This window comes from Lepidochelys kempii, chromosome 17 (genome assembly GCF_965140285.1).
Source record: "Lepidochelys kempii isolate rLepKem1 chromosome 17, rLepKem1.hap1, whole genome shotgun sequence".
NCBI classification, from domain to species: domain Eukaryota; kingdom Metazoa; phylum Chordata; order Testudines; family Cheloniidae; genus Lepidochelys; species Lepidochelys kempii.
The window spans coordinates 21850810-21911757 of NC_136396.1; the positions used below are offsets into that span (position 1 = coordinate 21850810).

Consider the following 60948-nt stretch of genomic DNA (forward strand, 5'->3'; position numbering starts at 1 on the left):
GGGCTGGGCATGGAGGTCACGTGCTGTCACCTTGCAGGGCTGGCATGCAGCCTCTAGGTGGCCTCTATGCCAGCCTAAGAGCTAAACAGCAATACACCTTCCCCTTCGCTTCTCTTTATGGGAGGGAGAAGGACTGGGGCAGCTGAATCCCTTGAGCTGGGCATTCTGTGGGGCTTCCCCGATGCACCCACAGACACCACCCCACGTGCAAGGTAGCCTGTTCGAGTCAGCCTGGCTCTCCCCTCCCACTTATGGTCTCCGCCTGCCTGCGTCCACCTGGCTGCCTCAATGAGGAGTCCCTGTGCAATCAGGAGGTCAGGCTAGATTACTGGTCCTTTCTGGCTGTACAAATCTATGCATCTATGGGACTGGGCACAAGTAGCTGACAGGATGCCACGCAGGCCACTCGGGGACGCACCTGGAACACCTCCGAGCTCAGAGAGAGACAGCCAGGCATTTCACAGAGAGAAAAACATCTTTATTTCTTGAAATCAGCAAGTGACAGTGTGTCAAACATAAAGGCATGGTCTGCTGGTCCACAGCAACCCCCTGATAAATGAGAGACCAATAATATTACAGCATTAGCTTATTTGCTGCTCACTGTCTGTCATCCCGAAGGATCCCAAGGTGCTTCTCAAACTTGGCAGATAGCTTCACACAGGTGCAAGCCAGGAGTTACTTCACCTGTTACTGGAATGCAGCCACCTCTGGGTAACGCACATCAACAGTTCCACAGCTGCACAGCACTTAGGGCAGGAAGGGAAGGGGAAGTCCCATAAACAGTTGAAACCACAGGAGGAAGTTAGGGATATGAAATTGAATTAACTGAACTGGAATTTAGCCAGGAGATGAAGAATGACACCTAACTTCTATATAACACTTCCCATCAGTAGATCTCAAAGCTCTTTACCAAAGAGATTGGAATCATTATCCCTATTTTACAGGTGGGGAAACTGAGGTACCAAGCAGGGAAGTGACTTGCCCATAGATCCCAGGTCTCCTGAGTCCCAGTCCAGTGCTCTAGCTACTAGGCCACACTGCCTCATAGGCTGCTACCTTTAAGGGCCATAGGATTTTTAATGACCACAGGTGTTCAGGGCCTGGTTTGTACTATAAAGGTGGATAATCTAGAACAGAAGTGATTCTTTTACAATACAAATAAAATAGCTTAAAATGTCTTTAAAGTGCCAGCAAGCCCTTAAAGTGCAGCGACGGCCTTTGCTAGGGGCTGAGGGGTGGTGGTCCGTGGACAGGGAAGCGCGCAGGGTCTCCATCAGCTCCCAGCCATCTCATTTCATTTCTAGGTAATTCACGTATTCCTTGACCCATTTGGTGTCCGGACTGGCGCAGACTTGTTGGTTCTTTCTGGTGACAAATCTGTGTAGCACGAGAGAGACCCGGGGCTTAGAACACTGATGCGGGGATGGATGTAATAAAGTGGGCCTGGTGGGTCTGGGGCCACGGGACGACCCCTGGGGGCCCTTTGTTCACTGCTCCCTGTTTAGGACCTTTCAAAGGGGAGAATAGCCTCAGCCCAGACTCCCAAGCCTACGAATCCCAGGCCTCATGCTACCTGACTGCACTGTGGCCTATTAAACCACGCGAGGGCCTGGAGAACCTCAGAGGTCTATTCAGAGAGACACCTGCATGACCAGCTGCTCACTGATCCAATTAGTGTGGGAATGAGACTGGAAATGGTGGCTTGTATTAGTTCAGCCTAGTTTTCTGCCTACTGCACCTCTCAGTGACAGGAGCCCCCACCCTGACCCAGCAACAGCCTCCGTTTGGTGCATTTGGCTGCAGGATGCTGCAGAGGGGAGTCACACACCATGCTCTCCCCCATGGGCTCTGTCTAGACTAGGGAAATGCAGTGTGTTGAGTAACCGATTCCCATGTTTCTGTGCAAAATTTAGCACCTTGCGCAGCTGTGTTTAGAGTGTTAGCTGCTCTGGGTTAACCCTAGCGAAGGGATAGCTTGTGGGGGAGGGATAGCTCAGTGGTTTGAGCATTGGCCTGCTAAACCCAGGGTTGTGAGTTCAATCCTTGAGGGGGCCATTTAGGGATCTGGGGCAAAAATTGGGGATTGGTCCTGCTTCAAGCAGGGGGTTGGACTAGATGACCTCCTGAGGTCCCTTCCAACCCTATGATTCTATGAAGGGCTTGCTTATACAGCAAGTTAGTTATCCCCTGTCTTGTTCCCAGTGTAACCGGGGCATGGGCACTAATTTGAGTTTAGCTTAAGTGCATGTCTACACAGACAGCACTGCACTTGGACCAAGACAGCTGCACCGCTGCAGAGCGTCTGGTGAAGACGTTCTCTGCCAACGGAAGGGAGCTCTCCCGTTGGCACAATAACGTCCCCCGTGCGAGCAAAAGAAGCTAGGTTGGCCGGAGAAGCTCTCCCGCCGACAGCGCTGTCCCCACAAGTGCTTATGTCAGTGTAACTTATGTCATTAGAGGGGTGGAATATTCACACCCCTGCGCGACATACGTTTTGCCGACATAGGCTGCAGTGTAGATATAGCCTTAATGCACTCCAAAGCAATGTACGTGACCCCAGAAACCACTGACGTTAAACACAGTTGCCTTTGTCTACACTAGGTGTGAAATGGTGTTTAAAACATAACACATTAGCAAAGTTTTCCTGGCGTTTGTCTAAATGGGAAGGCTTTACCAGTTAGACCCATATAGTGACCCTAGTATAACCACCGTTCCCAGTGTAGATACTCCTATTCCAGCATCAGAGTGGCCCTTTTCCAGTTTATCCTAAACCCCTTCCCAAGCAACATAATCTACACTGAAAAAGCCTCTTACACCAGAATAAGCGCGTCCACACAGGGAGTTAAACCAGGAGAGTGAATTTGTGTGGGGGGGTGGAGGGTGAGAAAACCTGGATTTGTGCTGGAAATCACTTTAGATAAGCTATTACCAGCAGGACAGTGGGGTGGGAATAGGTATTGTTTCATATTCTCTGTGTATATATAAAGCCTGCTGCAGTTTCCACGATATGCATCTGAGGAAGTGAGCTGTAGCTCACGAAAGCTCATGCTCTAATAAATTGGTTAGTCTCTAAGGTGCCACAAGTCCTCCTTTTCTTTTTGAGGATAATTACTGTGGCTTAAATTCACAGAGTTGCTTATGCTAGTAGAACTGTCCCATGTAGACACGCCCTAAGCTAACGCAGCCTGAGGCGATGGGGGAGAGATTGAAGGCTGACCGAGACCTCTGCCCAGACCTTCTGCTAGTACTCACACGACAGCTGGCTGAGAGCACTTCCCGCTGGTGTAGAAATAGTCCTTCAGGTGGCGCTGGGGCAGCTTCCGGGAGGCGTAGCTGAAGCAGCAGACGGTCGTGTCTGAACCAACTGAAAGAGATTGAAAAGCTGGAGGTGAGCGTCCATGATTCCTCGCGGAGGCATGGCCTGGCCAGTGACAGTCGCCCCCTGCACTAGCGATCTGCGGCTTTTCCTCCTTAACAAGTCTGGAGACCTCGTCGGATTTGTTTCCATTCAGCGCAGCGACAGGCTCGGATTATCTCTGTGATGAAGTGACAGCATCACACTGAATAGGGAGCAAGTGAAAGCAGGAGGGGTCCTGGCCAGAGCCTTTACAGGTCTGGGTTTCTTTTCATTAATTTCCCTTTAACTCCGACACCTAATGAACCCTAGTGACAAAGGACATCTTTGGTAAAGATTCAACACCCATTTGCCCCACTCCTTCATGTAAGGTGAGAGCTCACAAGCACCATCTCCAGGCGCCCTCTCAAAGTCCTCCAGCGAAACCTGGGAAGATCCAAATTGATAATCCCAATATTTCTAAGACAATATTTAACAGCAGATCTTCCAGATGGCTTCCCTCTATCCCAAAGAAGCAGAAGAGGCCATAAAGCCCTGTTATATTAAATCCTTACAGGTCACCTTTAAAGGCTGAGCTGCAAAGTTGTCGCCTTTCAGCAGAAGAACCCTGCAAGGACAGAGAGAAGCTGGACTCACGTGGGGCAGAGGAGGCCAGGGAGCAGAAGGCAGCAATGAGGAGAATGGCGAGAGCAGCCATAGAGACCTTCATGTTGCTGTCAGGTGAGGGATGAACCGTAGGAGCAGAAGCAGAGCAGGGACTCTTTCTAACCTCTGATACTGACCCCCCGGGACAAGCCCCTGTTTTTATAGGGGACCAGTGAGGTTTCCTGCCTGTTCCGTGACATCAGCTGCATGGCCACCAGTCACTGGTGAAGGAGTGACAGTAGCTATGCCTCACCTCAGGATGTACAAGAATAGTCCTTGCAACGAGCTGAGGTCAGTTTCAACACAGCAGCAGGAGGGACGTTGAGGGGAAAGGATATGAAGCAATCACTGTATGTATCACCACAGGTCCTGCATCGAGCATACCTTAAAACAGAAGAGCCACTCCTTAAGAACATAAGAACATCCACACTGGGTCAGACCAAAGGTCCATTGAGCCCAGTGTCCTGTCTTCCGACAGTGGCCAATGCCAGGTGCCCCAGAGGGAGTGAACAGATCAGGTAATCAAGTGATCCATTCCCAGTTTCTGGCAAACATAGGTGAGGGACACCATCCCTGCCCATCCTGCCTAATAGCCATTGATGGACCGATCCTCCAGGAACTTAGCTAGTTCTTTTTTGAACTCTGTTATCGTCTCAGCCTTCACAACATCCTCTGGCAAAAGCTCTCAGAGTTGGTCAGTGTGTAAGCGGGGGAATGGTCCCACGATTGTGGGGAACTTTCCTGGCTTATACATTACCCCGGTGAAATGGGCTAGCGAAAGGATCTGAGTCCTCGCTTCCACTCCCTTTACCCAGAGGCCTGCCTGACCTCAAGGTCTCCCCTTCCACTCTCCTGTCTGGCAGAGTCCTCATAACCCCAACAAGGCTGGGCCCTGGATTTCTGGAAGGCTCAACCCCCAACCTTGTCGTGGTCACTTAGGCACGGGCTAGGGTGTCCCCACTCCGGGGTGCTCTCTCTGCACTGGGCACTTCCCTGACCCACTGATCATTACATACAAAGCAAATACAACTTCTTAAACAGCAATCAATTAAAAAAAATAAGGAAAAACTGGGAAAGGTTAAAGGAAAACCCGTCACCCTGCTCTGTGGCCTGGGGACGTCCCAACCAGTGTTTCTGGGATGTCAGAGCAGTTCAGTCTGTCCCTCACATGTCCCAGGCCTTCTGCCCAGGCCCTGACTGTGCTGCAGGGATGTTGCCGGTCGGATACTTGCTCTGGCGGTGGCCACACGCTCTCAGGCTCTAGGTGGCAGGATCCTTCTTTCCCCCCCCCCCCACCGGTCAGGGTTACGAGCCCCCTCCGAGTATGGCCTGCAGAGCCTCTCTGCCAGGGGCATCTCCCTGCCCTGGGTCCACTGCCCAGAGTCCCCCTCACTCTCCCCAGCTGCTCACCGCACCCGGCTCCAGACTGCCCCAGCCCCAGCTCCACGGCCTCAGCACGGCTGCTGCTCTGCCTCCAGCTCCCAGGGCTGCTTCTCTGGCCCCTCTGGCTGGCACGGCCCGGTTCCCCCGCTCAGCTCGGGCCCCGGCTCGCTCCTGACCTCGGCCCCACTCTGTCTGCCCCAGGCAAATCCAGCTCACACGGAGGACGGGACCCCCCTGGCCTCCTGACTCTCTGATTATCCTGGCCCCATGTCAATCCGGCGTTGGCCTCTCCCCATTGTTCCTGGGGACTATCAGTCTCAGGGTCCTGATTTCCCATCGACCCTTCCCCTTTCTTTCGGTACTGGGAGCTAGCAACCAAAACAGCCCCCCCGCCACTGAGTTTTAGTGAGGGGCCAACTCTCCCCTTACAAGGGCAGCACAAATTGGCCAAGGGTGGCCTCAAGCACAACGTCCCCTTGTAGGCAAACAGACAGAGTCCTACCGCCCGGGGCCTTAGAGTGCCGGGAGGGGAGGGGGAGAAACCAAGGCCAACGGGCTGTTTTTCACACGATGTTTTCTGAGTAAGTATCCTGGGCTCCAGGTCCCGGAGACTCCCACAGAGGCAGGACACCCTTGGGCCAGATCTCTGCTGGTGTCAGCTGGCAGTGCCCCCGTGCAGTCAGTAGAGCTGTGCCGGGTCACAGCGGCAGAGACTTTGGCCTCTTGCATCTCTCCACTGGGGGAGAGAAGGGCCAAGGAAAGTCATTCGGAGGTGGAGCGAGTAGGGTGACCAGATGACAAGGATAAAATATCGGCACACGTGGGGGAGGGCGGACACAGGCTCACAGCCCCCACCCCACTGCAGCCATGGGGGAAGGGGGATACGCAGCCTGAAGAAGTCGCGGGTTGGGGGTGCATGGCCCCTGCTCCGCAGCAGCCCCACCGCTTACCGGAGGGACGGTTCCCACCCACTGGCAAGCCCCTGGCAGGTTCCTCTGGCTCCTAGGGTCAGCAGTGGCCAGCGGGGTCTCCACGCCACGTGCTGCGCCAGCCACAGGCACGGGCTCCAGCTGCCACTGGCTGGAAGCTGTGGGGACGGGACTTACTTGGGGACGCAGCGGGGGGGGGGGGGGCTGCGCCCTGGCCGCGATGGAGCCAGCACTTGTGGTAGGTGCAGCACGCAGACACACACAACCCTGGCCGCCCCTGTGCCTAGGGGCCGCAGGGTCCTGCTGCCAGCCGTTTCCTGGGAGCCGCCCCAAATAAGCACCACCGGGACCCCAGGTGAGCACTTGCCAGTGTACTCCTCCAGCCCCGAGCAAAAATATCAGGACAAATGGCATCCCCACCGTACATCGGTTGGGACGCGGGACAAACAACTCAATATCGGGACAGTCCCGATTTTATCGGGACGTCTGGTCACCCTAGGAGCGAGTGAGCATGAGCAGCGCTTGCCTTTCCTGGGACCATACAACTAACAACCCTAAGTAACCACCAGAGATGGCTGGAGAGGGCAAGCTGGAAATGCATTTGCCAGACTAACTGCAGGAATGTCCCCTAGACCAAGTTGGCTCATGCTCCATTGCCTTCTTCGGTCGCTGCCGTCCGATTTAATGTCATCCTCACCACTCCCCACAAAGGCCCACGATTAAATGCTCTTCTCCAGAGCCTCATTCGGAGACCCATGTCTGCAGGAGCCTTTCATTTTTACTTCGCAATCTTAGCATCCGCTGGATATCTTTGCACATTGGTTCTCATTCCTTCTAGATATTTTTGGAATAGCCAATGATATTTTTGACAGGAAACTAGGACTTGTTTACCTGGAGACTAATACCTTTAGCTCAACCAGTGCCAAACTGATCTGATTAAGTTGCTGCATATTTGTGTAGACATTCTTATTTCAGTTTCATAGAATCATAGGGTTAGAAGCGACCATAAGGGCCATCTAGTCTTAACAAATCCTGTAGTTTGGCAGGGGGTGTGTCTGAACCATGCCATGGCTCTCCAGCCTCTTCTGGAGTTTACAAGTAGCTTATTTTGATTTAGCTTAAGTTGATCAGAAACACTGGCCTTGTTTTAGCTGTGTTAAAACACATGTGGTTCAAATGAACCAACCTTAACATCTGATTCACATCACTCTGTGGAATTAACCAGTCCTTATTCTTTATCACTCCACCAATTTTTGTCTCATCTGCAAACTTTACAAGCAAAGATTGCATACGTTCTGTCAGATCATTGATAAAGATACTACAGATCGGAAAATGTTTAGCTTAAACAGTTGCTCCTTAACATCCTCTTTAGCTACTGTCACAATGGAGAGTGTTTCATCATGTATGTTGTGACTATGTCATTCAGCTTGTGCCTGAGCACAGGAAAGAAACATTAATTGAACTCTGCCTTTTCTGCATCACTACTGACGACTTTATGATCTATATTTAGTAGACTGATACCACTTCTAGGTTCTCTTTTGTTCCTGATGTATTTAAAAATTCCTTCTTATTGTCCTTAGCTCTATTGGCCATAGATTTTTCACATATACCTTTAGCTTCTCTTCATGTCATGACAGCTAATTTATAACCATTGCTAACGAACTTCCATTTGTGCATATCTATAATTGCTATTTTCACCTTCTTTCTTAACCAGGATGGTTTAACGGGCAGTCTTTTGAAATTGCAGATTTGTGAGTTGTTTGATAGTACGTTACTAGATGCTTATTCACCTTGTTTTGTTTAAATATTTCCTCCCACTCAAGTTTGCTCCTGATCATTTTCAACTTTAGGAATTTGGCCCATTTAAAGCCCCAGTATATATATTACCAGTCAGGACTGTATTCTGATTGTACATAGCCTGTGTAATTAGGTCATGATCACTTGTACCTAGGACAGGCAATCACTAATATTTAGTTCAGTCATTACTTTATCTTTGTCACAACAAGGTTTCAGAGAATTGCCCCAGCTATGGTGTAATATTTCTTGTGGTCAAAAATTATTGATGGTAATTTTCTAATTCTCCAAGACATTTTTCTAGTGGCAGCATGAAACCTCCAGCATTGTAATGGTTTTTCTTCCTGCACATTTCTGATAGACATTAAGAGCATGGGCGAGGGTGAACTGCTGGGTGGGTGAGGCTAACCCCCAGCCAGCCGCGCCTCCCCACCTGAGAACCTGCCCCTCTTCCCCCGCCAGAGCCATCCCTCCCTGCAGCTGCCAGCCCCCACCCCAGCCCTTGAACGCAGGGCGGGCAGGTGGGTGGTACACAGCCCCCTTCCTCCCCCCAAGCACAGAGCAGGCAGCTCCAGCACCTCCACCCCCCCCCCGAACGCCGGGCTGCACAGCCCCAGCACCTGGGCCCCCCAGTGCTGGGCAGCCCCAACCACCCCAAGTCCTGGTCGCCCTAGCCCCAGCCCCAGCCCGCTTCCCTGAAGAGGAGCAGCCTGCCTGGGCTGGGGCCAAAGGCAAGCAGGGGTTCGGGGAGGAGTGTGGCTGTTTGGGGAGGCACAGCCTTCCCCAGCCTATGCGACGCAATGCCCGTGATTAAGAGCTGTTTGCCCTGTTCGCTAGTCTGATTGGACAGTCTGTAACAGACACTTCCACCATTTCTCTTGGCAACAGCTGTGGTCCATCTGCATTCCACAGCCTGCATTTCTAAACATAAAAGCAGACGATGGTAGTAATGTAGACTAAATAGAGTCCATCGAGTGAGTGTAGCGTTCCACTCATGTGAATCCTCCCACCAGGTTTCTGTAATGCCAGTTTCTAATTCCTCTTTTTTATCTGGGCAATTAAAGTATTCCCTCCTTCTATTTCCTTGGACACCTTGAGCATTTACATTCCTGGTAACCTTGAATCAGAGATACATCTTTCTGTATCTGCACTGTGTTTACTCCCTGAGCACCCTCCCCTTTGGGTAGCTGCCCCCAAGTAGTCTAACTAGTCTGTCATGCAGCAGACAGGCTCCCCATCCACAATGGGCATCATCCCAACTGTAATTTGGAAACTGGGCCAAGTTTGTGCATAGCCAAAGACCTTGATTTTGGAGTGGAAGGTATTTCTGCCTCTTCCTGTCTATATTCTAAATGGGGTCATGGCACATATGTGAGGTAGATAGCCATAGTCTAGTCATTGTCCCCAAGGTTTTCCAGACTGATCAGTGCCTTCGTTTGTTTTGGTTTTGGGGGGGGAGGGAGCCCAGTTTGAGTCACTTCAAAAGGGAGCCGGATTTTCAAAAGGCGGGAGCTCACCGCTTGCTGAAAAAAAGCCCCATCTAAGTGTCTGAGGTTGGGGACCCACTTGTCATTTGGAAAAAGCTAAGCAACACAGCTCATGTAGCAAACATTCACAGAAAATTATGTGGGGCCAACCCACAGGGTAAAAAAAAAGGCTCCAAAAATTCGCTGAATAAATATGAGTATTAAATACGTGCTAGGAAGTCACCAGCTCCACAGAGAGACAGGATGGTTAAATGGATAGCACACTGGGCTGGGCATCAGGAGACCTGGGTTCTGGGGACCTTTTGCATGTCTATGCCTCAGTTTCCTCATTATTGGTCTTATCTATTCAGACTGTTGGCCCCTCACAGCAGGGAATGTCTCTCTCAGTGGGGCCATTTCCGTAAAACACAATAATCATCTGCCTGTGGAAAGAATTATTCACTTCTCTGCAGCTGGTCATCACACAAGAGGCTCAGGGTGCAGGAGGGGGAAGTGTGAAGCCTTCTGTCTGTGGTTTCCCAGTTCTATGAAGATGCTGAAAATAAATGAGCAGGAGTGGAACAGAGGACCGGGGAGGGGAGGATGCAAACCCAGCAGGCTGTTCATAGCCATCACCTCTGAGCTGTCAGGCCCTGCTCCAACAGGGTGAGAAACCCACTCCTACCACATAGCTCGGTAATGCAGAGAAGATGAAAGATTGAGAAAGAGACGGAAAATTAGAGCAATTGCAGAGGTTTGGCCTGACTTCAAAAACTTCCTTATAAGGAAGGCGAATGGCTTGCCCCGGGGTGAGGGTCTGATTTGCCCAGACATGGCCAGGCAGTTAGCATCTGTGCATAGAGACCAAAGCTGAGCGCAGAGGGGAGCTGGAAGAGAGAGAAAGGACAGCACCAGAGGTCACTCACTGCTAGGTGCCCAGTCCTGGCTTGCTGCTTTCTCCCTGGGCTAGCCCCTGCTGATCACTCTAGTAACTTGACCCCCGAGCTGGGTCACTGTCTTTTCTCCGCCCCTTTCAGAGACCCCATTGGCTGCACTAGCAGTCCACAAACCAGAAACAAAAATCCTGTCCCCGGCTCTGGGGCTCTTCCTCAGCCACCTTTCAACTCTGCCTGGTGCCCCCTTCCTGGGCTCAGTGACCTGGGCAAGGGGCTTGGACACCCTGCCTGTGGGCCAGTAGGGATGCTTTGGGTTCCAGCCCAGGACCCTGCACCTAACAAGCCAGGTCTGCTCCTTTACCTGTTCTGTGGTTTTCCCTGGGCCACTTCCTCCCTCTCTTCTCAAGTTCCCCCTGGGGAGTCTCCTAGTCCCTCCCACACCTTCCTGTCTGGAGAGTGTTTCTTCCTCCCCCTCTTCCCCACGGCTTCCTGCCCTGCTCTGACCTTTTGTCCTTGCTAACTCAGGGCCCTGCAGGAGTCTTTGTGCTCCCTGGAGTCTCTGCAGCCACAGCTGCAGTCTCCTTTCATACAGGAATCTTCTGATTTCTCCCAGGTGGGGCAGCTTGGCTTAGCCTGGGGCTCTCCAGACTAGGGTGGGGTAAGTCACCCTGTTACAGACAGTTTCTGGGCTGCTCTTTGGCTCCCAGTTTGCATGAGAGCCCAAACCCAATTGCACGGTGGTGTGGGCTGGCTGCAGAGGCAGACAGCTGGTTGAGCAAGGGGAATTCTTATCGTTCAGGGAGCAGAGAGGGAAACTCCCCAGAGCAGATGCTGGATAGTCCCCTCCACTGGAAGCAGACATGACACAATATCCTGGCCTGGGAACAAGCATGAGGAACGCTCCCAGAAATCGAAAGTGAACTGCTGATTCCCTGCTGACTAGACTAGAGAGTGAGCTGGCTGTGCTCCAAAACACTGCGAAAAGGAAACTGCTATTGGCCATGATCTAACAAGGAGCAAAGAGAAACAAGGATCCTCAGCCAGCAGAAAGTGTCACCAGGGCACTGCAGTCAGGGCAGCTCTGACAATTTGCACCAGCCCAGGCTCTGCCCTCAAATGTGGAACAGAATCTGGGCTAGATCCAGCACTTGTTGATCAGGCCTGATCCTGATCTCAGTTACACTTGGGGTGAGCCGGCAATAACTCCACTGAAGTCCGTAGACACAAAGAGTTTTATCCCCTCCGCAACACCACTGACTTCACTGAAGTTACTCCTGGTTTACACCAGAGTTAGCAGGAAAAGACTCAAGCCCCGAAAGTCTGTCGCAATCAAGTTAAAAGGGAACTGCTACCAAATGCAGTCCCTCTAAGCCAGTGGCTCTCACCCTGTCCAGACTATTGTACCACTTTCGGGAGTCCCATTGGTCTTAGGTACCCCCAAGTTTCACCTCATTTAAAGACGACTTGCTTACAAAACCAGACATAAAAATACAAAAGTGTCACTGCCGCACCAGTACCGGGAAATTGTTACTTTCTCCTTTTTACCATAGAGTTATAAAATAAATCAGGTGGAATATAAATATTGTACTTACGTTTCAGTGTTTAGTATATAAAGCTGTATGAACAAGTCATTGTATGAAATTTTAGTTTTTACTGACTTGGCTAGTGCTTTTTATGTCACCTGTTGTAAAACCAGACAAATATCTAGATGAATTGATATACCCCCCTGGAAGACCTCTGTGTACCCCCAGGGGCACATGTACCCCTGGTTGAGATCCACTGCTCTAATACCCAGCTGGAATTAGCTGAAAGTCCTGGGCCATAGCATTGTACAAAAATACAAAATGGGGAAGAACTGGGTAGACATCAGTACTGCGAAATAGATCTGGAGAGTATAGTGGATTCCTCTATAGGAGATTAACTGTGAGAAAAGCAACCCAGACATTCATAGAATCTCAGGGTTGGAAGGGACCTCAGGACATCATCTAGTCCAACCCCCTGCTCAAAGCAGGACCAATCCCCAATTTTGGCCCCAGATCCCTAAATGGCCCCCTCAAGGATTGAACTCACAACGCTGGGTTTAGCAGGCCAATGCTCAAACCACTGAGCTATCCCTCTCCCATTTGCAATGCATTTAGCAATGCTGTTATGAAACACGCAAATGTCATTCTGGGGTGTATTAACGGGAGTGTGTGTAAGACATGGGAGGCAATTGTTCCTCTCTACTCGGCGCTGGGCAGGCCTCTGCTCGGGTCCTCGGTCCAGTTCTGGGTACCACACTTTAGGAAAGATGTGAACAAATTGGGGAGAATCCCTGAGAGCAATAAAAATGATCAAAGGTTCAGAGAACCTGACCAGTGAGGAAAGGTTAAATAAACTGGGCATGTTTAGTCTGGAGAGGAAAAGGGTGAGGGGGGACTGATAATAAAGATGTTATCAGTGGCTAGGCAGCAGTTCTGCGGAAAAGGACCTAGGGGTGACAGTGGACGAGAAGCTGGATATGAGTCAGCAGTGTGCCCTTGTTGCCAAGAAGGCCAATGGCATTTTGGGATGTATAAGTAGGGGCATAGCCAGCAGATCGAGGGACGTGATCGTTCCCCTCTATTCGACATTGGTGAGGCCTCATCTGGAGTACTGTGTCCAGTTTTGGGCCCCACACTACAAGAAGGATGTGGATAAATTGGAGAGAGTCCAGCGAAGGGCAACAAAAATGATTAGGGGACTGGAACACATGAGTTATGAGGAGAGGCTGAGGGAGCTGGGATTGTTTAGCCTGCAGAAGAGAAGAATGAGGGGGGATTTGATAGCTGCTTTCAACTACCTGAAAGGGGGTTCCAAAGAGGATGGCTCTAGACTGTTCTCAATGGTAGCAGATGACAGAACGAGGAGTAATGGTCTCAAGTTGCAGTGGGGGAGGTTTAGATTGGATATTAGGAAAAACTTTTTCACTAAGAGGGTGGTGAAACACTGGAATGCGTTACCTAGGGAGGTGGTAGAATCTCCTTCCTTAGAGGTTTTTAAGGTCAGGCTTGACAAAGCCCTGGCTGGGATGATTTAACTGGGAATTGGTCCTGCTTCGAGCAGGGGGTTGGACTAGATGACCTTCTGGGGTCCCTTCCAACCCTGATATTCTATGATTCTATGATTCTATGTTAAGGACTGTTCTAAAGAGGCTGGTGATCTGTTCGCCAATTGGCTTTTTTACTGTCAGACCAGCAGTGAGGTTACGCTATAGAACGGAGCATGTCCATTGGGAAATCAGGGATTTCTCCTCTGGGTGCCAGTGGAAGCAAGCCAGCCCCGGGTGCATACAAAGCACCACTGACGGTTGGCCCCATCTCCTTGTTGCATCATCTCATCCCGTGGCTCAGCAGCAGGACAGGGACACCAGGGAAATGCAGCAGAGAAAGGGAAAGCCCTGTCGGATGGAGCTGAGTGTGGGCTGGAGACAGTGAGCATAGGAGGAAGAATGACAGCTAGCCTGGCTATTTATAGTGGTGTCAGTACAGAGTGGATGGAAACACCCAAGAAGGGAAACCACAGAGCTCCCCCAAGAGTGTGAAACGGAGCCCAAGTCGAGAGCCGTCACTGCTTTTTCAGCAATGCCTTTTAACTCACTGAGACCTGGCTCTAGGCATCTCCACGGGCCTGGCCATGACTGCACCTGCCTCTTCCCGCTCTGTCTTCCCCACTCCCTTTAGGGCAGTTGTGTCTAAGGCAGGGGTTCTCAAACTGAGGTCGTGACCTCTCAGGGGGTCACGAGGTCATTACCTGGGGGTCACGCGCTGTCGGGGGGGCTTGCTGTGTGAGAGCGGTAGCCAACAGAAAAAGTTTGCAAACCACTTTTCGAAGGGCTTCAGCAGCCCAGACACTTTCATCATCACACTTTGCCCTCGCTTCCATCCAAAGAGCTGCAGACATTCGTCAATTCCCACACATGCTTCTGCCCCGGGAGACGGGTCAGCAGGGCATCAGCCCCGACAGCGCGGGGAGGGACCCCTCACGGAGCTGAAGTGGCACGATGGCTGGGCAAGCCTAGAGCCCTGACTGACTGGATAACAAAGGAAGAGAAGGCAAGGGAGGACCATTGCAAAGTCTGACAGCTTGGGAATAGGGTAGGAGTAATCACTGATAGTTACATTGTTTAGATTTTAAATCATTTAGAACCTAGCTCTGTGTCTGAGCTGGACTCAGCACAACAGGGCCTTGCTCTCAACTGGGGCCTCTAGGAGCTGTCATAATTCAAATAATAAATATCCTCACTTTTCAGATTGGAAACTGAGGCACAGAGAGGTTAAGTGACCTGCTCAGGAATGTGCTGTAGAGCAGCAGCGGAAGCATGAATGCAATTCATAGCCTCCCAGGGCAGGCTTTACCAACAGAAAAAATGTCAATTTACAGCAGTCCCCAGTCTCTAGGTTTAGCTGCAATCCCAAACCATGAACAAATGTGCACGCTTTAGAAGAAGTTATCGGTCCTGTGTCTCTAACCAAATAATGTATGACTCTGTTTCTGTGGCCTGCATCTTTAATTCTCTAAGGACAATGTGATGTCCCTTTAGTTCACTGCAGACGGTTGCACAAGAGATACACACACTGTACTCTCTCTCTTTTAAATACTTCACTTTTTTATTTTCTTGTTTGTGTTACTTTAAATCCAATTAATTCAGACTGAAAGTGTCTATTTGCTTTTCATGTGTGAGGAGATACCTGACAATCTGCACATACCACCCCGGAAGTGCTTATTTTACAGTAAGTGTCATCTGTCAGAACAGCTGACAGGAACGCTGGTTGGAAAATAGGGTGTGTGTGGAAAAAACATGTCAGTTCTTGGTCTTTAAATGAAAAGTTGAAAATTTCTGTGGACAGCAGACACTTTCTGCAAAACAATGAGTTTAATCAAAAACCCATTTTCCATCCAAAAAACAGTTTGGATGGAAAACGTCTGCCCCGTCCTAGACAACAGGGTGCAATAAATGGTTTTGCCGGCAGATTTCCAAGAATAAACTTGTCATAACTCCCTTCTGTACTTGACATTGGTTGGAAGTTTAGCTTCACTGTCCTTGGTTTTCTCACGGAGACCTCTGGTGGAAGAAGAATAGGCAAAACACCTGCCTTGGAGTTTGTTGCTCTGTGTTAGGTTATGGGAGGGGAGTGTCAAATAAGGATTATAACAAGAATCTTGATTCTGTGGTAAGACAGTCAGGTTCTCTTTTTTACCGGGGTGACGAACACCATAGAAATTGCAATTGGAGCCGGTCAAAAGTTTTCTGTCGAAATTGTTTTTGGATGAATAGTTGGGTTTTCAACAAAATGAATTTTTTTGTGGAAAATTCCAACTTTTCATCAAAAAAACGAAAACCTGAAACTGAAAAGTTTTTGGTCGAAACCCCCAAAAATGTCAAGTTTGGGCAAAAACTTTTTGAGTTTTGGCTTTTCAACAAGAAGTTGAAATTTTCCACAGGAAAAAAACCAACACCACATTTTCCAGCCAGCTGTAATGGAAATAAACCATGAAAAGGAAAGTCCCTGCTTCTGCAGAGATCCCCCAGCCCCTTCAGCGCAGGGTCTTCACAGCTGCACATCTCTGGGCTGCCGGCGCGCTCCTGCAGAGCGAGCACTGTCTCCCACAGGGAGCTTTGCTCGATGCAGCTGTTGTGCTCACAGGACTCAACAGGCAAAGGTCTCGCCCAAATGGCCCAGCTCCTCTGGCTTGGCCAGGGTGTGTCCTCTGGCCAGGAGGTGGAATTTCAAGAGCACACTAGTTTCTTCATGATTTTAGCAGCATCTGAACCAGAACCAAAAATAGACCTTTCCATGTGCTGACCCAGTCTGGCACCAATATCCCCGGGGTCAGTTTATTACCAGAGTCTCTACACTGACCTTTTAATGCCGAAATTCAAAGGGGTCCCAGTTCAGAGCCCACCTTTAAGACCAGGTCTGTGCATCCTCCCAATCCTGGGCTGCTCTGGAGACTGGAATGGCCCCTAGTGTAACACAGACAACCCCAGGGTACCTGTCTATGTGTCAGCCTCCTCCCTGGGGTGCTGTAGGGGTTTCAGCACTGCCAGGTTCTCCAGAGTGCTGTATACTGTGGCCTCGCCCACACCCTGCCTCCCCAATCCCAGCTTTGCCCCTGACACACCCTGGGTACCAGGCTTAGGAGTAAGGATCTCACCCAAATTGCTTTGGGGCAGGGGCTGTATGTAGGTACAGCACCTAGTGCAATGGGGCCCAAGCTAGCTGTGGGGTGTAGGCATCATGGCAATATACATGCTAAACAATAATGTTGTGGGTTGAGTTAAACCTCATTTACTCATTGAAGATAGCTGTGAGAGATAGTTAAAAAGCCCCCCACATAAAACACAGACATATGGAAGTTCACCCAGGAATTAGAACTACGTGGGCAAAGAGCTTTGCTGAGTATTGTTTAGAGGGGTGGGGGGCGAAAGACAAGCAAACAATATGTTACAGTAACCGAAGTGCTGGTAATCTGGCCCTGGGAGAAAGCTAAAGAGGAAGCTTAGAGACTAACCAATTTATTTGAGCATGAGCTTTCGTGAGCTACAGCTCACTTCATCGGATGCCTGTAGCTCACGAAAGCTCATGCTCAAATAAATTGGTTAGTCTCTAAGGTGCCACAGGTCCTCCTTTTCTTTTTGCGAATACAGACTAACACGGCTGCTGCTCTGAAACCTAAAGAGGAAGCGTTTGGGGCACACAGTGCTGTCTGGAAAGGCAGGCTTGGAACAGCAAGCAAAGGGGACTGTCCCCCGTGGTTTGATTCCTGCTGTGTTCAGGGAGACAGTAAAGTATGTATAACTTTTATAAATAAACAGGATTGCATAAAAAAAAATACCTGACTGTATCATCAGTTTCTCCACCAGAATGGAACAACCCACAGCGCCCTGGGTTTAGCTAATCCCTTGGGTCAAAAGGGGTACTCAGTGGGCTCTCTATGACTTTGTGCACTCTGAGTGGGTCATTCAGCCCAGCGCAGGGGGCCTGCACTAGCCCAAGTGAAGTCGGCAGGGTTTCAGAGGTGTGACGGACTGGAGAATGTGAATGTGGGGTGAATTTCCCCCTCAAGGAGGACAGCAGGACTCCTTCAGAACATGCTGGGGCTGGAACTGGCCAATTGTCCCACTACAAACTTCAGAAATGAAACCAAAACCAGAAATACTTGCGCTAGCAAAAATTTTGAAACAAACGATCTGAGTTTTCTGGAAGTCTAATTGTCCTGGGCTCCTGGCCAAGGAGACTCCCACGCAGAAGCAACAGAGAAACTGCAGCCTCTCACAGTCTGTCTGTGTGGTGACCCAACTAGGTGAGGCTATGCCAACTGGGAGGAGAGGCAGAGACAAACCAAGACACAAGGGATCATTTTCAGCTTTTAGAACTTTCTAAAGGAAAAACCCCAAAATTGTACCAGGAGCATAAATAATACAGCACATCCCCGAAGACATACTGCTTACTATAATAAACTATAGATTACCAACTCAGTAACTTTTGCGAGTTTGCACACGCTACTGTTCCTCACTCTGCACCATTAGGACCAACTGCATTGTTATTAAGAAGAACAAAAGAGATTGCTTAACGATAGACTGTGTCACCTCAGAGAAGAATCAACTTTCCCTCTCCTTGGCTGTAAGTCCTGCGCCGCTCTTGCTGTCCTGTTGTTTGCTTCTCTTCGGGTTGAAGTGCTCCTTGGATTCGATGTTCCTGTGGTTGTACCTCTTTCCACTGAGTTTATCCACGAGCCGGGTTTTTACACCTACTGGGCCCTCACTTGTCCATTGGGTGCCTTGGAACTGTATTCAGTCAGTAGGTGTTCCAACAGCCATTCTTTCTGTTCATAACTCTCTGTAGGTCCTTTGTGTGGGGGGGCTTCTTGTTTACTACTTCCAGGACCTGTCTGTAGCTAACACAGGGTTTTGATCAATTCCATTTTGCACCCGTTATATTTCCTTTCCCTTGGTACTCTCTGTCTCTGGTACATCTGTAGGTTTTATTTCCCTCTACGTCCCTTCTCTAATAGCATCTACTCACGTACCCAGGTCTATTCAGCTTCTCCTGACCTGAAACCTGTCCTATTTTCCTTCTTTTCTCCTTCTCACTTCCCAGTCCCTGCATTTATTCTCCTGTTCTTTTATTCTATCTCCTCGCCTCCTACCCAGGCTCTGCTTCATCCACTAGCTCCGCATCTCGACTCTTCTCCTTCTCGAACAGTTTTTTATTCCAACTGCCCCTTCAGGTGGATCCCAAGTCCCCTCTCCAGCTCAGGCTGCCATCCCATTGGCTGTGTCTCCCCAGGACAGCATTGTCCTCTCCTCCAATTTGACCCTATGTCCTCTCCAATCCACCTCGCACCTTCTGCCCTCCACTTGTGACCTCCTCCTGTCCAAAGCTCAGAACCAGCCCTCCATGAGCATAATTGGTTGGGGAAGAGTCAACATAGTTATTGTCAAAGGAAATCACGCCTCACCAATCTACTAGAATTCTTTGAGAGGGTCAACAAGCATGTGGACAAGGTGGATCCAATGGATACAATGTACTGAGATTTTCAGAAAGCCTTTGACAGGGTCCCACACCAAAGGCACTTAAGCAAAGTAAGCTGTTATGGGATAAGAGGGACGGTCCTCTCATGGATTGGTAACTGGTTAAAGGATAGGAAACAAAGGGTAGGAATAAATGGTCAGTTTTCAGAATGGAGAGAGGTTAAATAGTGGTGTCCCCCAGGGGTCTGTACTGGGACCAGTCCTAGTCAACATATTCATAAATGACCTGGAAAAAGGGTTAAACAGTGAGGTGGCAAAATTTGCAGATGATACAAAACTACTCAAGTACCAGGCAGACTGCGAAGAGCTACAAAGGGATCTGTAGTGGGTGACAGGGCAATAGAATGGCAGATGAAATTCAATGTTAATAAATGCAAAATAATGCACATTGGAAAACATCATCCCAACTATACATATAAAATGATGGGGTCTAAATTAGCTGTTACCACTCAAGAAAGAGATCTTGGAGTCATTGTGGATAGTTCTCTGAAAACAGGCACTCAATGTGCAGTGGCCATCAAAAAAGCCAACAGAATGTTGGGAAGCATTAAAGAAAGGGATAGATAATAAGACAGAAAATATCATGTTGCCTCTATATAAATCCGTGGTATGTGCACACCATGAATACTGCGTGCAGATGTGGTCGCCCAATCCCAAGAAAGATATAATGGAATTGGAAAAGGTTCAGAAAAGGGCAACAAAAATTATTAGGGATATGGAACGGCTTCCGTATGAGGAGAGATTAATAAGACTGGGACTTTTCAGCTTGGAAAAGAGACGACTAAGGGGGGATATGATAGAGGTCTATAAAATCATGATTGATGTGATCAGCTCCCAGACTACTGCACTGGGCAGCACAGCATGGGGAGGAGATGACCAGCCCTCTGTGGGGAAAGAAGTGGTTTGGGACTATTTAGAAAAACTGGATGAGCACACATCCATGGGGCCAGATGCACTGCATCCGAAAGTGCTAAAGGAGTTGGCGGATGTGATTGCGGAGCCATTGGCCATTATCTTTGAAAACTGATGGCGATCGGGGAAGGTCCCGGATGACTGGAAAAAGGCTATTATAGTGCCCACCTTTAAAAACGGGAAGAAGGAGGATCCTGGGAACAACAGGCCAGTCAGCCTCACCTCAGTCCCTGGAAAAATCATGGAGCAGGTCCTCAAGGAATCCATTTTGAAGCACTTAGAGGAGAGGAAAGTGATCAGGAACAGTCAGCATGGATTCACCAAGGGCAAGTTATGCCTGACTAATCTAATTGGCTTCTATGATGAGATAACTGGCTCTGTGGATGAGGGGAAAGCAGTGGATGTGTTATTCCTTGACTTTAGCAAAGCTTTTGATATGGTCTCCCACAGTATTCTTGCCAGCAAGTTAAAGAAGTTTGGGCTGGATGAATGGACTATAAGGTGGATAGAAAGCTGGCTAGATCATCGGGCTCAATGGGTAGTGATCAATGGCTCCATGTCTAGTTGGCAGCCGGTATCAAGCGGAGTGCCCCAAGGGTCAGTCCTGGGGCCGGTTTTGTTCAATATCTTCATAAATGATCTGGAGGATGGTGTGGATTGCACCCTCAGTAAATTTGCAGATGACATTAAACTGAGAGGAGAAGTAGATATGCTGGAGGGTAGGGATAGGATACAGACAGACCTAAACAAATTGGAGGATTGGGCCAAAAGAAATCTGATGAGGTTCAACAAGGACAAGTGCAGAGTCCTGCACTTAGGACGGAAGAATCCCATGCACCACTACAGACTAGGGACCGAGTAGCTAGGCAGCAGTTCTGCAAAAAAGGACCTAGGGGTTACAGTGGACGAGAAGCTGGATATGAGTCAACATATGAGTCTTGTTGCCAAGAAGGCCAATGGCATTTTGGGCTGTATAAGTAGGAGCATTGCCAGCAGATCAAGGGACATGATCATTCCCCTCTATTCAGCATTGTTGAGGCCTCATCTGGAGTACTGTGTCCAGTTTTGGGCCCCACACTACAAGAAGGATGTGGAAAAATTGGAAAGAGTCGAGCGGAGGGCAACAAAAATGATCAGGCTGCTGGAGCACATGACTTACGAGGAGAGGCTGAGGGAACTGGGATTATTTAGTCTGCAGAAGAGAAGAATGAGGGGGGATTTGATAGCTGCTTTCAACTACGTGAAAGGGGGTTCCAAAGAGGATAGATCTAGACTGTTCTCAGTGGCAGCAGATGACAGAACAAGGAGTAATGGTCTCAAGTTGCAGTGGGGGAGGTTTAGGTAGGATATTAGGAGAAACGTTTTCACTAGGAGGGTGGTGAAGCACTGGAATGGATTCCCTAGGGAGGTGGTAGAATCTTCTTCCTTAGATGTTTTTAAGATCAGGCTTGACAAAGCCCTGGCTGGGATGATTTAGTTGGGGACTGGTCCTGCTTTGAGCAGGAGGTTGGACTAGATGACCTCCTGACGTCCCTTCCAATATTCTATGATATTCTATGATTCTATTAAAGTAAATAATGAAATGTTATTTATTCCTTCTCATAACACAAGAACTAGGGGCCACCAAATGAAATTAATAGACAGCAGGTTTAAAACAAATAAAAGAAAGTATTTTTTCGCACACTGCACAGTCAACCTGTGGAATTCCTTGCCACAGGATGTTGTGAAGGCCAAGACTATAATAGGGTTCAAAAAAGAACTAGATAAATTCATGGAGGATAGATCCATCAATGGCTATTAGCTAGCATGGGCAGCAATGGTGTCCCTAGCCTATGTTTGCCAGAAGTTGGGAATGGGTGACAGAGGATGGATCACTTGGTGGTGACCACTGTCGGAAGACAGGATACTGCATGAGATGGACCTTTGGTCTGACCCAGTATGGCCGTTCTTATGTTTATCCTCCTTCATCTGTCAGCTACCTTTGACATCATCAGCCACATTCCTCTTCTTGAAATCTTCTCCCTCCTGGGCTGCCATGACTCTGTCTTCTCCTGGTTCTCCTCCTACCTCTCTAATTGTTCCTTTGGTGTGTCCTCTGGAGGGTTCTCCTTGTCCCCCTCCAGCTTTCTATGGGGGTTCTACAGGGATCCATCCTAGGTCCCCTTCTCTTCTCCCTCTAACACTTATCTCTGGGCGATCTCCTTCACAAACACAAGTTCAGCTGTTATCTCTGACAATGACTCACAGACCAATCTCTCTACTCCAGACCTGCCTCCTTCTGTCCGCACTACAGTCTTGGCCGGTCTCTCTGACATTTCCTCATGGATGTCTAGCCGTTGGCTCAAGCTAAACATGGCTAAAGCAGAGTTCTTAATATCCCCTCACAAGCCCTTCTCACTACCTCCCTTCTCTGTCACTGTGGACAACGCCACCATCCTGCCTGTCACTCAGGCCTGTCACCTGGGCACCATCTTCAACTCAGACTTCTCTCTAGACCCTCCCATCCAGGCTGTGTCTAAGTCTTGCTGATTCTTGCTACAGAACATCCCTAAAATATGACCTTTCCTATCCAGCCACACAGCTAAAACACTCAGCAACTCACATCTTGTTTACTACAACCTCCTCTTCTCCAGCCTTGGCAAATGCACTCTTGCACTGCTCATATGTATTCAGAATGCTGCTGTAAAGATCATTCTCGTAGCTCATCACTTTGGCCCCAGCACCCCGCTCTTTGCATCCCTCTGCTGGCTCCCCCTTTTCTATGGTGTCAAACATGAGCTACTTGTCTTTACTTTCACGGCCGTTCCCCACCCTGCCTGTATCTCTCCTTCAATACGGAAAGGTCGACTCCCACCTTCCATCGGCCCATGACGTGGCCTCCATCGCCACTTGTTAACTTTTCAAACAAGCGCCTTTGTGCTTTCTCCCATCCTGCCCCTCATGCATTAACACCCTTCTTTGCCATCAGGCATACAAAAAACTTGACAGTGGTTAGGCAGTTGGTGAGGTGAGACCGCTGCCCATCACGCTGACCGTACTGTCTCACTGGTTCTTCGTGCTCCCTATATGTCTGTCCATATCCATCTGTTGTCTCTTATCTGATTCTGAGATCATAAGCTCTACGGGGCAGAGACCAGCTTTTTGTTCTGTGTTCATACGGCACCTAGCACCATGGGCCCTGATCCAGGCCTCGGGCTCTGGAGTGCTACCGCAGGACACTTAATAAGTCCTAATCATAATGTACACTGATGAAACTCCATTGCCTTCACTGGGGTTCCACCTGATTTACACAGGGTGTAAGGGAGATCTGTGTTTCTCCAGGGGCTCAGACCAGTGACTCACCCCTAACAAAAGGTTAGGAAGGGAAGGAGAAAGGCCTTCTTGAAAACACCGTGTGGGCATGTGTTGTCTATGTGCTTGTGTACAAGTATGGTGAAATATACTTACGGTGCTACACTGTTAGATCATTTTACAGCTCAGGGTCTGTCTACACCTGGAACTGAGGGGGTAATTCCCAGCTAGAGGACACATACCCGCTCTAGCTCATATCGAGCTAATGGGCTAAAGATAGAGCATAGCTGCAGCAGTATGAGCTGCAGGATAGGCTAACCTCGCCAGGCACGTACCCATCCGAGACCCTGGGCACATCCTCGGGGCAGCTAACCCTTCCCACCCCTATATTCTATTTTTAGCGCAAGTACGTTCAAAGCCCCAGCTCGAAGTGCGCACATACCATGTCAGACACTGGAAATCTTATTCTTCGAAGAACCAGTTGTGCAATCTAGCCATGACAATGCTGGGTGTCCGAGCACGCCCCTTTTACGAAACAGGTTGGTAACAATGGACCAGAAAGTTCCTCTTCAAGAAAACCCTGCCCACGGCAGAGACAGAAAAGCACATATTGTCCAGGTGAGGAGAGAAACGGAGTGGCGAAAGGCAGGGTCTGGGTCTCAGGAGCTTTGCTAAGATGCTACACGTAGGGCTGTGCAAATAACAGATTCTTCCATTCTCTGGCAACTTTGCAAAATTAAAGCAAAAACCATTTGGGATCCCCCCAAAACTGACATTTTTTTTGAAATTTTCAGCAAATCAAAAAAGTTGGAAAAAAATTGTTTTGGGCAAAATGTTTCACTTCCATTTTGAGCATTTTTAAGGTTTTCAATTTGTTTAATAAAATTGAAGGGAATTTCCGACAACAATTTGTTTTCAAACCAAAACACTTGTTTTCAAACCAAAACATCATTTTGATAATGTCGAAACAAAATATTTCAATTTTTTGAGATGTTTCCAGTTGGTTGGCCAGTTGGGTTTGGTTTCAACCAAACCAATTTGGTGACTTCACTCTGGATTCGTGAGACATTTCAGTATCCCCGAGTCTGTATTTTTCTGTATTTTTCTGGAAAAAAGCTTTGGTTGAAAAATTACCCAGGGGCATGAGGAGGACTGGAGCGAATGACTTGAGGATAGCAAGATACAAGCCCTTTACCTTGTGTGTGGTGACCTCCTTCAAGCCGTTTGGTCAGAACCGCCAGGAAAAGAATTCACATTCTCCTGTGCAGCTTTACAGGGCAATTTTCAGAGCAGTCTTCTGGAACGTGCAGCAGGGAACTGGCGTTAAGCACAGAGTGGTCACGCAAACAAATCCGATATCAAGTGATACCAGAACATCCTGATATCAAGGACGGTACAAAAACATTCCCCAAGGATAACAGGAACACACTGACCCTTCTAAAAGATAAGGTCAAGTGCTGAGCATGTGCTGTGAGATGTCGAGCCCCTTAATCTCCCAGGGAAGGGAATGGGAATTGGGGGAGCTCAAACCTTCCAAGATTGGGCCGCTATCACGGTGGGGCAGCTAGATTGTACACCACACATGCTAGAAATAACACAAGTGATGGATCTATCGAGTAGGTGGGTATTTTATAAGAATTGATTTTAAATAATGGATTGAACCCAGTCCAGTCTGAAAATAAACATTTCACTTCTCTGTCCCGCCCCCCAACTAGAGTTTACATCTAATTTTAAGCCGATTTCTTTTCATTTAAAAAAAAATAGAATTAAAAACATTTTTCCCACAGCTCCACTGCGAGCCCAGTCCCTCCCGCTGACCAGTGCTGCGCAAGGTTTGAAACCACACACTGGAGAGATCGCTGCAGTTCGCGCTTGCAGAAACACAAATGACACATTTTCTTCAGTTTTTCCCTGTGATGTTGAAATCAAATTGATGAGGAAGAACTTGAGGCCTTGGCCCTTCGGCCCTTCACACAAACTATTCAGGGATTTCCTCCATTGCGGGGACTGCTTCGCTTTTCCACAAATAGCACAATTGCACCATGTCGTCACCTCCTGAATGCGCTGGAATTTCCACAGTTCCTGGGGGTTCGCCGTCCTTTCGGTTTCCAGCCTCCTATAAGAAGGGTGAAAGCCCAGAGGTTCAGCATCAGACGGCAAAGGGTTTGAAGGAGTCCAAGTCCTGCAGCTCTTCCCCACCCGACAGCAACATGAAGGTCTCGGTGGCTGCCCTCACCGTTCTCCTCATCGCTGCCTTCTGCTCCCTGGCCTCCTCCGCACCAAGTAAGTTCTGTGTCTGTCTTCTCAGAGCCACTTTGGCCGTGTAGCGAAGGAGGACGATCCCAATTAGCTCTGCGCTAGCCAGCCATGGCATGTTGGTGCTGTCACGCTGCTGTGCTTTCCTGGGGCGCTTCGGAGTGATGCAGGCGAGTTGTCTCTCTCCGGTAAAAGGCACATCTCTGCAGTGAGATGCACGCCGCAGACAATGTGGGAGAGGGGCTGGTTGGCTTAGGGGCTTCCATCCCTAGGTTACCGGATGAAATGCAGCCTCTACAGGACGTGACCAAAAGCCCTGCCCATCTGTTGGCTGTCTGGTGAGCCAGGTGAAATGCATCTGTGGTCTCACTCCTTAGAGATCAAGGGTCCACATCACCAAAACTACCCTTGCGATGGGCATCATTTGGTACCCTGGCTGATGAGCCTAGCAGAGACGCCAAGGGCCGAGTGGGGCATGGGTATTCCGCTCACCCGCCAAGGGATTGTCCAAGTCACGGTGGGCTGACGGAAGCTGGCTGCATCTGGCCTGTGAATAAATTGGCACTAAGGACCCAGTCCTGCCAGATACTGAGCATCCTCAGAGCAGATTAACTCAGCGGGCTCAGAGAGCCCCTGGGCAAGGCTGCAAGAGGTGGTGTGGCTAGTGATTAGCTCATGGGATTGTGAGCCCTTTCCTAACTTCAGGTCCCGACTCTGCCAGGGCCCTGTGCTGTGGCTGTAGACAGGTCTCCTCCACTCTGTCCCTCAATGATCCCATCTGTGAAATGAGGATTGTAAATAATTCGCTGTCTGCAGATCACTGCGTACACACTAACCCTCAACCATCGTCATATCTTGGCACCACTGAAATCCCAGACTGATTTAAAAACCCCGCTAATGCAAACCTCTCCCATGGGACTTCTCTGGAGAACCAGGCAAGGTTTTCCCTGACACCGGTTTGAACTCATTTCTGTCTCTTGCAGTTGGCTCTGACCCCCCGACTGCCTGCTGCTTCTCCTACACAGCCTGGCAGATCCCCCGCAACTTCGTGAAGGATTATTACAGCACCAGCAGCATGTGCTCCCAGCCGGGCACAGTGTAAGTGCTGAGGCGCCCCCCTGCTTTTCATACATCGGTATATTGCACTGACATGGGTTGGAGCGACTGCCTGCGGCCGGGCAACACACAGGCTGGGGCCTCCATTTCCTGGTATAGAGAAGGACAGGCAGATACTGGGGGAATGTAGCTGGGGCTCCAACACTTATAGGCCATTGCAGCAGCTCAGACAGTACCGAGCTGGACAGCACGGTGGGGGAATGGGGGGCTCAGGGAAATAATCTATGAGAATTTAAGCCCTGCACTCAAGGCATAATGGTGTGAGGTGAGGCCAGGCTGGAGGCTGGGAGAGGAAAGATCTCAGGAGGGCACCAGTGTGTGGAACAGGCAGCCACCCGGCAGCCTCGGGACCATGAAGGGCTGATGGAGACTCCTTCAGGGAGCAAGAACAGACCTGATAGGGATGAGGAAGCAGCTGACACTTGCGAGGGGTGGGTACTTGCAAGAAATATCCCCTCCTTTCCTCTGACTCTGTCCGTCTCTTTCCCTCCCCCCAGGTTCATCACGAAGAAGGGCCGTGAACTCTGTGCCAACCCCAGTGAATCCTGGGTTCAAGAGTACATGAATGACTTGGAACTGAACTGAGCGGAGCAGGGGCCAGACTGGGCAATGGGCCGCCCCCAGCAGTGGGAGTGTAAATCCTCAAAGGACAGGGTGACGACATCATTTTCTGCCAAGGAACAGGAGCTGAATTTGCCCCAAACCCTGATAAAACCAAGAATTTGTAAATATCATGTACAGCTATTTAAAATCCTGGATCAGTGAAAAATGTACTAATTATACTGTTAATTATGTTATTTATAGAATCCTTGCTGTGAACTGTGGGGGCAAGCCGCTGGGCCGGCTCTCTTCACATCACAGACGCGCAGAAGATTGTTTAATATATTTGGTATTTAGCCCTGGCTGTGTCTGCTGTACGCTGAGCAATGGCTGGGGTGTTTTTGGCAGAAAACGAAACACTGCCTTTATAGAATAAATATTTTTATATCAACCCCTTGGTTCTGTTTTAAGGTGAGTTCTGGCACTTTTCCTGAATAGCACTCATGTCACAAATCCAACACTCACCCATCCCGGGAAGGAAATAGCCACCTCCGGGCAAACACCGAGCTGTCAAGTCCCCACACACAAACATACCAGCGTACATACCTCACCATCCCTGCACACACACACTCATGTGACGGCCTGGGCTGTACAGGGGGTCAGGCTGACTGATCTGTAGGGCCTTCTGGCCTTAAACTCAGCGAATCTGCTTAAACTTCGTCAGCTAGGTGTTGTGTTTCACAAATGGGGGGAGGGATCGCTCAGTGGTTTGAGCACTGGCCTGCTAAACCCAGGGTTGTGAGTTCAATCCTTGAGGGGGCCATTTGGGATCTGGGGCAAAAATTGGGGATTGGTCCTGCTTTGAGCAGGGGGTTGGACTAGATGACCTCCTGAGGTCCCTTCCAACCCTGATAGTCTATGAAAACTAATAACAGGAGGGTTTGAATCCAGGTTACACTTTTTCTGTGAAACAGACGCGCACATATACACCAGTAGGCTCCTCAGTGGCATGCCTCTACGCACCCCGCCCCATCCCTGAACAGAAATACAATTCCCATACACACAGCTATTTACACCTGCTCCACGCCCCCACCGTACACCCCCACAGAGGCACATGCACCCCCAGCCCTGCATACACAGGTTCACCCACAAAGATGCACTGATGGACCTTGGCGCACCCCACACGCACGGCTGTACGCACACATTCACTCCCAGAGACATGCCTGCATACAGATGCAACAGCTCCCAGACACAGCCACGGGCCTACACACGCGGCCTCCAGACACACGTCGGCACTCACTCACAAGTGCACACGCACTATACAGCAAATAGGCACTGCAAAATGCCTAGTGGGTCAGGCATTAAGTCCGTCCCTGGAGGCACTGAAGGATTGTTCACTATATTTCATTCCCTGCAGCCTTGTCCAATGCAGTTTTAAACGTCCCAAGGGAGGGGGCTTGGACTGCCCGTGGGTCCCGTCACCCCAGTGCACAGGAACAATTAAGACAGTCCCTTGCTGGGTGGATTTGTGTTGCACCCAGCCAAATGTACAGTCCCATTGTGAGGGGAAAGCAAAGTCTCTGGGGGACAGCCCCAGTCCAGAAGCAATGTCTGACTCCTGGGGAGAAGCTCCAGGGAGCCTAAAACCGGGAGGTGCAAGGGAGAATATAAATGTCAAAGCACCAAGCCTTGTGCATAAAGAGATACAGGACAATGGGGCAAGGGGAGAGTCTGAGATCTTGAGGGCAGGGGCAGTGTCTCCCTGTATGTGAAGCAGCATACGGCACGACCAGGGGCACTGCCAGGCTACAAGTGGAAATGATGAGCAGACTAAGGCTCCATTCTGCAGTTCTGAAGTCAACGGGAAATCAATGGGAGTTGGACCTTTAAATATATAAAAGTACAGCTTTAGCCAATCTGTGTACTTCCGATCCTCCTATACGGAGCTGACACAGGATATTGCTCAAACAAGACAGCAGGAGGTGGGAGGCAGTGACTACTGGGAGTAAGTTGGTTTGATTTTATCACTAATAGGGATGTATTATTGAGAACTAGCCTTGAGAGAACAGAAGTCAGCACTGGCCACCAATGGCTGACAATCTTTTGTCATATAGCCCGTCTCAGAGACAAAGTCCCTGAACATTGAGCCCTGAAGATCACACTTGAGGTCATGGGCTGAGAGCGGCCATATGCTCACCCACAATTAACCTGGCTGCCCCAGGTTAGCAATAACCCCATGGAGCTCCTAGAGGCCTGGAATAAAGCCCTACAATGTGGACATGGACACTCAGCGCTATGGAGCTTCACTGTCCAAGCATGTTGTTGTTGTTGGACCCCTAAAAACTTTTAAAGATCTGGGCCTCAGTTTCTCTGTGGCGCTGTGGGAATAATAGCCCTGTCCTGCCTCAAGGGGGCGTTGGGAGGAGGAATACACTAAAGACTGGGCAATGCTCAGATCTGATGGGATTAGGGACTGAAGGGAGCGATGGTGGAAAGGGTCACATTTTAGCTCATGGTACAAACTCAAAGGCTCATAGGAAAAACTTTGGATTTTACAAAAAATATATTTTAAAACACAAAGCTCAGAAATCAGGGCAGATCAGCGCCCTGCTTCAGCGCTTTATCCCCATGACTAGCCTCCCTCAGCTACCCGCCCCCGGATGGGCAGGGTTGAAATGTGTCTGGAATAACAGGAATTGGGTGCCCAAAGCAGGGAAGGGCAGAGTGGGGAGTGTGAAGGCCACAGCCGGGGGCTGGTTCTGGTAGGGTGCTGTGAGTGGAACCAGGAGGGAGCTGAGCAGGACTGGATCTGAGGTCATGGGGCTGTGTGCGTGTGTGCCACTCTCTGAGCTGGCACAAGGAGGAAGCCGCTCCCCCCGTGCAAGTTTCAACATGGCCAGATAACGTTAAAGTCACCACAGAGTGACTGAGAGCTTCCTCCTGAGCTCAGACCTGGCCTCTGTGTGTAAAGGGGCCTCTGAATCCAGGGGCAGGACTTCCTCTTATCAGTGGAGAGCTCATGGACCCTGGAGGCTGGTTAATCCTTGGGAATGAAGAAAATCCCACCTGGGGACTGGGGGAGAGAGTCACAGAATCATAGAAGGGTAGGACTGGAAGGGACCTCAAGAGGTCATCTAGTCCAGTCCCCTGCATTGAGGCAGGACTCAGTATTATTTTAGATCATCCCTGAGAGGTGTTGGTCTAACCTCCTCTTAAAAATCTCCAATGGCGGAGGTTCCACAGCCTTCCTAGGCAAAGTGCTTACTTACCCTGACAGGAAGTTTTTCCTAGTGTCCAACCTAAGTCTCCCTTGCTGCAATGTAAGCCCATTGCTTCTAGTCCTGTCCTCAGAGGTTAAAAAGAACAATTTATCACCCTCCTCCTTGTAACAACCTTTTGTGTATTTTCATGTCCCCCCTCAGCCTTCTCTTCTCCAACCCAATTTTTTCAGGCTTCCCTCACAGCTCACATTTTCTAGCTCTTCCATCACTTGTTGCTCTCCTCTGGACTTTCTCCAACTTCTCCACATCTTTCCTTGCCAGATCCCTGGCAGGCAGAGCCAAACAGGGACCCTTGCAGACCCTAAGTCCTGATTCCCCTTGCCTGGAACCAACTGCAACCTCCCACCTGGCCCCATGGCTCCAACAACAGGGCCTGCGGGCAGGGAGTTGCAGGGCCAGGGCACCCACAGCAGAGCGGGAGTCTCCCACTGACTAGCAGCTGTTGGGAGTCTTGCTTAAGAAGGGGAGGAGGTGACCGAATGAGGAGCAGAGATGGGAACTAGCCTCATCTGCACCCCACTCTGCCATGCAGCGTGCCGGGGAGGGCTGCACTTACGTAGCTGCCCTAGAGCTAATGGCCAGAAAAGTTCAAGTCCACGTTGCATTTCATGCTGGCTGGAACAAATTATCGTCAGCATGTCACTGCAGGACGCAATGACTAGGCAGTGTCAGCCTCTCCCCAGACCTCAGGGGATGCTGCAGGGTGAAAATACATGAGCTTCCACTGTTATGAACAGAGCTCATGAGGACAAAGCCAGTCTGGAGCCCCAGGGCTCAGCAATCAAATATCCCCACAAGTTACAACGTGTTCCATTCTTTTGGTGGAAAAATGACCTTTTCAACTAAACAGAAATTCACCAGAAAAAATCCATTTTCACTGAGAATTTTTGTGGGGGTTGCAGATAAACCAAACCCCCAAACGTGGTGGCAACAGAAATCCAACCTTTTCCAGTTTTCAGGTTTTTTGACCAAATCCCAGTCATTTTCATGGAGCAGTTTCAACAACTGGGGAGAGGTTGGGGGGGGGGGTGGAGAATATCATAGAATCATAGAATATCAGAGTTGGAAGGGACCTCAGGAGGTCATCTAGTCCAACCCCCTGCTGAAAGCAGGACCAATCCCCAATTTTTGCCCCAGACCCCTAAATGGCCCCCTCAAGGATTGAACTCACAACCCTGGGTTTAGCAGGCCAATGCTCAAACCACTGAGCTATCCCTCCCCCCTAGGGAAGCCATTTCCTGCAGTTTTTCCTGGGGGAAAAATGTCATTTCCTGCCCAGCCCTAGTGTGTGAGCACCCCGGTGTGAGTCACACCCGCCAAAATCAGATTTATCAGGGGCTCAGCCCTGCACCATCATATCATAGGATCATAGAATATGAGGGTTGGAAGGGACCTCAGGAGGGCATCTATTCCAACCCCCTGCTCAAAGCAGGACCAATCCCCAACTAAATCATCCCAGCCAGGGCTTTGTCGAGCCTGACCTTAGAATCCTCTAAGAAAGGAGATTCCACCACCTCCCTAGGTAATCATAGACCAGCGGTTCTCAAACTTCATTGCATCATGACCCCATTCTGATAACTAAAATTACTACATGACCTCAGGCGGGGGGACTGAAGTCTGAGCCCACCCAAGATCTGCTGCCCCAGGAAGGGGGGCCAAAGCTGAAGCCCAGGCCCCACTGCCCTAGGCAGGGCGCCTGTAACCTAAACCCTGCCGCTCAGTGGGACTCGGGCTTCAGCTTTGACCCTGGGCCCCAACAAGTCTAACACCAGCCCTGGCAACCCCATTAAAATGGAGTCACAACCCACAGTTTGAGAACTGCAGTCATAGACAATGGCAAAACACCCTGCCACAGGGTGGCCTGCCCTTTGGGGTGTGTCTACACAGGAAGCAGTGATTCTCTGAGCCCGGGCTAACAGGCTCAGGCAAGTGGGGCCCAGGCTAAGCCCACCCCCACCCCTTGGCTTTAGAGCCCGGGCTCCGGCTCCAGCCCCAGCTGCAGCATCTACACTAGCCCGAGCCCAAGCCCGAGCCTGTTGACCCGGCTCTGAGATTCACTGTATCCTTAAAGGGTCAGGATGGCTGGGGCTGGCCTGCCCCTTTCAATCATATGTGCCTGCACCAGAATTAGCGGCCTCCCATCATAAAGGGGCTAGACTAATTGGGGTCAGGTGAGAGCCTGAAACAGCTGGGCCTAGTAAAAGGGCAAAGAGCCCCACTTGGGGAGGAACCACAGAGAGCAAATTGGGTTCCTGGGGCAGGTTGTGAAGGAGGGTCTGGAAGGACTCCAGGGAAGCAGCCCGGAGCCAGGGCTCTGTCGTAAAGGACAGATTTAAAGGTAGCCCAGAAGGGGCTGGCAACTGAGCCTAGACGGGCACCTAACAGGGAGAGAAGAAACTTTTGTTTTTTTAGACATTTTTTTTTACCCTGGGAATGGGGTACGTTTTTAGTCAGTGACTTCGCAAGAGACCTGAGCCACATGAACGTCTGGGAGAGACAGAAAATTCCAGCGAGGAGAAATGAAGCCAGGGAGCCCCTGCAGTGCCACGCTTGGCCAGCAGCAGGTGCTGTGGGGCAGGTACCGCTGTGACGCCCCCATTGACACATTCATAGAGGGTCAGGCCTCGCTTGAGCTTTCATCAGACAATAAGCCTGCGAGCAGCTCAGGTGCCAGCCTTGCCACCCGAACCCCTGAAATAACATGGACCCTCTGTTATCATGAACAGTGACCCTGGCCTTCTGCCCATCGAAAATCTTCTTGAAATACACTCGACCTAATTCTGCTTTCATTTACACTGGTACAAATCCAGAGTCACTCCGGTGAGGTCAGTGACGTTACTCCAGATTTATACTAGTGTGAGTGACAGTAGAATCTGACTTTTTTTTGCCTCATGTGGTTCTTTCACAGAGTTCTGTTTTTGAATGGCTTTACGGGAGCTATTTCTGCTGTTGGGATGCAAGACATTTCTTATTAATAGTAAAAATCTCGTTTGTATTTTAGTTCACCCGGGAACTTTAGGAAATGAGGGGTTTGTCGAGGTTTGGAGGAAGCGGATGTGGATTCAGGGTGGAGAGAGAAAGTGATGCAGTAATTGGAGGTGAGTGTGGAGAAAGCCCCTTCTTCAGCAAGCATGGCGAGGTCACGGTCCCATGAGTAAGGGGTGGAATAAATCAGTAAATGGAGTGTCACTCTGGATTAAGAGTGGAGTCAAGGCAAGTGCATATCAGTGTGTCAGTGAAGGGGGAGTATCAGAGAAGTATGTGATGGGAGTTGTTAGTGTGTGTCGCTCTGGGGGGCTGATGTAATTTTATCACTTTCAAAGCATTTTAGAAGGGTGGGCAGCATCACCCCCATTTTACAGATGGGGAAACCGAGGCAGAGAGCAGGGAAGTGACATGTGCAAGATGAACTGGTCAGAAATAGAGCCAAGGTTGCTCACCACCAGTATTCATCTCCCATCCCTGGACAACACGCACTCATCTCAGCTGCTCTGCAGGAGGGGGTGAGCAAATCCCTAGCTGTGTCTCTCCGGGTGTACGCAGCGAGGGACCGCAAGGGAGGGCTGAGGTGTGTCCAAGGCATTAAGGCGTATGCAGGGCTGAGTGGATCCATGCAGCATGTATATGTGCGCGCCTACATGCGCTGGCTCTGTGCCCAGAAACAACAGGCCACAGCTGATAGAAGTGGCAAGTGGAACAAGCCTCCTTCTCCAGGGCATTTAAACAACCTGGTTCCTATCCAGCTTCAGGGCTCTGTAAAGTGTCTCTACAGGAAGGGAAAATACTCAGTTCAGCTCCTTGGGGCAGCGGCTGTGTCTCCCTTGGGCAGGCTGGGTAACTCCCCTGCTCCCGGGGAGATTCCCCACACACACACACAGGTCTTCCCCAACTCTGGATTCCCCACCTTACCCTCTACAAGAGGAAACAGTCCTGCCCTTCCCCCGCTCCCCTCCCCCCCCACTGAGCTCATTCCCTCACTGCAGTCTCTGCAAACCTGGTGCTGTCCTCAGCTCAGGGTAAGAGATTTAACCCTTTGTCCTCCCAGTTTATGGGGGGAACTATATGCCCCATCACTATTCTTGTTTCCTGCATGTACATAATGGGCAGCTGGGTGTGTGCGTTGTAGATAGGGCATGCAGAGGTGGATGCTCTGGATGTAGATGTGCGTGAGGGTTAGGTCTGAGCTGTGAACTGCAAACAGGGCCAAATTATCCCCTGACTCTGGTGGTGCTGAGCTGGTAGGGTTTGTTCCAGATCCTCTCCTAGTGAGACAGGCAGGCACAGTGGTCAGATTATGTTTCTAGGCCTGGAGATCCTTCCAGTCGGGAATTACATTAAGGAAAAAACCAGGGTGTTTTTCTACAAAACATTTTATTTTCCAAAATCATCACTCTACCCAATCCCTGGTCGTCGCCTAATATTACAGCACAAAGAACCCAACACATTCAACAGCCTGGCGTGTTTTTGTATCAGTCCCTGCGATGCACGGGGAGTCATGTGACCCACCTGCATGCATTCCATAAATAATATAATGAGCAATACAACGAATGTGGTCCCAGCTGCATGTCTTATATAGCTTCACATGATATGTTAAAAGTCCAGCGTTTGTCAGTTGTTTGAAAAGTGGGTTGGTAGCAGCATCCTGGCGTGTGTCAGCAGAAGTGAGGTGAGATCCTTCCGGGGCCCTTTGAACTCTGTCCTTAGGTGACCAGGTCTCGAGGGGGTCAGGAATCACCTGTTTGTCCCATGTGACAGCACCTTGCACAATGGGGCTGTGAAGTGCTACCGTAATACATGTATTAAATAGGAATAATTCTCTGTCCCCAGCTCTGCTCAGTTCAGATCCAGGTGGGTCACATAGGCTTGGACCCAGGAGTTGCTAGGGTTGGCACAGAGGGCCCGGCCTTTCTTCGTAATAAACCTGTGGGACAGGAAGGAGATGGGTTAGAGTGAGAGAAACGTTGTGTCTCTCCCCCACCCTCCCGGGTCGCCCCACTTCCAGAGCTCAGTGCAGCCAGTCAGTTCTGTCCTGTCCCTGAAGGATCCTCCACCAGAACCTGATGCTGGTCTGGGCCACCTGGCCTGCCCCTCTTCCCATTCAGCTGCCTGTTCTACATATTAAAGCCTTCTGTGGGCTGCCCTCCCCCAGCCTCACTTCCTGCCCCACCTCCACACCTCATTACCCCCAGGGGTGAGCAGGTCCCACCCCAGGACCCTAGAGGAGCCAGGGGGAATCCCTTCTAGGTGGTCTTTTCTTCAGGCTGCGAATACTTGGCTCTCAGAGTCTGTGCTGGTGCAGTCGGCTCTCTAGTCATTGACCTCAGGCCTTTGACACCTGAATTTGCCTCATGCTAGCAACCAGAAGCAGCAGCCAGACACCAAGGTACGTCTACACTGGAATAAAACACCCATGGCTGGCCTGGGTCAGCTGACTCAGGCTCAGGTTGTGGGGCTAAACATTGCCATGTAGACATTCAGGCTTGGGCTGAAACCCAGGCTCTGGGATCCTCCCGCCTTGCAGAATCCCAGAGCTCGGGCTCTACCCCGAGCCTGAATGTCATACACCGCAAGCTGGCAATTTTACCAGCCCCACAGCTGAGACCCGCAAACTCAAGTCAGCTGACGCGGACCAGCCGCGGGTGTTTAACTGCCGTGTAGACGTAGAGCAGGGGTTCTCAGGCTTAACTGCACTGCGACCCCTTCTCACAACAAAAATTATTACATGACCCTGGAGGGACCGAAGCCTGAGCCTGCCCTAATCCCGCCAAAGCCCGAGCCCCACTGCACTGGATGGGGGTCGGGGGGTCAAAGCCAAACCCCAAGGACTTCAACCTGAGGCAGGGGGCCTGTAACCTGACCCCTGCCACCCAGGGCTGAAGCCCTTGGACTTCGGTCCTGGGTAGTGAGGCTCAGGCTTTGGCCCCAGGCCCCAGCAAGTCTAAGCCAACCCTGGCCACCCCATTAAAATAGGATCACAACCCACTTTGGGGTCCCGACCCAGTCTGAGAACTGCTGACATAGAGCAAACTATTCCATTGCAGTGCTTGAATACACTGTAATGCTTGCAACACGAGCATGTATTGAAGCAGAAGCTGTCTTTGCACATCGGCTCACTGCCTGTCTCCGGCGTCGGGAGTTTGCACTTACACTATAGCAGGTAAGGAGCACTTGCTGCTGGTGTCATAGTAATCCACCACCATGCTGCGCGGGATCTGGCGGGCCGTGTGGGAGAAGCAGCAGGAGATGGGCATGTCCGATCCCACTGAAAGATGGAAACAGACAGCGTGAGCGTGCCTTGAATTCCATGCAAGGGAAAATAACACCCGTTATCAGGGGAAGGGTTCCTCCCCCCCGTCTCCCATCCAAAGAGCAATAAATAGGCTTCCTTCAGAAATGGACACTTTCAGAGAGAGAAGCTGGACTCACGTGGGGCAGAGGAGGCCAGGGAGCAGAAGGCAGCGCTGGTGAGAACGGCGAGGGCAGCCACGCAGATCTTCATGTTGCTGTGGAGAGAGGCTGAGCGGAGCTGGGCCAGGGACGACGGCACACACCAGCTGTGACGCTGAGAGGCTAGTCTCCTCTCCCTTTATAGGGAATTCCAGAGGCAGAGAGACAAAGCGAAGCAGAATGGAATTTCCAGAGCGGATGTCACAGCATGAGCTGCATGAGTTTGCAGCCAAACCTCAGGAATTAATAACAAGTGAGCATGCCAAGCTCTTACTCAGCGCGTTTATTTCATACCATCAGGCCCCAAGGAAAACAGAACGGTGCCTGTAAGTCACATGGGGTGGGGAGGATTTATCCATTGGGACAAAGAGAGGGACTTTTCCCTGGCCATGCAAGTTGTGCAAGTCTGGACAAATAGGAGGCATCTGGGATATACTGCTTCTCTCATGAGCCAGAGCGTCATATGAATGAGAGATTAAGAGCGGGTCGGGGAAGAGGTGCCCTAGGTGTGCCATCTGCAGATCCCTCCGCCCTAGGACGATCCTGCCAGAGCTGGCTTCTCAGGATCTAGGGCCACTCTGCCAAGCTGCCGGAACACAGTCGTGGACGGGGTTTTGTTCTTCATACGACACTCAATGGCTTTGTTTTGATTCAGTGTCTGTAGTCACTGGAGTCAGGCAAGCAGGATTTAGTCCCGGATGCAAGATCAGAGTGTTGGCAAGTAAAATCAGATGTTAATCCACGGGGGAGTGTGTGTTACAGGTCCCTGTCTGCCAATCTGCAGAGGATGGGAGTTGTGACACACACCCCCCATTACCGTGTGTGGGTTTGTTAGCTCAAGCTGTAGCAGTATGTGCTTTTAGCTCTGGAGGTCCCCAGGTCAGCCCTCGGTGTGTTGAAGATGGCAGCTGTCACACAGGTGAGAAACCCTTAACCACATTTAATACGCTAGGAGGGAGAGACAGATTCACCCCCCTGCCCTTTGGTATCCATTCCAACAGGAGGTCATTCCAGCCAAGAAGAAATTGGTGACACAGGCTTCGTGGGGCTGTAGCTACGTCGGATGATATGTTAGAAACACTGGACTATGGTCTGATCTGTTAGACCAGGGGTGGCCAACCTGTGCCTCCGGAGCTGCATGCGGCTCTTCAGAGGTTAATATGCGGCTCCTTGTACAGGCTCCGACTCCAAGGCTGGAGCGACAGGCGCCAACTTTCCAGTGTGCTGGGGGGGGCGGGGGGGCTCACTGCTCTGCCCCTGGCTCTGCCACAGGCCCTGCCCCCACTCCACCCCTTCCAGCCCCCTCCCCTGAGCCTGCCGTGCCCTCGCTTTTCCCCCCTCCTCCCCCAGACCCTCCTGCACACATGAAACAGCTGATTGCTGGGGGAGCGGGGACGGAGGAGTTGGTGCTGGTTGGTGGGGGCTGCCGGCAGGCGGGGGGCGCTGCGGGGGGGGGGCTGCTGACATATTGCTATGGCTCTTTGGCCATGTACATTGGTAAATTCTGGCTCCTTCTCAGACTCAGGTTGGCCACCCCTGTACTAGAGCAATTCCTGTGTTGCTAATATATCAATATATCAATCAGACCCAGCCAATCTCCTGCCTTCAACAGCGGCCAGTACCAGCTGCTTCAGAAAGTGCAAGAAATCCACAGTGGAAGGTAAGGAGATAATCTGCCCCCAGCTACAGATTGGTTTGTGCCTTGAAGCAGGAGGGGTTAGATCCCTTCCAAACTCATGGACTCCAAGGCCGGAAGGGACCACTGTGATCATCTAGTCTGACCTCATGTAGAGCACAGGCCAGAGATCTGCCCCTAAATAATTCCTGGAACAGCGCTTATAGAAAATCATCCCCATCTTGATTTAAAAATTGTCAGTGCTGGAGACTCCACCACGACCCTTGGTCAATTGTTCTAATGATTAATTACTCTCACCATTAAAATGTATACCTTATTTCCAGTTGGAATATGTCTAGCTTCAACTTCCAGCCATTGGACAGTGTTAGACCTCTCTCTACTGGATTGAACAGCCATTATTAAATATTGGTTCCCCAGGTAGTTACAGACTGTGATCAGGTCACCCCTTAACCTTCTCTTTTTGTTAAAGTGAAGAGATTGAACTCCTTGAATCTCTCACTATAAGGCAGGTTTTCTAATCCTTTAATCATTCTCATGGGTCTTCTCTGATCCCTCTCCAATTTATCAGCATCCTTCTTGAATTGTGGGCACCAGAACTGGGCACAGTATGCCTGCAGTGGTCACACCAGTGCCGAATACAGAGGTAAAACAACCTCTGTACTGCTACTTGAGAGTCCCCTGTTTATGCATCCCAGGACCACATTCGCTCTTTTCGACACTCACACTCTGCTGATTATCCACCATGACCTCCAAATCTTTTTCAGAGTCACTGCTTCCCAGGATAGAGTCTCCCACCCTGTAAGGATGCCCTGCATTCTTTGTTCCTAGATGTGCACATTTACATTTGCTATATTAAAACACACATTGTTTGCTTGCACCCAATTTAGCAAGCGATCCAGATAGCTCTGAATCAGTGACCTGTATTCTTCATTATTTACCACTCCCCCAATTTTTGTGTCATCTGCAAACCTTCAGTGATGATTTTATATTTTCCTCCAGGTCACTGATAAAAATGTTAAATAGCACAGGGCCAAGAACTGATCCCTGCAGGGCCCCACTGGAAACAGGCCTGTTTGACAGTTTCATTTTGAGCCCTATCAGTTAGCCAGTTTTTACTCGATTTAATGTGTGCCGTGTTAATTTTATATTCTAGTTTTTTAATCAAAATGTCATACAGTACCAAGTCAAATGCCTTACAGAAATCTAAGTATATTATGGCAACACTCTTACCTTTATCTACTAAACTTCTAATCACATCAAAAAAAGATATCAGATTAGTTTGACAGCATCTATTTTCAGTAAATCCATGTTAATTTTCACTACTTACATTACCCTCTTTTAGTCATCCTGTTTACAGAGGTTCTGGAACAATTTTTATAGGGGGGTGCTGAGAGCCATTGAACCAAGCTGTATATCCTGTATATAATGGAAACTACCCCCAGCACCCCTAGTTCCAGCACCTATGCCTGTTTACGCTTTTTAAAAATTGGTACAACATTAGCTTTCTTCCAGTCTTCTGGACCTTCCCCAGTGCTCCAAGACTTACTGAAAATCAACATTAATGGTCCAGTGAGCTCCTCTGCCAGCTCTTTTACAACTCTTGAATGAAAGTTATCTGGATCTGCTGATTTAAAATGTCTGACTTTTGTTTGTTTCTTTCCTATTTATTGTTATAACTCCAGATATTGGTGTTTGGCATCATGTTCCTGGATGGTCGCTGCAATCTACAAGCCATACTCCAAGAAGCTAAGGGAGAAAAGGGTCAAGTTCTATCTGGACAAAGCCAATGTTAGACCAATCGAAACAAAGGGTTTTGGTCACGCTCCCTCAGCTGACAATATAAAGCTCAAGCCTGCAAAAGTAGCAGCAGTTGCTGAAATGAGGTCACTAGAGAATGATGCTAAGCTGGAGAAGTCATCAGGATGGGGATTTACCTTGCCAGGTTTGTACCATGCCTTTCCGAAGTCTTGGCATGACTAAAAGATCGCCTAAAGAAAGACTCAGTGTTCCACTGGGTTGCCCAGTGAGATTCTGTCTTCACCAGAGTGAACCATCTCATCTCCAGTGCAAGCTCGTTTGCACGCTGTGGTATAAATGAAGAAGTGGATGCATCTGTGGAAGTAGATAAAGGGAATTTGGATGCAGGCCTCTATATTGAGCAGGAGTCAGGCTAACTCTAGCTTTAATAACCCGAGATTTGTAGAAGCAGGGATAGTGCGAAGCGAGTGGAAAACAATTGTGAAAGAGGCGGTGTGACCTTGTATGAGATAAGAAGAGAATGCCGACGACAAGAGAAATGGTAAGAAAAATAAGAGATCATGAAGGAATATGTATAACCAATATGCAGCTGTTGCTTATTATTGTCTGTAATAAAGGTATAAATACTTGCTCTAATTGTTTATCTTGGAGAGACCTGCCTAGGTGGGGGAAACCCTGTGTCCTAGGGCACTCTCTCCCTCTGTGCAATTGCTTGAGATAATAAAGTGTATCGGACTTGCTGCACTCAACCTGAGAGCGAGACCTGTGTTTTTCTCCGACACATCTAAATGAGGCCTTGGGGATTCCATACATCCAAGGAAATAAATTGTGCACAGCTCAAAAAGGAGAGCCCTGCCCATTGTCTGGCTATGGGTTACGCTTACAGCCCATATGTGCATGGGAGAAACCTGACCTCTTTGCAGACAGTCATAACAAAACTCCTTGCTGGAGCACCACCAAGGCGACAAAGAAAGAAGCTGTGGCTGCAGAAATACAATACGGTGGTTAAACACAGGCTAGATGACAGTTTTATTCAACAGGGGCCTTACAGTGCCTTTGACCAAAGCGTATGGCCCAGGGAGAAACCAGAAGATGGTGATAATCCTTTCGGTATGCTATCCATGTTAGCTATGTTGTAAAACAGCTTGATTAATTCAATTCAACCCTGAACAACCAGGTTCTGAAATATTTAGTAGAGGAGGGGGAAATGGAATTCATATTACAAATGAATTTGATCTGATTTCTTTTTCTTTCCTTTCAGAAAGGATGTGACATTATTAGTGATATTGCAGATGGTTTTGCCTAATTGTGTGTATCAGCATAAACCAGTTAGCGCTTGGAGAAATGCTTATTGTCAACTCCGGTGCAGTTCTCTTTAGGATCTTAGCATATCACCAGTAAAGTTGGTACCCTTCCTGTATCCCTCTGAGGCCTGGTCTACCACTAAAGATTAGATCCACCTCGCTGTGTTGCTCAGGACTGTGAAAAATTTCGCACTCTGAGTGCCCAAGTTAGGTCAACCCAACCCTAGTGTAGACTCAGCTCGATGGATAGAAAAATTCCTCCATCAACCTGTTACCTCCTCTCAGAGAGGTGGATTAACTACACCGGCGGAACAAAACCTTCAGCTGATGTCGGAAGCAGCGTAGTTGCAATGCTGCAACTGGGCCACGGTCGTGCTTGCAGTATAGACATGGTGAGACTCAAAATCGTTCTTCTAGGTGTAGCTGTTGCCTCTGGGCCCCGATGTGTATCATTATTAATAATGATTCTCAGCTCTTCTATAGCACCCTTCATCAGTCGGGCTCAAAGTGCTTTACAAAGGAAATAAGTATTGTTATCTGGGGAAACTGAGGCACAGGGCGATGAAGGGACTAGCTCAAGGTCACCCAGCAGGGCTGTGGCCAAGCCAGGAATAGAATCATAAAACTATAAGGATGGAAGGGACCTCAAGAGGTCACTTAGGACCAGGTATCCCGAGACCATCCCTGACAGGTGTTTGTCTAACCTGTTCTTAAAAACCTCCAGTGACAGGAATTCCACAACCTCCCTTGGAAGCCTCCCAGAGCTTCACGACCCTGAGGGTTAGAAAGGATTTTTCCCCCAATATCTAATGCAGATCTCCCTTGCTGATGATTAAGCTCGTTGCCTCTTGTGCTACCCTCTGTAGACCTGGAGAATAGTTGATCACTGTCCTCTTTGTAACAGTCCTTCACGCATCTGAAGACTGTTACAAGTTCCCCCTCCGGCTCCTTTTTGTGAGACTAGACGTGCCCAGCTTTTTTTAACCTTTCCTCACAGGGCAAGTTTTCTAAATCTTTTATTATTTTGGTTAATCTCCTGTGGACTCTGTCCAGTTTGTCCACATCTTTCTTAAAGTGTAGTGCCCAAAACCGGACCCAGTGCTCCAGCTGAGGCCTCACCAATGCCAAGCAGAGTGGGTCAATTACCTCCCGTGTCTAAGCCCTGGTCTACACTAGGACTTTAGGTCGAATTTAGCAACGTTAAATCGATTTAAACCTGCACCCGTCCACACAGTGAAGCCCTTTATTTCGACTTAAAGGGCTCTTAAAATCGATTTCCTTACTCCACCCCTGACAAGTGGATTAGCGCTTAAATCGACATTCCCAGCTCGAATTTGGGGTACTGTGGACACAATTCGATGGTATTGGCCTCCGGGAGCTATCCCAGAGTGCTCCATTCTGACCGCTCTGGACAGCACTCTCAACTCAGATGCACTGGCCAGGTAGACAGGAAAAGAACCGCGAACTTTTGAATCTCATTTCCTGTTTGGCCAGCGTGGCAAGCTGCAGGTGACCATGCAGAGCTCATCAGCACAGGTGACCATGATGGAGTCCCAGAATCGCAAAAGAGCTCCAGCATGGACCGAACGGGAGGTACGGGATCTGATCGCTGTTTGGGGAGAGGAATCCGTGCTATCAGAACTCCGTTCCAGTTTTCGAAATGCCAAAACCTTTGTGAAAATCTCCCAGGGCATGAAGGACAGAGGCCATAACAGGGACCCGAAGCAGTGCCGCGTGAAACTGAAGGAGCTGAGGCAAGCCTACCAGAAAACCAGAGAGGCGAACAGCCGCTCTGGGTCAGAGCCCCAAACATGCCGCTTCTATGATGAGCTGCATGCCATTTTAGGGGGTTCAGCCACCACTACCCCAGCCGTGTTGTTTGACTCCTTCAATGGAGATGGAGGCAATACGGAAGCAGGTTTTGGGGACGAAGAAGATGAGGAGGAGGAGGAGGTTGTAGATAGCTCACAGCAAGGAAGCGGAGAAACCGGTTTTCCCGACAGCCAGGAACTGTTTCTCACCCTAGACCTGGAGCCAGTACCCCCCGAACCCACCCAAGGCTGCCTCCTGGACGCAGCAGGCGGAGAAGGGACCTCTGGTGAGTGTACCTTTTAAAATGCTATACATGGTTTAAAAGCAAGCATGTGAAAGGATTACTTTGCCCTGGCATTTGCGGTTCTCCTAGATGTAGTCCTAAAGCCTTTGCAAAAGGTTTCTGGGGAGGGCAGCCTTATTTCGTCCTTCATGGTAGGACACTTTTATCACTCCAGGCCAGTAACACATACTCGGGAATCACTGTAGAACAAAGCATTGCAGTGTATGTTTGCTGGCATTCAACCAAAATCCGTTCTTTCTCTCTCTGTGTTATCCTCAGGAGAGTGAGATATAATTCATGGTCACCTGGTTGAAATAGGGTGCTTTTCTTCAGGGACACTCAGTATAGCCCATTCCTGCTGGGCTGTTTGCCTGTGGCTGAACAGAAATGTTCCCCGCTGTTAGCCACAGGGAGGGGGGAAGGTTGAGGGGGTAGTCACGCGGTGGGAGGAGGCAAAATGCGACCTTGTAACGAAAGCACATGTGCTATGTATGTAATGTTAACAGCAAGGTTTACCCTGAAAGACTGTAGCGACTGTTTTATAAAATGTGTCTTTTTAAATACCGCTGTCCCTTTTTTTTTCTCCACCAGCTGCATGTGTTTCAATGATCACAGGATCTTCTTCTTCCCAGAGGCTAGTGAAGCTTAGAAAGAAAAAAAAACGCACTCGCGATGAAATGTTCTCCGAGCTCATGCTGTCCTCCCACACTGACAGAGCACAGACGAATGCGTGGAGGCAAATAATGTCAGAGTGCAGGAAAGCACAAAATGACTGGGAGGAGAGGTGGAGGGCTGAAGAGAGTAAGTGGCGGGCTGAAGAGAGTAAGTGGCGGGCTGAAGACAGGACTGAAGCTCAAATGTGGCGGCAGCGTGATGAGAGGAGGCAGGATTCAATGCTGAGGCTGCTGCAGGACCAAACCAGAATGCTCCAGTGTATGGTTGAGCTGCAGCACAGGCAGCTGGAGCACAGACTGCCACTGCTGCCCCTCTGTAACCAACCGTCCTCCTCCCCAAGTTCCATAGCCTCCACACCCAGACGCCCAAGAACGCGGTGGGGGGGCCTCCGGCCAACCAGCCACTCCACAACAGAGGATTGCCCAAAAAAAAGAAGGCTGTCATTCAATAAATTTTAAAGTTGTAAACTTTTAAAGTGCTGTGCTTAAAGTGCTGTGTGGCATTTTCCTTCCCTCCTCCACCACCCCTCCTGGGATACCTTGGTAGTCATCTCCCTATTTGTGTGGTGAATGAATAACGAATGCATGACTGTGAAGCAGCAATGACTTTATTGCCTCTGCAAGCGGTGATTAAAGGGAGGAGGGGAGGGTGGTTAGCTTACAGGGAAGTAGAGTGAACCAAGGGGCGGGGGGTTTCATCAAGGAGAAACAAACAGAACTTTCACACTGTAGCCTGGCCAGTCATGAAACTGGTTTTCAAAGCTTCTCTGATGCGTACCGCGCCCTCCTGAGCTCTTCTAACCGCCCTGGTGTCTGGCTGCGCGTAACCAGCAGCTAGGCGATTTGCCTCAGCCTCCCACCCCACCATAAACGTCTCCCCCTTACTCTCACAGATATTGTGGAGCACACAGCAAGCAGTAATAACAGTGGGAATATTGGTTTCGCTGAGGTCTAAGCGAGTCAGTAAACTGCGCCAGCGCGCCTTTAAACGTCCAAATGCACATTCTACCACCATTCTGCACTTGCTCAGCCTGTAGTTGAACAGCTCCTGACTACTGTCCAGGCTGCCTGTGTACGGCTTCATGAGCCATGGCATTAAGGGGTAGGCTGGGTCTCCAAGGATAACTATAGGCATTTCAACATCCCCAACAGTTATTTTCTGGTCTGGGAAGAAAGTCCCTTCCTGCAGCTTTTGAAACAGACCAGAGTTCCTGAAGATGCGAGCGTCATGCACCTTTCCCGGCCATCCCACGTTGATGTTGGTGAAACGTCCCTTGTGATCCACCAGAGCTTGCAGCACTATCGAAAAGTACCCCTTGCGGTTTATGTACTCGCCGGCTTGGTGCTCTGGTGCCAAGATAGGGATATGGGTTCTGTCTATGGCCCCACCACAGTTAGGGAATCCCATTGCAGCAAAGCCATCCACTATGACCTGCACATTTCCCAGGGTCACTACCCTTGATATCAACAGATCTTTGATTGCGTGAGCTACTTGCATCACAGCAGCCCCCACAGTAGATTTGCCCACTCCAAATTGATTCCCAACTGACCGGTAGCTGTCTGGCGTTGCAAGCTTCCACAGAGCTATCGCCACTCGCTTCTCAACTGTGAGGGCTGCTCTCATCCTGGTATTCATGCGCTTCAGGGCAGGGGAAAGCAAGTCACAAAGTTCCATGAAAGTGCCCTTACGCATGCGAAAGTTTCGCAGCCACTGGGAATCGTCCCAGACCTGCAACACTATGCGGTCCCACCAGTCTGTGCTTGTTTCCCGAGCCCAGAATCGGCGTTCCACAGCATGAACCTGCCCCATTAGCACCATGATGCATGCATTGGCAGGGCCCATGCTTTCAGAGAAATCTGTGTCCATGTCCTGATCACTCACGGGACCGCGCTGACGTCGCCTCCTCGCCCGGTATCGCGTTGCCATGTTCTGGTGCTGCATATACTGCTGGATAATGCGTGTGGTGCTTGATGTGCTCCTAATTGCCAAAATGAGCTCAGCGGCCTCCATGCTTGCCTTGGTATGGCGTCCGCACAGAAAAAAGGCGCGGAACGATTGTCTGCCATTGCTCTGACGGAGGGAGGGACGACTGACGACACGGCTTACAGGGTTGGCTTCAGGGAGCTAAAATCAACAAAGGGTGTGCCTGTACATCAAGGAGTATTTCAGGCAGGACTGCACGGAGGGTTCCAATAAGAAATGGTGCACCAAAGTTATCGTTGTTATTGGAACAAGGAGGTTAGCCTGGCCTCTGATTGATACATGGCTAGATTAACCTCGCTGCGCCTTCTCTGTGACTGACTGCAGTGTGATCTAGACAGGGGAGGAGGAAAATGAGTACAAAACAAATCTGGTCTATTTCTTGTTCTGACCCACTCCATCTATCCTTTACATCTTTGGCTGGCAGCAGACAAAAAAGGCGCGAAATGATTGTCTGCCCTTGCTTTCACGGGGGGAGGGAGGGTGGGAACGGGTTCCTGACGATATGTACCCAGAACCACCCGCGACAATGTTTTAGCCCCATCAGGCATTGGGATATCAACCCAGAATTCCAATGGGCAGCGGAGACTGTGGGAACTGTGGGTAGCTACCCACAGTGCAACGCTCCGGAAGTCGACGCTTGCCTCGGTACTGTGGAAGCGCTCCGCCGAGTTAATGCACTTAATGCACTTAGAGCATTTTCTGTGGGGACACACACACTCGAATATATAAAACCGATTTCAAAAAAACCGACTTCTATAAATTCGACCTAATTTCGTAGTGTAGACATACCCTTAGGTATGACACTCCTGTTCATACACGCCGGAATATTTGCCTTTTTCCGACAGCATCACATTGTTTGCTCCGGTTCAATTTGTGATCCACTGTAACCTCCAGATCCTTTTCAGCCATGCTATGGCCTAGCCAGTTATTCCCCATTTTGTAGTTGTGCATTCGCTTTTTTTTTTTTTCCAAACAAAGTGTAGCACTTTGCATTTGCCTTTACTGAATTTCATTTTGTTACATTGGAGAGCTGCTCTGAAATAGTCAAGGTTGTTTTGAATTCTAATCCAGTCCTTGCAATCTTCTCCCCATGTAGGTACTGATATCCCATGATCAAGTCTCCCCTTAACCTTCTCTTATTCCTGGGTTGACGGGGCACTTTATAACTTTATAACTGAGGCAGGGTTGTTTGGGGGGATGAGAGAATAGAAAGGAAAAGTGAGAAATTATTTAAAAGGGCAAGTGTGTATTGAGGGTGTGGACAAATTGGAGAGAGTCCAGCAGAGGGCAACGAAAATGGTTAGGGGGCTAGGGCACATGACTTACAAGGAGAGGCTAAGGGAACTGGGGTTATTTAGTCCGCAGAAGAGAAGAGTGAGGGGGGATTTGATAGCAGCGTTCAGCTACCTGAAGGGGGGTTCCAAAGAGGATGGAGCTCGGCTGTTCTCAGTGGTAGCTGATGACAGAACAAGGAGTAATGGTCTCAAGTTGCAGTGGGGGAGGTTTAGGTTGGATATTAGGAAACATTATTTCACTAGGAGGGTGGTGAAGCACTGGAATGGGTTCCCTAGGGAGGTGGTGGAAACTCCATCTTGAGAGGTTTTTAAGGCCCAGCTTGACAAAGCCCTGGCTGGGATGATTTAGTTGGGGTTGGTCCTGCTTTGAGCAGGGGGTTGGACAAGATGACCTCCTGAGGTCTCTTCCAACCCTAATCTTCTATGATTCAATCAGGATTTAATGGGGGGGTTGAGTGTTAATCCCTTAAAATAGGGTGCATTGTGGTATTATTGGTTTTGCTCAGAGGAATGTTTAGTTGGCATGGAGGGGAATAGGTGTCTCCTGGAGGAACGGATTGTGTCTTTTGCTCTTTACACACAAATAATGCGAAGAAACCACACCAGCATCATTGGGTCCCAAATAGCCACCAAACGCATCAGGCCTAGCTACGTGTACTTGGCTGCTCTGGCTAGGCTGGGGCAGCTTCTAAAACACAGTGTGCACCACTGCAGGGCTCAAACGCTATTTAAAGGGATACTACCCTATTCCTCTGCACTACTGCAGGGCTTAGAGATTTGTTCCTATAAGTTTTCTGTCCTTCCTTATGACCCCACCCAGGGCTGAGTCTAGGGGTGAGCGAGCAGGTCGGTCACCCAGGTGGGCACCTTACCAGGGGGCAAGGGACTCTTGTTGTTCTACTGTGATTGGCCAGCCATTTTTGCTTCACTTGGCCGATGGTGGGCTTGTTTGGCTGGCTGGTTTTTTACGGCCGTTCCTGTCCCCAGCCAGTGGGTATGGACTAGCTAGCGTGGCCTCAGTGATGGGAAAGGGCTCAGGTTATGTGAGGCTCAGAGCTCGAGGGACATGCTCTGTGAGATGCTTGGCAGCCCTGTGGTCTGTCCTGAACCAGGGGTTTGAGGTCGGTTAATGGTGGGAAGCTCCAGGCTGTTTCTCACTCAGATTTCAGGTTTAATACTTTGTCAGGTTCCAGCTCGAGGACTCATCTCAGGCTCCGAGGGACTTGTCAGAACTGTCTCACAGCTGAGCAGGATGTGGTGAGGTGTGCCTGCAATACACGGAGCCCTCTGGCTCCCTGGCCCCCTCTCAGGGTGTGATAGAGCAGGAAATGCAGGTTCCCACCTGGTGACAGCAGAGTCTTCCATTGGCTGCAGCCTCCTGCTAGCAATGGTCTGGTGCCCATCCTGCACCTGTGGTATCCCAGCGCCTTTGCTATCACTGACCAGGAGGTGATGCGAGCTCTCTGCAGAGCCTGGCGGCTGGGGTCACCAGGGTCACCCTGAGCAGCCCCATTCTTCAGACTGCAAGATCCCAGAGGGGATGCGGGTGCACCAGTTGCAGGGCCTCCAGCCTGGTGCATGCTGAGCAGGAGAAGTATTAGACCTCTAGGCTGCAACACCCTTGGGATGTGCAGGGCCCATGGCTCCCGGTGCCTTTCCCTTGGTGCCTGGACAGTGGGGTCCCTCTGCTTTCCAAGTGTCTGTGCAGACAGATCTGAAGTGGACAGTTACAGCTCAGTCTGGACAATAAGCCCTTTGAGGGGAGTGAAAACATTCATGAGAGCCAAGGCTGAGAGCTGGAGTCAGGCACGGGGTGAGCTGGGCTCCATCCGCTTTAGAGAGAACAACAACAGCAAAGCAGCTTGACTTACAAGCTGCTCCAGAGATGGGAAACATGTCGCAGCCTGAACCAAACTAGCCACCCACAGCTGGCCTGGCTCTGCTCTTAGGTGTCTGCTACCAGGAAGCTCCCCCAGTGCTGCGGGAGACTCACCCTGCACAAGGCTCCCATGACCCCCTTGGGATTTCCTGGGCCAGCCCCGCCTGCACGGGGCAGCCGGCCCAGTTCCAGCCCTCAGTAGCCAGCTTTGCCAAGGTGAGCTCGCAGAGTGAAAGAACAGCCCTGGGGTTATGGGGCTAGCCTGGGACTTGGGGAACCTGGGCTCAGTTTCCTGCTCTTCCACATTCTGTGTGACCTTGGGCAAGACACTTGGCCTTCCTATGCCTCAGTCCCATCTGTATAATGGGGATAACGGCACTGAGCTGCCTCATGGGGTGGGTGGGGGGTGACAATACACTGACAATTGTGAGGCACTCCAATGGGGGCAGGTAAGTACCTAGATGGATAGTCTGAGTGGAACAACCATGGGATCTGGGGTTGTCATAAGGGGCCGTTGCCAGCTGGTGTGAGCTGACTTGACTGGGGCATGTAAAAGCCATTTAAAGCACCTTTGTCTTGTCCTGAGTGGGACTAAGCTGGATCTGAGGATCAAACCTTATAATAGCATCTCCTCAGCTCTCTGGCCCTCACTAGGACACTGAGGGTCACAGTCTCCAAGACTGTGGGACAAGACGTTTCCTGGCTGGAAAGTTCCGACCTAGGAGCACTGACTCTGGCTGTGATTCTGTGGCCCCTTTACACACCTGGGGGATGTTCTGGAGCCAGGAGAAACCTCCCAGCCTCTCCAGGGTGACTTTGACCCACTTTGAGTACGGCCACGCCAAACGCCACGGAGGCAAACGTGCCGTCTTCCCTCTCAGAGGCCGGAGAGGGCCAACCCCCCCCCACACACACACACACACACACGCACACCCGCCCAGCTCACATCCTGCTGCACTCAGCTCATTTGTGCTGCTCTTGTTCACACCCGCACAGCATCATAACACAGTCCGAGTGTCGGTGCGTGGTTTTCACACTCCTCTGCGCTCTCTGGCACAGACACGGTTGTGACCTACAAAGGCGAAGGAAATCAAGTTGTGTATCCCCTCCCCCCACCTCTTTGCTTCTTCACAATCACAACCAGGGGTGATCAGGCATCTGTGAGGTGGAGAATCTGGGACACAGGAAGAGTTGAGGGTTGGACGTGAAAGGGAGAACACAGCCATCCTGCAATCTCCTCCATGGTGAGCAATGAACAGTGCAAGCACTCTTAGACAATTGGTCCTTTATCAGATTTCTTATAAACGGCGTCACGCGAGGGTTGGCCAGCTGGGAGTCCCCCATTTGTCTCTTTTTCCCTCCCTATCTTATTTCCTCTCTTTCCCTATTTTCTTTGTCTGAGGGGGGGAGGGATAGCTCAGTGGTTTGAGCATTGGCCTGCTAAACCCAGAGTTGTGAGTTCAATCCTTGAGGGGGCCATTTAGGGATCTGGGGCAAACATTGGGGATTGGTCCTGCTTTGAGCAGGGGGTTGGACTAGATGACCTCCTGTGGTCCCTTCCAACCCTGAGATTCTAGGAGTGTCTGGTTTAGCTGGCCAAGACAGTATATGTTGCAACACTACTGTAAACCTGTGACTGGAAAGAGGTAGCTAAAAGCAATGCCCTCAACAGCCCCAGGCAGGTACAAATTGCCAGGTCTTGGAGTGACTAGGAAGACCGTGTGCCGGGCCTGTGTTTTTCCAGCAGCAATGTTTGCAAGCGTAACCCTTCTGCCAGGTGTAGCCAGCAGCAACAAGGGCAAGGTTCAGCATCTGGGAGTTCCTCTTAACAATACAAAACAGAACCAGCTTGAGCCTGCACCCAGGAACCTGGGGAAATTACACACCACCCCTGGGCACCTCTCAGAGGTCACACTTCCCCTCTCACTAGCACTGAGTCTGTGTACAACAAAAATAAACTGTGTGTTAAAAGGGATAGGGAACCGAGCTTTTATTTGGAAAAACACCACAACCACTATTCAAAGCATGTAACCCTAAGCAAACACCCACCCCACAGTACATTGGACAGTGGCCTTTGCCTCCGTTTCCCACTTCGTGGTAGGAAAAGTCAATGAATGAATGTCCCTTTTAATAGGCTGTGCCCTTTCGCTCTGCTGCACCCCACTCACAATTGGTTGGCCTTAGTCAGTGCAGACCCAGAGTTCAGCGATGCATTCAGATGGGTGTTCACCTCCCACCCCTGAAAAGGGTGTGGGGGGACAACAAGCAACACCTCTGTAGCTGCTGCCACCTCTTGGCTGCTGCTATGTCTGCCACTGCTTGCCACTTGCCTCGTTGCCACCCCCGGCTGCTCACTCCCACCTCTGCTGCTGCTTGCCACTCCCTGCCACTTCTGCGATGTCCCCCTCTTAGCCCAGTTCTTAGTGATTGCACCAGTGGGGAACCTCAGTGCTACTGCCTCTTCGTTGTCTTTTATTGCAACACGGTCCCCATAGCAGGTCTCAGGCTTAGCTCCTAGACTGCTCACTAGTGATTTCAGATCTAGTCATCGCGAAGCAGAAACAAGGACCCTGGACGGAGTCCAATCAGCTCTCTCTTTAAACACTGGAGCAGCGAGGGTCGAACGCTGTCCAGGACTCTTAAAGTAGAATCCACATAAGAACATAAGAGTGGCCAGACTGGGTCAGACCACAGGTCCATCTAGCCCAGTGTCCTGTCATAGAATAGAATATCAGGGTTGGAAGGGACCTCAGGAGGTCATCTAGTCCAACCCCCTGCTCAAAAGCAGGACCCATACCCAATTAAATCATCCCCGCCAGGGCTTTGTCAAACCTGACCTTAAAAACTTCTAAGGAAGGAGATTCCACCACCTCCCTAGGCAACGCATTCCAGTGTTTCACCACCCTCCTAGTGAAAAAGTTTTTCCTAATATCCAACCTAAACCTCCCCCACTGCAACTTGAGACCATTACTCCTTGTCCTGTCCTCTTCCACCACTGAGAATAGTCTAGAACCATCCTCTCTGGAACCACCTCTCAGGTAGTTGAAAGCAGCTATCAAATCCCCCCTCATTCTTCTCTTCTGCAGACTAAACAATCCCAGTTCGCTCAGCCTCTCCTCATAACTCATGTGTTCCAGACCCCTAATCATTTTTGTTGCCCTTCGCTGGACTCTCTCCAATTTATCCACATCCTTCTTGTAGTGTGGGGCCCAAAACTGGACACAGTACTCCAGATGAGGCCTCACCACTGTCTGCCGACGGTGGCCAACGCCAGGTGCCCCAGAGGGAATGAACAGAACAGGTCATCATCAAGCGATCCATCCCCTGTCACCCATTCCTACCTTCTGGCAAACAGAGGCTAGGGACACATCCCTGCCCATCCTGGCTAACAACCATTTGTGGACCTGTCCTCCATAAATTTATCTAGTTCTTTTTTTGAGCACGCCATTGGGTAAGAACACCTTTGTTTACCCCCATCTCTTTCACTGGGATTTGGCATCCCTACCCCTGCTTAGCAAGAGAGTTAGCCCGTTAAGGGCGACCCCCTCACTCAGGGCAGGTTAAGCACAGTCCTGCCTCCCTTTACTCATACAATAGGGATAACAGCATTTCATCATCCCCGCACTCAACGCTAAGGTAGTTTGTAACCCAGCACCAGCCACAGTGGATCACTTTGGGAAAGCAATTCCATCTGCTGAGCCCCTAGGCAAAGTGGGCATGTCTATGCAAATACAATCTGCTTCTGAAATCTTTCCCCCCCAGTTTGGATGGCAGGGGAGAGCTCATCCAGACCCCATTTACACAAGTGTGAGTCAACACCAGAGACAGAAACTGAATTTTCTATCTTCGCTTTTTCTTTCCCTTTTTGTGTGTAGGTTTGTCCTGATTTGTCTTCTAGGAAATTGGATCAGTCTTCCACAACAGCAGCAATAACAACTGCTTTAGGCACCCGTCTCAACTAATGCCGTCTGTTTGCCCCAAAAAGGACAGTTATGACCATCCTTGATACCATCTGGGACCATCAGACACTGGCTTTTTTTCCTTCTACAGACGCTCGTTATGTAAAGGAAAGGGAAGAAGGTCTAGTGCTAACATGACAGCTTTACTTTGGTTCAAAGGTTTTAACTGGTTTTCCTTCTTTGCTGTATCTTTAATAAAAGGTTAAAAAATTGTTAAATAGTGAGTTTGCCAGGGCACTGAGCAGACTGAGGTTTCTGTCTACCAAACCCCAAACCTTGTTTAAAACTGTTTGGTGTTGGACAGTTTCAGGGTCATGGGAACACCTTTGACTCTTCGGGCCCATATAGTCCATGCAAATTAATACAGCAGGCCTCAGACACATCTCATGGTAGAATCTGCTTCAGAATCCAGGGAGTTTTTTGGCTTTTTCCCTTCAGAGCAATTCTCATCCCCTTACATTGAAACCTGCTATAAATAACAGAGCGATCTCACATCCTTCTTCAGCAGCTTCTTCAATTCACCCATCTCAGTGCAACACACTAAAAACTTCCCCTTTTTTGTCCAGCCACATTTATTTTGGGCATTTGTTTTTCTTTGCTTTTTATTTTAGAGGTTTTGGAGCCTACAAAACAGCAGAACTCTGACACTGCGTGCAAATCACCGATGGCCAGATCATCAACAGGACATCAGTGTTATCCTGCCTTTATCCAATGCCAGTGGGAATCTCGCCAGTGCAAGGTCGGAGGGACTGGGCCTGCCTCCTTTGAAAACGCCCGCTGTGTGGGCAGGAGCCGGTGCAGGCTCTGAGCTGAGCACAGGATTTGCTTGCAGACACTCAGCGCCAGAGCTGATTGAAATAGGGGGAAATCAATTCTTTGCCAAATATGAAAAAAAAACTTTTAAGTTGAAAACCAATAACAGCATTCATTGAGAATGTCAGTGGAATTCATGGGCAGTGGGTGAACCCCACCCTTGGGGAAGCTAGCCCCCCGGCCACACCCCTTCCACCCAAGGCCCCATCCGCTTGCCCATCGTACCCCCGAGTGCCTCCCTCCCTCCCTCCATGGCCAGAGATTCAAGCGTGCCCACCCCCCGGAGGAGCCCCAGCCGGTCTTCCCCAGCCACACCAGTTGTCCCGACCCCCTGGCCACCTTGGGGCCACCCCAGCTCCTGGTCACCAGCCTGAGCCCTGAGCTCCAGGCTGCCAGCCCCAGCTGAGCCCCCACCAGCTTCCTGGGAGAGGGGGAGCGAGGGCAGGGCCACTGCCCGGGTTAGGGGAGGGTTAGCCTCCCCTGGCCTTGGATACCTGCCACCCATGGTGGAATTCCAGCCAGCTCCATTTAGTACTTCTAGATCTGTCTTTGTACTTCCCTGGCCCAGTCGGTGTACTATCTGAGGACCTCCCAAACATTCATTCGTGTGTCCTCCCCTCCCTCCTGTGAGGTAGGGCTGTGTTACCATCCCCACCTGACGGATGAGGAACTGGGGCCCAGAGAAATCAGGGCCCAGATTCTCAGTGGTATTTGCGCTTAATAGAAGTTAGTAGCCAAAATGCCTTTGAAGATCTGGGCCACTTGGCCATGGTCACCTAGGGAATCAGTGGCAGAGTCGGGAATTGAACCTAGATCTTCTAAATTCCATTCCAGTGCCTTAAACACATGATCATCCTTTCTCCATATAGCACGCTTCAAAGCACTATGCAACTACTAACTAACTAATGGGGTTAGTGGTTCAAAAATCTCCAGATCAGACACAGTATCTAGTGCAGTCTGGGCTGGGACTGAAACGCAATTTTGAATTTATTGAAATTGCAAATTTTGAAGGCGTTCCCTCAATAAAGTCATGGGATTATGGCAGAACCTTGGGAGTTGCTTTTCGCTTTTCATGATGTGATAGCTCTTTTGGCCTGATTATTCATTCTCAGAGCTTCTTCCTGTTTCTATTTGGTTTCAGTCTCCAGCAGTGCGAAAATCAGGCATTCAACAGTCAGGAGTCAGACCCAAAGATTTAAAATAATCAGTGGTGGTTTCTTTTTCTTTGCCTGAGCCTCTCGGGTACACTCACTTCACATCTTCAATCTTTTCTCTGCAATCCTGAGGGCTTTTCTTTTCTTTTTTTTTTTCAGCAAAAGCTGAGATTCGCACACAGTTTCTTGATTAAAAACTGTGAAAGTGGCATCCCCGAGTTTCACGCTGTGTCACAACTGGAGCAGGGCAAAGGATGAGAAAAATTATTTGCAATTATTTCGGTGACTTCTAATTACGACATGGAGTCGATTGTGCTCACGCACGCTTTTGCTTCGGTTTCTGCAAACATTCCTGCTTGTGAAATTATAGCTGTGTGAATAGCTGGTTTTTTAGTCGTTGGCAATTCCAAACAAAAAACAATCAGTTCAACGCAAAGAAACCAAAAATCTTCTGACTGTTCAGCAAATCAAAAGAATTGGTGAAATTTCATTTTGGGTTGAACTAAGTGCTTCATTTGACATCTTTTTAACCTTTTTGCTAAAAATAAAGGAAAAGACAAGGTAGAGTCACAAAAACACCAGAGGTGGTGGTGGTGACCAGGCCTCCTGGTAACCTCTGGGCCAACATCTGGGAACCTACTTCAGATGTGGAGACCTGGGCTTGATCCCCACTTTGCCTGATATGGAGACTTGAATTTGGGTCTCCCACATCCCAGTATAATGCCCAAGTCACTGGACACTACCTCCTTCTCCATCCCTCCATTTTAGTGAATGGTGGCTGCATCTGCCCAAACAATCAAAATGTGGCATATCAACGCAGCTCTGTGTCTCTCCCTGACTCCAGGATGAAGTCACACCATCTGAAATATTTGCTCCATTCTCAAACCATGGAAGCTCCATGGTGGGGAAACACAGGTCATAAAAACATAAGAATGACCACACTGGGTCAGACCAAAGGTCCATCCAGCCCAGTACCCTGTCTGCTGACAGTGGCCAATGCCAGGTGCCCCAGAGGGAGTGAACCTAACAGGTAATGATCAAGTGCTCTCTCTCCTGCCATCCATCTCCACCCTCTGACATACAGAGGCTAGGGACACCATTCCTTACCCATCCTGGCTAATAGCCACTAATGGACTTAACCTCCATGAATTTATCCAGTTCTATTTTAAACCCTGTTATAGTCCTAGCCTTCACAACCTCCTCAGGCAAGGAGTTCCACTGTGCGCTGCGTGAAGAAGAACTTCCTTTTATTTGTTTTAAACCTGCTACCCATTAATTTCATTTGGTGGCCCCTAGTTCTTATATTATGGGAACAAGTAAATAACTTTTCCTTATTCACTTTCTCCACACCATTCATGATTTTATAGACCTCTATTGTATCCCCCCTTAGTCTCCTCTTTTCCCAGCTGAAAAGTCCTAGTCTCTTTAATCTCTCCTCATATAGGCCCCGTTCCAAACCCCAGCTCATTCCCTCTTGCTGCAGAGCCACGGGGTGGCTCCAGCTGGGAGCAGAATTGGTTGCTCCTTTACCCTTCCCAACACACTGCAGATTCCCTAAAGAGCAATTACCAACCCTTGTGGCAGCCAGGAATACTTGGCGTACGACGTCTACTACATTGAAACATGACCCCCTTGTACACACCAAGGCCCTCTGTCTGCGATAACTCGAAACACTGAACAGCAGACAACCCATCAACAGCCAGATCGGATTAGGGAAGGGATTTTGAATTTATTGGGAGTCAATTTATAGCAAGGTTCAATCTAGAGCCTAAGAAGGAGTGGCAATATATCCAGCGTAAACATGCCATCTCCCAGCTGTTTGGCCCGATGTCTTCGGTACCGCTGACCCACAGAAACTGCTTTCCTTTCTCCAACAGCTATGGCAACACTGTATACACACCGGGCCAGAAAAAAAAACCAACAACAATGGGAAGAGGAACTAGACAATTACTTTCTGCTAACCAATGGGAACACATTTTAGCCAGTGTTCTGAACGGCTCCTTTGACCTCTGGGTACGATTAATCCAGCAGAAAATCACATGGAGGATGCATTGGACCCATCTTCAAAACAGGTACTGCTAAGTCAGATGGATGTTGGTGCCGTGATGCAGCTGGTGGGAATGAACCTAGACCTGTGGTTTGGGCAGGACTAAACTGCAGAGTTAATTTTTTTCCTATCAACTGCAATGGTATTGCACGTACCTGTAAACCCAATGGATGGTCATTGGAAGCTGAATAAATCTGGAAAAATTTGGCTCAGCAGACCACTAATAATGGCTAAAAGACTAGTCCTCCAAAAATGGAAATCCAAAAAGCAACCAACAATGGGAGACTGGCGCACAGACGTCATCAGGGTGGCCACCATGGAAATGTATGGGCCCCCCTCTTCTCTACCCATTTCTTTCCCTCTCTGTCTCCAGCCCCCTCCTCTGAATTTTGCTTCTAGTCTCCATCTGATTTTAATAATTTTTCTTTAACTATTGAACTTTTATAAGCAAAATGTGTTTGTAAATTGTGCAACACAAATCACTGATTTATATGCTAATCATTGATATTATATATAATTAAAAGTTTAAAGCATAGCTCAGCATATATAGCACATGGTTAATATAGTATGAGAAGTGCATGTGTCATGAGAAGTTTGTGTATATTTTATGTTAGTTTTTTGCTATATATATTATTTTTAAAATTAAAAAAAGTTAATAGAAAAATAACAATAATCATAGCTTTTATGTCCTTTACTTTAGGAGGAATTGGGGAGTGTCCCTTAAATAGTTTGGGAGCCGTCTAGGAATACTCACAGTGTTCTGTGTTTCTGGAGTGAGCTGGGCATGGCAGTTTTGTGTGTATTCAGCGAACATGGTTATTTGGAACCCAGCTGGGCCTGTGGGTCTCTTCGGGTGATTGTCATTGTTGTGAGAAGATCAAAAGGCCCGGTGTTGTGTTTTGAGGCGTATTTGCAAAAGATAGGGTATGAAAGAATCGTGCTCAAGACAGTTCCTCCCCTTCGCTGGTGAAGTAACAGAGAGTTATGACTCAGCTTTCAGCCCTTCACAGCCACTCAGTTTCCTCTGCTGTCAGCATAGTGGCACCATGACATCAGCTGCCCCACCATGCTGGAAATTCCCTCACAATCACCTTCCGCTCTGCCCCCTGAGCGCCTATAAAAAGACAGATTGTCCTTGGATGCAGCATCAGACAGAGAAGGAGCGTTCAAGAGTCCCTGATCTGCTTCTGCTCCTGACGCTTATCCTCACCCGACAGCAACATGAAGGTCTCGGTGGTGGCCCTTGCCATTCTCCTCATCATTGCCTTCTGCTCCCTGGCCTCCTCTGCCCCAAGTAAGTCCAGCTTCTCTCCTCTCTTTCAGTGTTTCCCTTCAGAGAAGGAAGGAGAAATGTCATAGCCTGGAGATGGTTCCTCCTGCCAGCTCCTAGCCAGCAGGTTCTCGGTGGTTGAGGCAGGGCAAGGAGCTCTCTTCTGGGGAGGGGAGAGCCCTGGTGGTTCAAAGATCTGACAAGAACTTTCAGGCCTGGGTGTGTCCAGGAAAGAGGAAAGGATGGAAGGAATTATTGGAGGAAAATCTCTCCCATTTGCCTCCTTCTTTCACCTCCTTTCCTTATCCCAACTCCTTACAGCTGGAAGTCTTGTCTTCCTGCCCTGTCCCACGTCCCCCAGGCTGCTAGAGAGGCTTTGCTTTGCATACAGTTCAGCACACACTCATGTTTGTTGTCTCCGTCTCTCTCAGTTGGCTCCGATCCCCCGACTGCCTGCTGCTTTACCTACACATCCCGGAAGATCCCACGCGGCTTGGTGGTGGATTATTATGACACCAACAGCATGTGCTCCCGGACAGCCATAGTGTAAGTACAAACGTCAGACCCTGGGACAGAGAGAGAGATTTTTTGTGTCCCCTAGTTACTGGCCTTGGAGGTTTCTTAAGACCCATGGAATGTAGAAAGGAGGGTAGGCTCTGGCAGAGACTTCACCAGAGAAAGAGAAGTGAACAGATGACGGGTGTGCAATTTTCAAAAGCGCGAGGCTGCTGAGACATTGAAGTCCCATTATCGGAAGTGATTGAGACACATAGGAGCTGAGTCTCACTGAAAGTCAATGGACCTTGTGCTCCGATGTGGCTAGATCACTTCTGAGAATGGGCCTTTGGCAGCTAAATCACATAGGTGTTTTGGAAAATGTTCCCCTAATCTACGAGATCTGGGTGTAACTGGTATTAGTGAGAGGAGAGGTTTTAAAGGGAGACATTTGGTTCTCTCCACTCACAAAGTTCCCCTTGTTCTAATCCAAATGTTTTTCATTCTGCAGATTTATCACCAAGAAGGGCCGTGAAGTCTGTGCTAACCCCGAAGAGGACTGGGTTCAGGAGTACGTGACCAATTTGGAACTGAACTAAGCGGAGCAGGGGACAGATCAGGGACCACGCCTTGCCCAGCAATGAAAGTGTTAATGATCAAAGGGCACATGCATCTAGTGTTATTGCCACTGGCTGACTTAGTGGAAATAACCTGAAGTATAGAAATGTATTTAAAATATTATTTCAATCTATTTAAGAAATTTAATTTGCACTGAAACCTGAGCTAAATAGTGTACTATTTATAGATTAGTACATGTGGGTTTGGGGGCAGGTCACATGACGTGGCTCCATTCACATCTCAAATGTGAAGATTATTTAATATATTTTATATCACATGGAACATTTCCTGTCATATTGAGCTCTATGATTTGATGGAATGTTGAACGTAGATTATGAAGAATAAATATTTTTATAAGAATGTCCTGTGTTTGCCTATTTGTTAATTTGGATCCTTTTTGGGAAAGACACCTCTTATTATTAATAATGATGTTGCTTTATAAGGGTCCATGCCCCTTTCTAGGCCAAGAAAACTAAAAGCAATTTACAAATATATGTCTGAGCTTACACAAAGTGAGGTGAAGACAGGCAGTGGGGGAGTGAGGTCTGAGAAAGACAAGGGTGATAGCAATTTACGATCATCAACTTTAGAACTTCCATGCTTTGGAGAAGGGAATGGAAATTTGGTAGGTGGGACACCCTAGTGTCAGGGAGGTGCCTTTTGCTGCCCTCATGAAAACCTATCCAAATCTGGCCCAGTTTTAAGCCTTGGAAAGATCGCAGTTCACACAGGCTCAGTAACAACTAGATAGACTTTGGCAGCTAAACTCTCTGAACATTTCATCTGTACTGAGCATACTCCAGTTCCAGGCTGCAGGGGGGGAGCAGGGCTTTTCTTGCAACTGATATGCAGAGCTAATGAGGGTGACTGGGACACCGGGCACTCAAAATGAGAGCAGGGAGACTGTCTCCTCCATTCCCTCAGTTACCCCCCCTCCCCCACTAGCACCCAGAACGGGAGGAGGAGAAAGAGGAGGCAGCCTGACTCCACTGTAGCTGGGTGAGGAGCCGGGGGCAGGGCAGAGGAGGGATGACGGGCGCAGATGGCAGGGGACAGGAGCAGATGGCAGGGGACAGGCAGAAGCTAGGAGGGGCAAGAG

The 60948-nt window shown here is 49.5% G+C and overlaps 5 protein-coding genes across 5 annotated transcripts; 3 read left to right on the forward strand and 2 right to left on the reverse strand.

Moving 5' to 3' along the window:
- Nucleotides 1-456: 456 nt before the first annotated feature.
- On the reverse strand, nt 457-4220 carry LOC140899483 (C-C motif chemokine 5). Its single transcript, XM_073315081.2, has 3 exons — nt 3992-4220; nt 3253-3364; nt 457-1377 (listed from the first exon to the last, which is right to left on the reverse strand). The coding sequence occupies exons 1-3, from the start codon at nt 4062-4064 to the stop codon at nt 1290-1292; spliced, it is 273 nt and encodes a 90-aa protein (XP_073171182.1). The 5' UTR covers nt 4065-4220; the 3' UTR covers nt 457-1289.
- A 21171-nt stretch (nt 4221-25391) lies between these two features.
- On the forward strand, nt 25392-27591 carry LOC140899523 (C-C motif chemokine 4-like). Its single transcript, XM_073315169.1, has 3 exons — nt 25392-25511; nt 26468-26582; nt 27098-27591. The coding sequence occupies exons 1-3, from the start codon at nt 25439-25441 to the stop codon at nt 27183-27185; spliced, it is 276 nt and encodes a 91-aa protein (XP_073171270.1). The 5' UTR covers nt 25392-25438; the 3' UTR covers nt 27186-27591.
- A 7184-nt stretch (nt 27592-34775) lies between these two features.
- On the reverse strand, nt 34776-36997 carry LOC140899517 (C-C motif chemokine 4-like). Its single transcript, XM_073315147.2, has 3 exons — nt 36848-36997; nt 36569-36683; nt 34776-35342 (listed from the first exon to the last, which is right to left on the reverse strand). The coding sequence occupies exons 1-3, from the start codon at nt 36918-36920 to the stop codon at nt 35255-35257; spliced, it is 276 nt and encodes a 91-aa protein (XP_073171248.1). The 5' UTR covers nt 36921-36997; the 3' UTR covers nt 34776-35254.
- A 5984-nt stretch (nt 36998-42981) lies between these two features.
- LOC144929533 (uncharacterized) lies at nt 42982-44794 on the forward strand. The gene is made up of 2 exons (XM_078849296.1): nt 42982-43664; nt 44253-44794. The coding sequence occupies exons 1-2, from the start codon at nt 43082-43084 to the stop codon at nt 44792-44794; spliced, it is 1125 nt and encodes a 374-aa protein (XP_078705422.1). The 5' UTR covers nt 42982-43081.
- A 13831-nt stretch (nt 44795-58625) lies between these two features.
- Nucleotides 58626-60209, forward strand: LOC140899551 (C-C motif chemokine 4-like). The gene is made up of 3 exons (XM_073315246.2): nt 58626-58760; nt 59168-59282; nt 59743-60209. The coding sequence occupies exons 1-3, from the start codon at nt 58688-58690 to the stop codon at nt 59828-59830; spliced, it is 276 nt and encodes a 91-aa protein (XP_073171347.2). The 5' UTR covers nt 58626-58687; the 3' UTR covers nt 59831-60209.
- Nucleotides 60210-60948: the final 739 nt, after the last annotated feature.

Coding starts and splice junctions, on each gene's coding strand:
- LOC140899483 (XM_073315081.2), bottom strand. CDS start 4,064: ATGAAGGTCTCTATGGCTGCTCTCGCCATTCTCCTCATTGCTGCCTTC. Junction 3,365..3,991: donor CCTGGCCTCCTCTGCCCCAC/GTGAGTCCAGCT, acceptor AATCTCTTTCAG/TTGGTTCAGACACGACCGTC. Junction 1,378..3,252: donor TGCTCTCAGCCAGCTGTCGT/GTGAGTACTAGC, acceptor CGTGCTACACAG/ATTTGTCACCAGAAAGAACC.
- LOC140899523 (XM_073315169.1), top strand. CDS start 25,439: ATGAAGGTCTCGGTGGCTGCCCTCACCGTTCTCCTCATCGCTGCCTTC. Junction 25,512..26,467: donor CCTGGCCTCCTCCGCACCAA/GTAAGTTCTGTG, acceptor TGTCTCTTGCAG/TTGGCTCTGACCCCCCGACT. Junction 26,583..27,097: donor TGCTCCCAGCCGGGCACAGT/GTAAGTGCTGAG, acceptor CCCTCCCCCCAG/GTTCATCACGAAGAAGGGCC.
- LOC140899517 (XM_073315147.2), bottom strand. CDS start 36,920: ATGAAGATCTGCGTGGCTGCCCTCGCCGTTCTCACCAGCGCTGCCTTC. Junction 36,684..36,847: donor CCTGGCCTCCTCTGCCCCAC/GTGAGTCCAGCT, acceptor TCCATCTTTCAG/TGGGATCGGACATGCCCATC. Junction 35,343..36,568: donor TGCTCCTTACCTGCTATAGT/GTAAGTGCAAAC, acceptor CCTGTCCCACAG/GTTTATTACGAAGAAAGGCC.
- LOC144929533 (XM_078849296.1), top strand. CDS start 43,082: ATGCAGAGCTCATCAGCACAGGTGACCATGATGGAGTCCCAGAATCGC. Junction 43,665..44,252: donor AGGCGGAGAAGGGACCTCTG/GTGAGTGTACCT, acceptor TTTCTCCACCAG/CTGCATGTGTTTCAATGATC.
- LOC140899551 (XM_073315246.2), top strand. CDS start 58,688: ATGAAGGTCTCGGTGGTGGCCCTTGCCATTCTCCTCATCATTGCCTTC. Junction 58,761..59,167: donor CCTGGCCTCCTCTGCCCCAA/GTAAGTCCAGCT, acceptor CGTCTCTCTCAG/TTGGCTCCGATCCCCCGACT. Junction 59,283..59,742: donor TGCTCCCGGACAGCCATAGT/GTAAGTACAAAC, acceptor TTCATTCTGCAG/ATTTATCACCAAGAAGGGCC.